Source organism: Benincasa hispida, chromosome 10, assembly GCF_027475165.1.
Source record: "Benincasa hispida cultivar pf3 chromosome 10, pf3_genome.v1.1, whole genome shotgun sequence".
Lineage (NCBI taxonomy): Eukaryota > Viridiplantae > Streptophyta > Magnoliopsida > Cucurbitales > Cucurbitaceae > Benincasa > Benincasa hispida.
The window spans coordinates 24433545-24505633 of record NC_143487.1 but is presented as its reverse complement, the minus strand read 5'-3'; the positions used below and the strand labels follow the sequence as shown (position 1 = coordinate 24505633).

General features: G+C 34.5%; 2 protein-coding genes across 2 annotated transcripts; one reads left to right on the top strand and one right to left on the bottom strand.

Annotated features, from left to right (window-relative positions):
• The first annotated feature begins 53176 nt into the window (after positions 1-53176).
• On the top strand, positions 53177-54812 carry LOC120087979 (uncharacterized). The gene has a single exon (XM_039045003.2). The coding sequence runs from the start codon at positions 53317-53319 to the stop codon at positions 54673-54675; it is 1359 nt and encodes a 452-aa protein (XP_038900931.1). The 5' UTR covers positions 53177-53316; the 3' UTR covers positions 54676-54812.
• A 22-nt stretch (positions 54813-54834) lies between these two features.
• On the bottom strand, positions 54835-57754 carry LOC120087978 (external alternative NAD(P)H-ubiquinone oxidoreductase B2, mitochondrial-like). Its single transcript, XM_090305723.1, has 9 exons — positions 57614-57754; positions 57043-57328; positions 56671-56877; positions 56334-56584; positions 55923-56247; positions 55575-55847; positions 55350-55471; positions 55152-55271; positions 54835-55038 (listed from the first exon to the last, which is right to left on the bottom strand). The coding sequence occupies exons 1-9, from the start codon at positions 57700-57702 to the stop codon at positions 54951-54953; spliced, it is 1761 nt and encodes a 586-aa protein (XP_090161849.1). The 5' UTR covers positions 57703-57754; the 3' UTR covers positions 54835-54950.
• Between the last annotated feature and the right edge of the window lie 14335 nt (positions 57755-72089).

Here is a 72089-nt window from a genome sequence, read left to right as displayed (position 1 = left end):
GTTCATGGGTTTAGACAGTGAGGGGAGGCGGCGTGCGGTTGGGAGGAAAGAAGAAAGAAAAGGGGGGGGGGGGTAGTGTTGCCATGCGAGGAAGAAGAAGGAGAAGGGTTGGTGGGTTTTAAAAAAAATAACAATAATAATAATAAATGTAATAACTAAAAAGGAATGTATAATTATAATTAATTTCTTTTCGTTTCGAAAGGAAATTAATTCCGGCCATAACTTTCACATTGAAATTCAAAATTGAATAATTTTTCGCCAAAACTTAAATTCCTGCATTTATACTTGAGATCCAAAGACTAAGCAATTATTGAATTTCCAAATAATAACGTTACTGAAATTACATTATTATATAAAAATGTGTTGGGTGTTACAAGATGTAACAACGTTAACTAGTTCAGTTCCTATTTTAATAGGATGAACTAGGCAACTTAGTCTTAATCTCGAGTATATTATGAACTCTTGTTCACGAAGGATTGTCCTTTGATTTGTATGGATGAGGATGGTCAATTAGTCGACCCAATAGGCTTACCATTTTAGGGACAAGACCAAGTAGGGAGTTGGGACATAATAATACAAGATGAAATTCACTCATTCCTGCCTTAAGGGTAAATTGATGAGTCTTCCCTTAAGTGGTGTCTCCGAGACTTGAACAAAGGATTCTACCCTCTCATTGACTCGAGAGGGGTTTCTATTTATTGGTTGGACCATAAACAAGTTGTTCATTAGAGAAGCATTGGTACTCAAGGAATCAAAGGTAACCCAAGGGCAAAACGATAATTTGACCCAGTTGGAGTTATGAACACTTGTGAAGAACTAACTTGCTGTTATTGGTCTATATCCGTGGACACAAATATATCTATAGTGAGAAGAGTGCAACAATGGATTTTTAATGGAGTGTAGCCCCAATTAACGAATATTGATTAACTTGGTTAATGAGTTTAGCCAATTAATCTCATATCATTGGAGCTTCTGATCTACAAGTCCACCAGGTCCTTTTGTTAGCTCACTAGAGAATATTTAAGAGGGATGATTTAAATTGTTCAAATTAATTTGAGGAAACCATATATTAATGGGATTAGTATATTATTGATTATGGATATGATCTATAATTCAAATTAAATTAGAAAGTAATATTTGAATAATATTCAATTAATTAATTCAAGTGAATTAGATTCACGAAGAATAAATTAATAGAGAGGTATTGCACATATACATACGATGTTTATGATAATATACATACATTAAATTTAATTTAATGTATAAATATTTATTTAATTAATGTACAAATTAAATTAATTAAGTGTTATTTAATTGTGTTAATTAATTAAATAAGTGTTATTTAATTAATTAATTGTGGAAAAGGAAAATAGGAAAAGGATTAGGAAAAAGGTTTGATCTTTCTCTATATAAAGACCTCTTTATGGCCTCTTTGGGAGACACAGGGACTGAAAATACACAACACACAATTGTGCAAAAAAATTTCTAAGCCACAAAGAGAATCCTCTCTACTCTCCTCATCTCCCTCTCCCAACAGTTGGATACCACCTATCCCTCTATTGGAATCCTAGAGAATAACGAGGTTACTCTCGTGGTAGTGTTCGAGATTGTTCAAGAAATCGTTCGTGATCAAGATCGTTGGAGGAGTCGTTCGTTGGAACTTCGAGAGGATTATTCTTAAAGCTTGAGAATCTACAAAGGTAAGAATGATTATAATATTTTTTTCAAAGTATGCTAATTTTACGTGTTTATATTTTGTTTTAGTATAATGAATTTTTTTATGAAAAATCGAATTGTGGGATGCACGACGTTCTCACACAAACGCTTTCGCTACATAATTCGATCCCTTCACCTATAGTGCTTCGAGACATAAACAGATTAGGAAGTGGTTCACCATCACTCTTGGACAGGTGTTCCCCTTACACACATGGAGATGTTGTTGGTTTGAGATTCGAGAGTCCCAACTTGGTTAGCAGATCATCAACATACTTTGCTTGGTTGAGAACAAAACCAGACTCAAAATAGTGTAGTTGGATCCAAAAAAAGTAATGAAGAGTCCCTAAGTCCATAAGTGCAAACTAAGAATCAAGAGTTTTTTTTACCAACCTATCAATTAAAGAAAGATCACTACTTGTGGCAATGACATCGTCAACATATACCAATAAAAAGGTGACAGAGGATGCTTGTCAATAGATGAAGAGGGAAGTGTCAAATTTGGAGTGAAGAAAGTCTAGTTGAGAAGAGCTGTTTTGAGGGTGATGTTTCATGCCCGTGGAGCTTGCTTGAGCCCATATACAGCTTTGTCGAGCTTGTACACATAGTTTAAAATCTAAGAATCCTCAAATCTCGAGGGTTGAGACAAGTAGACATCTTCCAACAATTATCCATTAAGGAAGGCATTATTGAAATCCAATTGACGTAGCTTCCACCCTTTTGATACCACAACACTTAGTATTACTCAAATGGTCGAAGCCTTAACGATCGGACTAAATGTCTCGAAGAAGTCAACTCTCAGATGTTGATGAAATCCTTTGACAACTAATCTTGCCTTGTATCGCTGGATTGAGCCATCAACATTCCTTTTCAAGCAAAACATCCACTTATTTCCAATGACGTTGTACTCGGTGACGATGGAACTGTTGGGTTGATGCCTAAATCTCGTGGGTCCTGTAGTTTGTAATTTTAATGTAAAAATGATTTATTTATTTAATAAAATCTGAGGAATTTTATTCAACATTTAATAGCATTAACTCACAAAATCAATAAAATAACATTTGAGGTTATCTTCTGTAGCTTAAACATGTATGTAGAGACATACAGGTGGACCATATTTAAGTGATAACCTAAATGGTCGGTAGTAGATGGATAAGGCTTGATACCTTATCTTGGTGACACTACGAATACGACCTACTTTGTAGATGTTACAATTGTTGTAAAGTGCTACAAATGATTTGATCTTGATTATTCATATAAGGACATGTGAGTGGAGGTGTTCTTCGATAGGAAAAACAAGCATAAAGCGGAAGCTAACAGAATCATTAAGGACTCTAATTACACTTAATTTGAGTTACAAAAGCATGCTAAAAACAGTTTTACAAAAAGAGAGTTTCATGGGTGTATACCTTTGTAGAATCACTTCAATTCCTTGCTGAACTCCACGAAATTGATCTCCAAATCCTTTGTAGACTATCAAGAGGAGCTTCTCTATAATTCTCAGTGTTGGATTGAGTGGTGGAAGCTCTCAATTGAGGGGGATTCAAAGAGTTTAAGAGAGTTTGAAAGCCAAAAATAATTTCTGTTTGGAATCTCAGAAAATTGGATTGCATGGACTTCAAAATTCTGAAAGATGAAGTATTTAACAAGTTCAAACTTGCAAACACTCAAACATTCAATCAATTAATACCTCAATTAGCACTAAGTGAGTGAGTAAGGTGTCATAATGTGAAAAAATCCACTAACAAACTCAATTGTAGGATATTTCCACTCAACTTAATTTCAATTTAAATTTAGTTTAATTTTTTTCTACTTAATTAAATTAAATTAAAAATAATTTCTGAAATTCATTTCCTAAATTGAAATTGATTTAATTTAAATAATTAATTAAATAAATAATAATTTAATATCAAATATTAAATTAATAAAACACCTAATTTAAATATGAATCTCAATTCATGTAATCAATATTTAAATATTTTACTTTAATTTATGTTTAATATCTAAAATTTAAACGTTCAATTATATTGAATATAATTATCTAAACTCTAAATTGAATTTGAACATTTCAAATTCAAACCCTAATTTCGAATTTGAACACTTCAAAATCGCTCAATTTTCTAATCCAAGATCTAATGTTTTACAAGCTAGTAGAGGAACTTTATGAACCTACAGATCATGAGCTCCAACGATTTATGATGTATCTGTTAAACTCTTTAACCCGAATCAATCAATATTCGTTAGCCATCGAGACATACCATTATAGCTCAATAGTTGCACTCTCCTCACTGTAGATATATTTCTGTCTACTTAATTTAACCATAATCAGTAAGTTGATCCTTCACTAATCGTTCGTATTTAAAGCTAGGTCAAAATTACCGTGTTACCCCTATAAATACATCTTACTCTTTAAGCTCCCATTGATCCTCTATTGAACGATTGGTTTATAGTCCAACTAATAAACCATGTCCCTCACGGCCATGAGAGGACGGGGCCCTTTGTTCAAGACTAGAAATCAGTACTTAAAGGAACAACCTATCTGTTAACCCTAAAATGGGTAGGAGCAAATTCCATCTTGCAGGACTATGTCCCCAGTTATTTATCCGATCTTATCCCAAAATGGAAGGCTTATTGAGAAGTGCTATTGAACTACTCTCACTTATGCAGATCAAAGAATAATCCCGAATAAACAGGAGTTCATAGTTAGCTCAAGATTAAGATTGAGCTGCTCTAGGTCATTGAATTGAAACAGTCAGTTTTAATAGTAAATGGTCGTTATAAAGAAAAAGTGACTATTTTGTGGTCCAATCTTATGTAAAAACTCTTTTGCATAGGATGGCCTTAATGCATGTCTTCACATGAACGATTTCGGGATCACCTCGTTTATATCAGTATACAAAGTAGGCCCCATCCATTGTGTCCCCAGGACGAGGTACCCAATCTCATCCATATACTTAGACCTTTTTGGCTAGATACTATAACTTGATTCTCTTTTATGTCTCTACATAAAGTTACAGAGCCATGATTCATTTATTGGATTTTTATTATAAAATGAAATTTCTATAACACTATAAATGCTTCAATAATACTTTTATTGATAAATAGAATATGTTTCTGTTATTAGGAATTGTGAGTTTTAGGACATTCCCAACAATCTTCCACTTGGACTAAAAACTCCAGTGGGTTACTAATATATACAAATATAAAATGTTGAGAAAAGAGAAAATACAATAAACTAGGAATCTATATACCCTTGACATTCTCCGACTTGCCCTAGATTTATGAAGCTCGTAGTCCTAGTCTGACTAGGTGACCCTTGAACACTTTAGCTGTGAGGGCCTTCGTAAATAGATCAACAAGATTATCTTCAGAGGCTATTTTCGTGACTATCACGTCTCCTCTGTGCACTATCTCTCAAATGAGATGGCACTTTCTCTCGATGTGTTTCCCACATTTGTGGCTCAATTCCATTGAGTTAGAAACTACTCCATTGTTACCACAATATAAGGTGATCGATAAATGCATATTTGGAACCACTTCCAAATCTATTGGGAATTTTCTAAACCATATTGCTTCTTTAGCTGCTTCACATGCTGCTACATATTCAGCGTCCATCATGGAATCAACAATACAACTCTATTTGTTGCTTCTTCACACTATTGCTCCTCTGTTAAGAGTAAATACTAATCCTGAAATAGATTTCCTAAATCTACATCAGTCTAAAAATCAGAATCAGCGTATCCTGTAAGGATCAAATCCTTGGGACCATACACGAGCATACAGTTCCTCGTTCTCCGAAGATACTTGAGGATGTTCTTAACAACAGTTCAATGGTTATGTCTAGGGTTGGATTGAAACCTGCTAATGATTCCAACTGTAAAGCATATATCGGTATGTGTACATAACATAGCATACATCAAGCTTCCAATTGCTGATGCATAAGGAAGTCTTTTCATTTCCTCAATTTCTTGAGGTGTCTTAGGGCACTTTTCCTTAGACAAATGAATTCCATGTATAAAAGGTAGCATACTCTTTTTGGAATTTAGCATGTTATATCTTGACAACATCTTGTCAATATAAGATGCTTGAGATAATGCTAGCGTTCTGTTCTTGCGATTTTGAACAATTTGGATTCCAAGAACATATTGTGCATCTCCCAAATCTTTCATTTGAAATTGCAATGCTAGCCATCTCTTTACGTCAGTAAGGAATCCTGTCTCATTCCCAATGAGTAGGATATCATCAACATAAAAGACCAAGAAAGCTATAGTCTTGTAGACTATCTTTTTCTAAACACAAGATTCATCAATATTTTGTTCAAAGCCATAAGATTTGATCGTAGTGTCAAACCTTATATTCCAGGATCGAGTTGCCTGTTTCAATGGTCTATTAAGCTTGCAAACCTTTTGCTCTTGACCTTGTTCAATAAACTCTTCTTGTTGAGACATATAAATACTTTCGTCAAGATTGCCATTCAAAAAGGTTGTCTTGACATCCATTTTCCAGATTTCATAATCATAGAAGGTAGCAATGGATAAAATTATTCTAATCGATTTATTCATGGCAATAGGAGAGAAGGTTTCTTCATAGTCTACCCCCTTTCTTTGGGTAAAACCTTTTTCCATGAATTTGGCTTTATAGGTTTGTAGCTTACCAATTTGGTCTTGTTTTCTCTTGTAGATCCACTTACAACCACTAAGTTTGACCCTATCTGGTTGATCTACAAGTTCCCAGATAGAATTGAAGTACATCGACTTCATTTCTAGGTCCATGACTTCAGTCCATCGATCTCTATCTACATCTTCCATTGCCTGTTTAAAGGTTAATGGATCCTTTAAGCCATCATTAGGTATGATGACATGAGTTTATGCTAAACTCATATAGCGATCAAACTGTTGAACAACCCTCCTACTACGTCGAGGCATTCTCATCTCATGAGAAGGATGTGATGGAGCTACAACTCTTGTTGAAGGACCAACTTGATCAACAACTCTTGTTGATTTTTCTGTAGATTCTCTAGACATCTCATCTAATACTAGTTTACTGCGAGGTGATGATTTCTTATGTGATCCTCTTATAAGAATGTAGCATTTGTCGATACAAATAACTTATCTTCTTGAGGATCATAAAACAAACCACCTTTTGTTTCTTTAGGTTATCCTACAAATGACATATTTTTTTTAATGTCGTTCCAACTGCTTAGAGTTTTACACCAATACATGTGTCGGACATCCCTAAATTCTGAAGTGGTGTAAATGATGGCATGCAAAAATGCATGTCATCTTAGACCTTTTATTTAGAATTATGAAGGCTGTTAAGCAGAATATGCGACAATTATGTTAGGAATTCATGAGAAAAGAAGCTTGTGGCATTCAACATTGAGAATCTCGGCTAACCCATTATTATGCATTATTATGTGTTCAAATGTCTATTTTTGTAGCTAACGCAGGAAGTGGATGCAAACGCGGAAGCCGAGCTACCGCATAGACGACTGCATGCGGAGAAACTCTCCATCACAAAGGTGAACGTATACGATCAACGCATGGGTGTTGCGGTGACCAGCCGCATGTGTCCATCGCATAAAAGTTGTGATCGTCAAGCGATTGCGGTCATCGTATAGAAGTTGCAGTATTAAGCGAATTCGGTCATTGCACGATTGCGGCTACACGATAACCATAATAGCAGGATCAACGCAAGGTTGGTGGAATAAACGCATCGACGTATCTCTTGGGAAAATCAAAAGATGATGTTGACATTTCACCTACCACGCCGTTAGCAGCAGAGATTCGAAAAAGGACTAATGTGCCGCGGATGTCAGAATCAGAGCAGTCCATTAATGTTGTTGGCGATCAAGCTCTATATATAAAAGCCGATGAGCAGAATTTCAGATCATCCAGGGTTATCCCTATGATCCAGACTAATGCGTGAGAAGAAAGCTTGGGAGTTCTTCATCTCCCTCATCCATTTTGAGTGACGACTAGAGCCTTCGACCGGAGCTAGATCTTGGGAGAGTCAGCTTTACCACCAAACCATGGCACCACTGGCAGCCTTGACACACACTGCTAGAAGCAAGACATTATTTCCAGCTGGTCATTTCATTTTCTCTTCTTTTTCTATATTGTATTGTATTACATTTTGGGATTAAGGAATTAATACATTATGTGTTCAATGCATTCCTCTGTCTCCTTCGATTCCATCTCCATCTTCTTTACTTAGCATCCTTAACTTTCATTGCATTACTTAGTGAGATTGCTAGAGTATCGCATACTTAGTCATGTGGATTAGAGGTATGAAGCATGTAGTAAACCACCAAGAGGTGTGCGTTGCAAGAGTGTGTGAGAAAACCTTATTTGCTTAGTGCGAAGCTGTAGCAACACTTGTCTATAGGCGAACGCAATGCCTGTCTATAGGCGGACGCAACGCTTGTCTATGAGTAAAGTCAGCAATAACTAACTGCCCGGGAGGGTAAGTGGTTGGACGCATTAAGAAATGTAAGCAAGTATTCACTAGAGATAGAAATAATCTTACGTCGCCAAGTTTATGCGGTTACCTTGTCTTATGAGTGCACCATTCATCATTTAGGCATACTTGAGAGAGTAGTAACAATAAGAAAATTAGACACGTATGCCTAAATGATGAATGATGCACTCATAAGACAAGGTAACCGCATAAGCTTGGCTGATGTAAGATTATTCCTATCTCTAGTGAATACTTGCTTACATTGCTTATAAGTGCATCATTTGAATGACATTTGAATGCATAATAACGCATAATAATGGGTTAGCCGAGATATTTGAATAGACGTTTGCGTCCATTTCCTGCGTTAGCTACAAAAATAGACATTTGAATGCATAATAATGGGTGAGCCGAGATTCTCAATGCTAAATGGGTTTCAAGACATACCTCTTGTAGAACTTCTTCAAAGCTCCTTCTCCAGCTGCAATCTTCTTTATATCTTGTTGTAGACCACCTCAAGATCTTCTCCACTTTTCTCTTGGTGCTCTAGATTGAGTTGTAGGACTCAAAACAAGCTTGAATCAAGGGATGAAGGAGAAATGCCCACTGCTGCAACCTTGTTGAAGAACCTTTCTTCAAACCAGTTTTTCTCTCAAAACTCTTTTGATTGCATGCCCGATTTTCACTCTAGTCTCTTCATTATATTGCAAGTCAACATGCAAAGAGAAGAGTTGCATGAATTGCAGCTCATGCTTGGAGAAGACAAAGGCAAGATTAATATTTCATGTGTGAGCTAGTTTAAAGATGGATAATGGAAAAAACCATTTTTCCATTTTGTGTTTTTGTTTTCCAATTTTCCAATTTTATAAAATCTATTTTGATTTTAAAAATGAAAAATGAATTAATTTCATAAATTAATTATTAAATAAAACTTAATTAATTTAATATCAAATATTAAATTAATTTTAACACATATCCATCTTTATATATTTAAATCATATTTAAATATATAAATTCTCCTATTCTGTTTAATTCTAAAATTAAACATATAATTATATCTCATATAATTACTAATTCCCTTAATTCTAATTTGAACGTTTCAAATCAACTTATCACGTTATTTTAGAGCTAGTTCGTTACGAGCTAGTAGGGGGACCTTGTAGACCTACAGATCATGGGCTCCAACGATCCGAGATTAATTGACTAAACTCATTAGACCGGATTAATTTCCATTCGTTAACTAATGGGTCATTCCACTAAAGCCCATAATTGCACTCCCCTCACTGTAGATATATTATGTCCACATGATTTAACCATAATCAGCAAGTCGACCATTCATAGGTTGTTCGTAATAATGGCTGGGTCAAATATCTGTTTTATCCCCAAGATTACGTCTTATTCATCAAGACCCTACTGATCCTCTAATGAACAATTGGTTTGTGATCCCATCACCAAACCAAACTCTCTCAGACGAATGAAAGGGTGGGGTCCCTTGTTCAAGACTTGGATTCAGTACTTAAGAGAACAACCTTTCTCCTATCACTAAATTGGGTAAGTGTGAACTCCGTCTTGCACCCTATGTTCTCAGCTATCTATCCAGTCTTACCCCTGAAATGGGAGTCTTATTGAGGTGGCGCTGTTGAGCAATCCCGAATAAACAGGAGTTCATAGTTAGCCCAAGATTAAGATCGAGTTACCTAGGTCATCTAGGTGAAATAATCAGTTTTAAACAGTAAACAACGTTATAAAGTAAGAGTGACTTATTTCTTGGTCCTGATCTTATGCAAACTCATTGCATAGGACGCTCTCACTCCTCATGTCATAACATATTTGAATTAGGATCATATCGTATGTAGCACTTTACAACTCTTTGTAACAACTACAGAGTAGGTCGCATCCAATGGTGTTACCAGAATAAGGTACTCAACCTCGCTCATGTACCATAGATCACTTTGACTATTTACTCGAACCCAATCCACTCTTATGTCTCCATATAAAGTTCAAGTACTCATACAATAGTCATGGGTCTTTGTTTATTGGATTTAGATTTTCATACAATTTATGAGATCAATAACAAGTATATTGATAATAGAAAATGTTTATCATTTTACAAATTGCGAGTTTTTAGGACATAAAACCCAACACCTCTACCCTCAATTGAATGGCAAAAAAGTTCTGAATCGCCTCCCACAAGTCTTTGGCATTATGAAAGCCCATCAGCTGAACAACTACCTCAGGCATCATAGAGTTGTACAACCAGCCCAAGAATAGTTGATCTACTGTAATCCATGCCTCATATTGAGGATTAATGCTTCGTTCGACAGAAGTGCTAACTGGGTCATCAGAAAGAATTTGAGAGCTTGAAGCTCCATTAGTATTCTCATTAGTCGGTGTCGAGTTATCACCAGACACGAGAAGGAGAAACATGAGAGGACAAGGATTCTTACCACATAAATTGCCTTTGAGCTTATAGCTTCAGAGAATAGGTAGGGCAAGAGTTTTTCACAGTATGTAATTAACTCTTTCAAGTTTTGTGTTGGTTATCTGATTCCGAAGCTAATTGAGCGATGGATTGTTGAATTTGGTTGTTTCTTGACCAGCGGACGTACCAGCATTCGCCATTAGAAAGCTCTAATACTATGTTAAGGATTTGCAGCTTTGAATTGAGGGAATTTCTCATAATATTTTCACTTGTTGAATAGAGAGACAACCATGGCCTTTAATATTCAGAGGACCCTAATTTAGGGACAGAAAAAATAAAGAATAAGAATAATGAAAATAGAATACAAATGGCCAATAACAAAATGAGAGAATAAGAATCTTTTAAAAAATTGTAAATGTGGACCATTTTTCTCATATGTGGCCTTTCATTCTGTCGTGGCATTCTTTACGAGAATTTGGCACTTATCACTTGTTGACATCTTCCAACATAGCATTTTTCCTAGTAAATAGTACTTACTTTCATCCTTGAAACGTTGTTAAATAATATATTAACTTATTTAGATTTCACATTATTAATAAATGTCATGAAATTGGGGGAGTTAGTTAAATATTCATGATAGTATGGTAATAAAAGAAATTTTAACGTAAAATAATATGAAATAGAAAGCTAACCATAGGGTGACGTGTGTAATTCAACTGTAAGGCCCATGCCGATGGGTTATGGAGTTGGAAATGAAATGGCACAAATTTCAAAACAGTGTCAATCGCAAGGAAAGGGAAAAGAACAACAAACAAAACAAAAATGTCGTATTTTTTTGAAAAAACCAAATAACAAAATATGTGGTTTTCGATATTTGTTTGGCGCCGGAATTGATGAAAGATATTTTATACAGCATATTTCCAATACCATACAATACTGCACCTCGCACGTGACCCCATCGTGTACCACGTGATACTGTAGTTAAACAGCGTACCTGGGCAATCACCCCCAAACACTACCACGTGTCTCTTAACCTTCTATGTACCTTCCTCGTCATCACAATACGACAATCTTAATATCATATGGGACCCACTTCGCATTAGTAGTCAAATATTATTATTATTATGTTTTTTGTTCTTTCTTAATTTTTAAAATTTGCTGAGATGGCTCGAAATGTTCCATGGTGGATTACCCATGCTTTGCCACCTGGCAGCCTGTGGCACCCTTATTTCTCTTCTCATCACTCATCGTCAGCGTCACACTTCTCCCGGTAATTTTCTTGTCTCTGTCTCTATTTTAACCTTCATCATTAATTAGAGAATTAATTCAAAATATATTCAAAATAAGTATTAAATTGAATAATTTTAAACAATAATAAATTAATATGGAAAAATATTAGGGTTTATTAAGAGAACACTTTACACTATAAGAAGTATATAACATCATTTTCTACTCAGCTTTATATCATTCGTGTTCAATACTAATTTAAGTATCAGTGTGTTGAAATCAGTATTATATCAATTTTGAAATTTTGTTTGGAAGGCACATATGAACAAACATCCATTGTCAAACTAGCTTGAACCAAAATGGCTCATCAACCAACCTAAACTCTATACTTGTATACTTTTAGCCTTAACCTATTGTGGTACTTTTAGAATGTCAATTTCTAGTATATGCTTTTTTTTTTCTTTATCTCTGTCACTGTAGTCTAGGTCAAAAATCTTTACATCTTACATAAATTGTTTTCAAATATAGAAAAATACATTAAAATCAGATAAAACAAAATTTTACTAACAAAATTTTACTATTTCTCTACTATAAACTATAGACTGTCATATTTTATTATTATATAAATATTTTTAACCGTTTTATCATTTATTTTTTTTATATTTATTAATTAAAAAAAAGCATATTACCACAAAACCCAAACCGCCTTTTACCAATGTCCTGTTCCCCGGTTGTGGAAAATACCATTTGGAAGCTTCTGCGTTTGTCTATAAGTAGTCTTTTGCTTCGCTCTCCCTCGAAGACGAAACAAAATCGACGTCGACAAACCACTTTCTTCGACTTTTTGAGATCGGAAGTTTAAAATGAGCTATCTTAGTCATCGGATGTGGATGATGGCGAGTGTAGCGGTAGTACAGGACGGGCAATCGGACGGCCACCACGAGTCCTCGAAAAGAGTATTTTCTCTGCGCCAAAACCTTAGGGCTTCGTCTACGGAAACAACGACCGCCGTGGATATCCGCCCAATTTCAAGTGCGATGAATCACGATGGAGAGGAGAAGAGGCAAGCCGATGGCGAAGAGTCTCTTCGTCGAGTTATGTACTTAAACTGCTGGGGGCAGGGGTGAGAGATTTGAGAGGAATCACGATTTCGAGATCAGTTTTTGCCTAGTTTGGGGCTTTCTTCCTGATCGAAAACGAGGATTGGCTCCGGATTTGTTGACGTATTTTTACGGAACGATCTGATCGTTGATTGTACATTACTGGAATCGGGAAGTGAGTGATCATTTACTTTTGGAATTAAAATCAAATGTGTACAGTTAGGAAATGAAACTGTTTCAGTTTTTTTTTTCCCGTGACTTTTTTTTCATCTCATCCTCGTTTATGATCATTTATCGGGGTCCTTTCCTTAGCTGAAACAATTGATTCATCTAAAATGGATTCCAAACTATATATTATGGAATGAAACATATTTAGTGCTTTTAGACTACATCTTTTTAATCATAGTTTTCACTTCACAAATTCTTCTTATATGTTTTGAGATAACTTTTTTTTTTTTCTTTTTTATGCGAGTTTTTAGTGTAGGTGCATCAATTTCTAGTATTGCTTCTTTGAAATTACATACTTAAAATTACATGGCCTAAATTAAAAAATTAATAAATAAAAGTAGTATTTATTTTCAACTTATGGATAATTAATTATTAGACAATGTAATATATATATATATATATATATATATATATATATATATATATATTGTCCAAGAAAAATATATTAGATATCTTGTGTAGTGAGGTTCTAATGCTCTTCAGGCAAAGGTTCAAAATGTCTCTAAAAATTTGACAACTCCCCAACTGTTTATGAAATTTTGAGGATATTAAAAAGGCAATAATTTGATGCAGTAAAAATAAAATTTAAAAATTCAAGTTTTTCTTAAAAAATAAATTTATCACGTGGTACATTATTATTGGATCTTGCTACAAGAGATTTTTCTATTTAAAAAGTCAAAATGACTTTACATTTCCTTTATAATAGATAATGGGTTAATATGAGCATTTGGTTATAAGCTTTCAAATTGGATTTTAAGAAATAGATGGATTTAGTTTATAATGTTTCAAATTGGCAATTTAAATTCTTGAGATTATCAATATATAGCTGTGGCAAGATGTTTGTTTAAAGCATAATTATAAAATTTTAATATTACAATTTTAATTTATGAATAAAATTTCTATTTTTTAAATAAATCATGAAAAAACATTTATAAAAATTATGACCTATAAAAGTCACTACTCTATTTTATTCAATAAGTACAGATCAGTGGATGAATCTATTGGGTATAGAAAAAGTCTACAAATGTTGGAGTTGATGTTCTAAATTTTGTAGGGTCTTATAGTTTGTAAAAATTGTTGAACAAACTCTTTATGTATTTGATAAAATATTTTTAGTTGCATTAACCACAAACCAATAAACTAACATCCAAGGTTATCTTTATAACTTAGTGGAGACATATGGGTAGATCATGTTTAAGTGATAACGTAAATAGTCTGTAGTAGATGGATCAGGTTGGGTATTTTATCCTGGTGACATTAAGCTTGCATTGTAGGTGTTACAATTTTTGTAAAGTGCTACAAATGATCTGATCCTGGATCAGGTTGGGTACTTTATCCTGGTGACATTAAGCTCGCATTGTAGGTGTTACAATTTTTGTAAAGTGCTACAAATGATCTGATCCTGATCATTCATGTATTAAACATGCAAGCAGAGATATTCTATAACTAAGTTTGTATAAGAATGGACCACAAAATGTTTAGTCTCATTATATAATACCGTTCATAATAGAGACTTACATTTCACCAGTATGATCATAGGTAATATGACTTGAATCCTGAGTGAGTTATGAACTTCTACCTATGAGGGTGGTCCTTTGATTTGTATGGACGAGAGTGGCTAGATCGCTGACTCAACAAGCTTACCATTTTGGGGATTCGTCTGGAGAGCTGGGAACATAGCTACACAAGATGGAATTCACTCCTTTTCTGAAGCAGGGGTAAGTTGCTCCCTAGATAAATTGCTCCTTTAATGGCTGATTTTGGGTCTTGAACAATGTGACACCACACCTTTTCCTTGTCTGAGAGGGGTTTAGTCATAGTAGGACTACGATCTACTATTCATTAGAGGGATCAATGGTACTTAAGGAGTTAAATGTAACTATAGGGGCAAAACGATAATTTGGCCTACTGTACTTACGAGCAATTTGTGAAGGGTCATCGTACTGTTGATTGGTTAGATCCAATAGACACAAAAATATATTTGTAGTACGAAGAGTGCAGTTTTTGGTCTTTAGTGGAGTGCCTGACAGTTAACAGATGATGAATAATGTAATTAAAAAGTTTAATTAATTATTCAGGTACTGTTGGAGCTTCAAGCTACAGGTTCATGAGGTCTCCTTGGTAGCTCAATAGAACTTAGTTGAGAATCAATTTTTGGATTAGTTTTAATTGTTCGAATTAATAGAGGGATTTAATTATATATGATATAATTAAATTATTTTAATTATATGTGATATAATTGTCATATTGTATTTGATATATTATAGCTTAATGGGAGGAAATAAATATTTGAATGAGATTCAAATATATTTTCTATGAATGTGATTCATAGTTGTTAAATTTAATGTAAAGAAGATTTATATTAAATGTCATATAATAGAGAAAAAAAATTATAGTTTATATTCTATGTGATACAATATTAAAACTATAAGTTATATGGTATGTTTGATATAACATATAATTTAATATTAATATAATATGATAAGATAATTATCATATTTATTTATATTATATTATAATTATTATTTGAATAATATGGAAGGGAGTTACAACTCCCTTCCCCAATCTTTTCTCTCCACCCACATTAGTGGGGTGGTTATTTAATTTGGCAATAGGAGAATAAAACAAAAGTTTGTTTTTCTTCTTCTTCTACGTGATTGCTGTTGAACGATTGAGTGAGAAAGATAGAAGGGTTTTGTATTTTGTCTTGAGTTGTAAGAGTTCTCAATCTTCTTCTTCCTCCTCATTAAAAGTTTTCTTCTAAATCAAAATAGTCAGAGTCCACCACTCTTGGGTTCTCACCTTGAGAATACCAAGCCCATCACTCTTCCTGCATCGATAGCAACGTAAAACACATTATGAGAGATGTTAAAGGGAGCTAGGAATTTTCACTGAAATATAAAATGATACAAAGAACCTTTTAGTGGAGTTCCCCCGAGACGATGATTTGCTTGGGAAATTTTTTTATGCTTATGTGGATGGGTCGCTTCAATTTCCCAAGTCTCGATAATGATATTTTCCTGTAGAAGTTGTCACGATCATTAATAGGAGTAAGATAAGGAATCTTAGAAAAGAGAGTGAGATGTATATATTATGTGATATTATGAAGGAATAAAATAATGTAACTAGTTGAATGTAAGCTATGAATCTAATCTTGTTTTTTTTTTTAGTTTTGTATAGAAAACATGTTGAGGAATGAAAGTCAAAGAACCCAACCCATTAGTCTATGGAACAAATGGAAATGATGAAAGTGAAGCCAGTTACTCTCAAGAACAAGTTGTGTCAGAGGAATAGTATTTGGATAGATTTGCATAGCGATTGATAGAAAATCTAGGTGCAATGCAGTTAAACCCTGGAAAGAGATTTGGAATTGAACGACTTAGATCCTTAGGAGCTGGTACTTTTGAAGGAACTACAGATCCCGCAAATGCTGAAGCATGGATTACTCAAATTGAAATATGTTTCAGAGTCATGGGCTGTCCTGAAGATCGAAAGGTCACCTTAGCAACCTTTTTATTGTAAAGACGAGTAGAAAATTGATGGAGGATGAGTGAAAATCAAAGAAAAGGAAATAACGAACCTACATGTATGGAGTTTTGAGAAGCTTTTGATGAAAAATTCTACCTGCCATTTCGTGATATGAAACAAAATGAATTTCTGCAACTTGTCTAAAAGAACACAACAATAGAAGAATATGAACAGAAATACATTGAATTGTCCCATTATGCACTAAGTATTATAGATGATGAAGTTGAATGTTTCAAGAGGTTTGAAGCAGGACTACAACAAGAAATCTGAACCCGGTAACAACATGCGCTACCTGGGAAGATTTTTCTGAACTTATAAAAGTAGCTATGCGAGTGGAAATGAGTCTAGAGTGGGAAAGAGTAAGGAGGAAGATGATACAATGAAAAAACAATTAAAGAAAGAAGAAGAACAGAAATCTACTCTAGGAGTAGCAAATAAAAGAATCTTTAAAAAGAAGGGTACTTCAAAGTCTGGAATAAGAAGTACAAATCCTCCGAGTCAGTCACTAACTATACTAGGAGGCCTTGGTGTTCAAAATGTAATCGGTATCATTGGGGTAGTCAGTATCCAGAAAACATAAATGTTTGATTTAACTGTGGACAAATTGGACATTTCAGGAGGGAATGTCCTCAATTAGTGACAAGTGATGGGAAAACAACCTCCCACATAGTCAATTAGAAAGTTAGACCAATGATAGAAGGTAAAAGAAGACCAAGGGAATGGAAGAGAAGGGAAATGGGCGATCTAACCCGACATTCGGGAAGGATGTACGCTCTCTCTCTCAAGAGGAACCTGAGCTGAAGAACAAAGGGAAGGCTTCAGAAATATGAAACTGTAAGTAAATTCCAAATGCTTGAAATAAAACATCATTCCATGCTTAATTTATAAATTGGTTGATTATGAATTTTGGGAAAATTTCGAGGACGAAATTTCATAAGGGGGAAGTAATTGTTGTAAAACCCGAACCTTACTTTCCTTCTTTTTAAATATGTTTATTGTGAGTTTGGTAAAGTAAGGGGTTAAATATTTAAGTTAGATTGGATTTGTGGGAATTGGGTAAAGGATAAGTTTTGAAGAAGGAAAATGTTTAAGTATGGGAAACTTGGCTCTTGTGTATTTATTAAGCTAGCCTTGCAAAAAGAAATTTTGGCTAAGTATTGGTCGTGAAGAATGGTGGATGAGCATCGAGTAAGCACAAGATAGGCGTCGAGTAAATGCCATCGAGCATCGAGTATGAGCGATCGAGGAAGGGTCAAGCATCGAATATGAACGATCAAGGAAGGATCGTGCATCGAGCAAGCCTTCGAGCATCGAGTATCCCATCGAGCATTGAGTATTCACCAGAATTCCATTGAAATTTCCATCGAGTAATTACCCATTTCCATCGAGTTTTTCCAACGAGTATCGATTTTGCTCGAAATGTTTAGCTTTAAACTTTTCTTTTATTTATCCGAACAGATGGCTTAATCTCGGCCCTTAATCTTCACTAGTGGGTGAGGTGGCTTAAGTAGATTTCATGCAGAAGGTTGGGCGGTAGTATAAAAAGGAAAGGAAAATTCAAGAGCTTGATTTGGATGATTTCTTAAAAAAAAAATCAGACGACCTTTGTACCGTTGGAAAGCTCTATGAGTCTAGTTTCTGAAATCTAGCCTTTGGAAGGAAGTTCTCGCTAGAAAGAAGGCCAGAGAAGGAAGGAAGAGGCAAAGGTTCATTTTCGGGTGATTTCGGGCACTCGACGAAGAATCTTAGATCTAGGCCGAACCACATGAAATTTCAAGCTAAAAATTTAAAGTAATATTGTTATCATCATTTCAAGTAATTTTGTAGAAGTAACTCGTGCAAGATAAGGTCTGGGGTTTGAGTTACATATTTTGGAAGTTAAACCTAGAATTTTTGAACAAGCAGGGAATTCGTGGTTTAGGGCCATTGAGGAAGATTTAAAGCCCCATATCAAATTACAAGGATTTTTATGCTGAAATTTTGAGGTAATGTTGCTAACACAATTATGAGCATGTTTGAAACAGGAACTTTCTTAAAATGAGTTCAGGTTTTCGAGTTATTGATGTTAGAAGCTAAATCTGGAATTTGTTGCACGAACAGGTAATTTCTTGCTAAGTGTGAGCTTGGTTTAAAAAGTAGTCTAAAAAGGGAGACCAAAGTAGTAACTTGTAAGCTCGTAATCGTTCATGTAGTCAAAAACTTATGAGGTTGATGATGTATGCGCTTTGCGATAATGATAATATGTGATACTACGTTCCAAATGAGGTATGCGATGATGCTTAGATGCGTTCGTGTAGTGTGCGCGTGTCACAAGTTTTCCTACGCTGGAACCAAGTATAATTCAACACAAGTTTCTCAGAGTGATATGAGGTTGAACACGAGGATTGTGATGATTAATGCGATACTAATTTGATATATGCGACCGAGAAAACAAAATAATAATGAATTGGTTTGGAAAGATAAAATGCGATGAAAAAGTAGAATGTGGTAAAGTAAAATGCGACGATAAATAAAAGCGATGATAAATAAATTGTGGTGATAAAATTAAGATGTGGTAATAAAGTAGAATGTGGTAACAACTAAATTGCGGTGATAAGTAAATGAATAAACAATTAAACATACAAATTGAGGACTGACTGTGAAGATGTGCAAGTATCTGATGATATGTGGTGGCAAGTCTTGTGAAATGCGCCAGAAAGAGAATGGGTTGAGGGAAAGGACATCGCAAGTTCGTCAATCTTATTGAGAACACAACTAAGGTTCCGCTTTCCTTTGGCTTACACCTTTCAGTGATCGGCTGCGTTCCCATATGTCTATGGTGAAACAGGGATGAACGTGGTGAACGCAAGGTTGTTTCCATCTCTGGAAATACTTCTCGCTTTAGTTAAGCATTCTTCCAACCTTCTTTTGAGAGGTGAAATAACATCTTCACTTCTGCTCTCACAGGTGAAGATGCCGTCGAGCATGCTTTAGCTAAACTCAGTCGATTTCTTCAACAAGGATTAACTTACTTGCATAATCCTTCCCCCTTACCCTAGAGGATTAGTTACACATGGTGAAGGAAATGGATGATGAATGTATGGTGAAGAACAGAGAGATGATGATGAATATGATAATGATATTAAAATCTAAAGACAAGCATTTGTTACAGATAATGAATGACAGATTAGATATGAACACAGTTGATGAATAGAAAGTAAGAACAATAAGGAAAAAGTGTCAATGTCTTGACACGGATCCCGATCAGAGACGATTTGCTTGCTAATGTGTAGTAGGAATGTAGTGGAAAGCTTCCCTCTCAGGCTTGTTTTCTAGGTAGAAGTGATCTTTGCACAGAGCTTCTCTTCGGGAATGGGAATGAATTGCTTGCTCTAGAGACTTCCCTTTCGGTCTTGTCTCATCTTTCTCCCCAGATTTTCTCTAAGTTATCTCTTCAGACCAGCCTTCTTTCTTTGAATTTGATGTAGCTATTTATAGACCTTGGCACCTCCTGCGTCAGTGGTCCCGCTCTTAAAAGCTGATTTTTCCTGCCATGGCTTAGTGGAAACGTCTGCTCTGCTCCACATTTAATTTGTTAGGTCATACAACAGAAAAGTTATACAATTTCAGAAGTCCTTGCGAATGCGTCGCTCTTTTCATCTACGATCAATTGCCGCATGCAGTGCTATTGCGTTGATCTTGTTATCGATTGTCGCATGCGGTGCAAATGTGTTGATCGTTTGCGTCCATGATCGATCGTCGCATGCGCTGCAATTGCGTTTTTCTTTTTCGTTTTCAATGACCGCCGCATACAATGCGAATACGTTGTTTTTTTTTATCCTTGAGCGATTGTCGCATGCGGTGACCTATTCCTGCAAAACAAAGACTTGGACATTCCATTTTGCCATCGCAATGGGGTTAGCGAGTGTGCTTATGACACTTTACAACTTTTGCGTTTCTAAGCCTATTTCTATATGGTCGACGCAAATTTTTCCTTCTTTTTGCCACATAATCTAAATAAAACGGTATAAATAACTTGTATTTCTACAAGTTATCATAACTAAAATTCTTATTCTATGTGTAGGAGCAACGTCTACTAGGGAAGCCTACCAAGCCTAAGAAAAACAAGCCTAAAGACCCATGAGTGACTAAATATCTTCAAAAATTCATATATATAAATGTCATGCGTTCCAATGAATTTCATGTTAATGTTTATGGGTTTTTCAAGCAACTAAAGTTCATACCTATGATTTTAAAGATTTCATAGTATTTCTTAAGCATGATGTTTTAAGCTATTTAAATAAGTTTTACTAATTCTAGTGCATGTCAAGGCTAAATGCTAAAGTATTGTAAAAGCTAAATGTTTATATTTCATGAAACATGCGTATTGAAATGTGACAATGCTCTTATGGTGAAAGGTAGGTAAGTGCTATGCCTAAAGCTTTATTTAAACATGTTTTTTTATGAATGGTACAATTCTAGTAAGCCAGATGTTGAAGGTATAGAAGGTATCCGAGGAAGTACCTAAGGTGTTTTCGGTACTTAGTATATTCCATGTGTACGTAGGTAGTTTAGTATGAGAGGTTGAAGTATGGGTCTCTTGGCCACAATCATTATAATGGGACCGAAGTATGGGTCTCACGGATGTTGAGAGCTTGAGCTACGAACGCTCGTTCTCAACTAAGGTTTGATAGAATGTATGATTATGATGTTATGTTTAATGTATGTTACTACGTAAGTTGTTTGAGATTATTTCCAGCATGTTTACATGTTTAATATAATATGAGTATGAAAGGCTTGAGACGAACTGTTTTTCTATGAGTCATTCACTGGGCAACCAACTCATCGTTTTCAAATGTTTTCCTCTTTCCAAGGTAGCGGTCAGATTCTCTGAGGTTGAACCCACTACTGCTTGCCACTCAAGACTCGGCTAAGAAGGAGAAAGCTTAGGTTAAAGCTTGTAACTAATGTACACATGGTTGTGAGAGATGTCTGAGACTAGTGGATTTTGTTTTTGGGACCCATGTTGTGTGGTTTTGTTGGATGTATGTTTTATTGTCTTTTTTGAGATGTAACTAAGTTGCTTTTGCTGATTATAGTCATTGAATATTGTGCCACTAAGTCGTATTTGCATGTCAAGGTTCTAAGCAGGTTATATTGGTAAGTTAGGCAGTAAGTACTGGCAAGTAGGTCGGTAACTACTGCTATCACATCTCCTTACAGTTTAAGAGGGTAAACTGGGAGGGGGTGTGACAATTGTGAAACCCGAACCCTACTTTCCCTATTTAAATATGTTTATGAGGGATTTAATGTTTAAGCTAAAGTGCAATTGTAGGGAAATGGGTAAAGGATAAGGAAATGAAGAAGGAAAATGTTTAAGTATTGGAAACTTGACTCTCGGGTGTTTATAAGTTAGCCTAGCAAGAGAAAATTTTGTCTAAGTATTGCCCGTGATAAGGGTGGTCAAGCATCAAGTAAACACTAGGCAAGCATTGAGTAAACACTAGGTAAGCATCAAGTAAGCATTAGGTAAACATCGAGTAAAAGTCATGCATGATCGAGGAAAGGATCATACATCAAGTATGCATGATTGAGGAAAGGATCGTGCATCGAATATGCATGAGCGAGGAAGGGATCAGGCATAAAGTTTACCATCAGGTATCATCGAGTAATTACCAAAATTTCATTGAGTAAAGGCTATCGTGCATCGAGTAGAGGCCATCATGCATCGAGTAAAGGTGATCGTGCATCGAGTAAAGACCATCGTACATCGAGTAAAGGCGATCATGCATCAAGTAAAGGCCACCGTGCATCGAGTAAGGCTAGAAACGAGCAAGGAAGCGCTCGATTGCACGCAAGGCACTGAACATTTTTAAATTTTGAGAAATTGAGGGATTTGAATGAAATTTTAGGAAATTTAGCAATTATTAGTTCCATTTGAACCAGAAATTGTAATAAGAATTAAGGGGGAAGGGGGAAATTCAAAAAGGATAAGATAGAAATGAGTTTTTTATAAAACTTGAGAAATTCAAGGAATTAGGCTGTTAATTTGTGATTTGAGGGACAAAAGGTGGGAGATGCATCGGCTAGGTGTTGGGGCTGGTCGAAATTAGGAGCTATCAACTAGAAAATTGGTGGTGGAAAGGTAAGATTTGAGGTTCTCGGCCAATAAAAGGGGAAGAGGAGAAATGAGTTGAAACATGCTCAATTAGAGAAATTCCTTGAGGGAAAAGTAAGTTAAACCTCTGGGGAGTTATTAGGAAAGAAATTGGGAGAGTTTCATTAAGAAATTGTGCGGAACGAGCAAAAAAACAGAGGAACACGCTGTTGGTCGGAGATCACGCGAAATTCAAGGTGTTGTGCAACTTTTGAGTAAATTCATGGACTTGAATAGTGATTTGAGGCTCCAAATTCAAAGGTAAGATACTCATAGGGTTCCTTGGGAGTTCTGTGGTTTTTAATTTGATTATTTTAAGCTGGAATTGAAGAAATTAAAATTTAAAATTTCTCGCCAAAAAAATAGGTACCTGTGGGAAGTTTGGTCAATTTTAGGCGTTTTGGGGCATATCAGACATCTAAACTTTAAGGTAAGATAGTTTAGATGATGGGTAAGGAACTTGTATTGGTTAATTAAAGTGGGTATGGCTAAATTAAGAGAATTTGGTTGCCGAAGGCTCGTCGGAGGGGCTGGCCGAAAACCTAGAAATTTTGGGCTATGGGTTGAAGTTGACTTATTAGGTTTGACTTCTGTCTGTCATCTTTTGTCCATTATTAAAAGCTGAAAAATTAAAAATAAGTTAATTCTAAACATAATTAGGAGTCCAATTGGTATTAATAGGATGCTTTAACTATGCAATTAGAAGAAATTGGGATCCTAAGTAAAATTTGAAGTTGATTAAGGGGTTAGTTTAAATAAACCCTAATTAGGGTTAATAGAAAAATTATGCAAAATTGGACAAAATTAATATTAACTAAGGTGTTCTCAACTTTGATTTAAGTTCTAATGAATATCAATAAAATATTTTAATCTTAGAATTGAATTAGTTGATTTTAAGATAATTTGAGTATGAAAGTGTAAAGTAAAACTCTAAAATTGAATGGTATTAGAGTTTGGGAAAAATTAAGTCCCATTAAGCTTAATTTTAGTTCTAATTAAAATACTTTGAGCTAAATTGAATTAATTTGGAAAATAATTTTAATAATCAAGAGAATTTAACTACAGGTAAATTCGAAAATGATGGGAATTAATTTTCATTTAATATCAATGTTGGAGATCTTCAAATTAACTCTAAAATAACTAATGGATCAAATTGAAAAGCAATAAATCAAATTAGGACTTTGGAAAAATTTAAGCACAATTGATTGGTTCGTGATTATGTGGAGAATAATTAGGAGAGTATTAATTAAATTTCAGGATTTATCAAAAATCCGTGGAACGGGGAGTTTGAAAGGAAAGCAAATTGATGGTGAGTAGTTTATATTTTTGAATGTTTGGATGTATTATGTATTTATACCAGTTTGGTAAACTTGGCATGATCTGAAAATATGTTTTCTTGGATTATAATTAATATTCTTTTGTTTGGATGACTGTTTTCTCTATGAGGTCTTGGTTTGGATGTCTGTTCCTATTGATTTGACTGGAAACTGGAAATTGTACCTGGGATATTGTTAGCATACTTCATGCACGTTTGACTCGAATTATTAGTATATCTGGCTGGGATTATCCATGTGCCGAGTATGTCTAGCAGGAGTTGTCGACATGTGCACGTTGAACAGGTTGTTTGGGGTATTGGAAATTGTTTCCTCAAATCGGTTCGTGCTGATTTGCTATATAATTGGAGGATTATGTGATCATGCCAACTTTGTCTCATTTATTAGATTGAATTTATATATTTGAAGGTTGCATATATGGTGATATTGCTTTCCCAAAAATGTTTTGAAAGAAAATAATATTTTAGTTTGAACTTACCACTCACTGAGCACTCTCACTCATGTTTTCCAAATGTTTTTCTAAATCCCCCCCCCCCCCTCCAAGTATCAGAAGGAGGACAATGGATTGTGCTTAGAACCAATCGATGGAGTGATTGCAAAAATCATCCCGTCTCGACAGTTGTATTAGGAGGGTTTAGACACATGGTAGCATGTAACCTTTTAATTGATAAATGTTAATGTAGTCTTCACATTCCCTTTCGGGTCGGAGTGGTGAGCTCGGGAGGGAGTGTGACATGTTAATATCAGAGCAAATGTTTATGTAAAACCTAAGAGAAATAGGCGTACCTAGAGTTATGAAAACAGCAAAAATTACCTTGGAATCGGGAAATGAAGGGTTGGAAACTCATGAATTCTCTAAATTAATTACATTTTTTTAGGAGAAAAAAAGCAGGAAGCTATAGAGCAACCATGTCGGAAGAAAAACGGCAATACTATTGGTCTTCTATTCCATACATGGCACCCAAAGAATGGGAATGGATTAGACAGACAGTCGTGCCAGAATGTCGAAAGTGCAAGGGAAAACATTTTGGACCCTGTTGAACTCCGACTAGGACTTGTTTTGGATGCAGGGAGAGGAGCCACGTGCAGAAACATTGTCCTTATACTGGGGAAAAAGGAAAGCATATACGATCAGAGAGGAAGTATATACCTCCACGTCACTAAAATGATGGTTTTCGGTTAGACGAGGAGTTTGGACTACAACTAAGAAAACTTCATATTATAGGGGAAAGTAGTCAACCTACAAATGATTGTATGCTAATGACTAACGAAGATAGTAGCGACGAGGATGACACGAAAAATCTGTTTGAAGAAGATGCCGATACCTATAAGCCTTTCTATTTCTTTTGCTTACAATCAGGTCATGCTTTAGAAGTGCATGTACAGAAACCAGAGGCCAAATTTGAAATGTTAGGAAAAGAAAAAAAATCCTAGACAGTAGAAGTTCCTAATATCTGTAGTCCTCACATTCCTTTTAGGGTCGTAGTGGTGAGCTCGGGAGGGGGTGTGACATGCTTTGTTGGGATGTTGGACGGCGGTTAGGTCCACTTCGAGAATGGTTTGGGGTACTAATGCCCAAAAAGAAAAAGCACTTACTACATGGGACATGGTGAGTAGAAGATTGAGGGAGCTCTTATAAAACGAGTGAATAAGGTCCGAAACCCAATATGAAAACATATCCGCCGAACCTGCACTCAGGAATAGTAATGCTTTGAAAAACTCGTGATTCATTAAGTGAAATAGAAAAGTCAGATTTGACAACTATATGAGATGCAAAAAATGGAATTGGGCGGGGTGATATACTTTCTCTCGACGAATGTTGTACATTGGCAAAAGTACCTTTCTATCGATAAAAATTGCTTTGTATGGGGAGAAGTTTCCACCTTGCACGGAGATAAGTAGGTGTCGTTAGTTCTACCTAAATAGAAACAAGCAATATTTGTAAAGTTTGAACAACAACCTAACTAACTCGTAGTTAAAGTGGAAGTAAGAGATCAATCCATAGGTTACTTTGTATGGGGAGAAGTTTCCACCTTGCTCAGAGCTAACTAGGTGTCGTTAGTTCTACCTAACCCGAAACAAACAATATTTGTAATGTTCGAACAACAATCTAACTAACTCGTAGTTAAAGTGGAAGTAATAGGTCGATCCACAAGGAAATATTATTAATCTTTTCCTTAACCAAGATTAACTATGAAAGCTATAAAACGGGGATTTTTTATTAAGACAAGAAACATGCTAAAAATAAAAAGACAAAGGATAGTTGATGGGGAGGAAATATGATTCTTATTATTTTGATGATTTAATATGAGTCGAGGTCATGCACTAATCATGTGTTGGTAAGAAGAATATGCAGTAATGGTACATGCAATGATCACACGATAATCTAAAGAATATGCTATATGCATTAATCGTCTATGCGATGACTATGCATTCCTGCCACAAGTTTTCTTGCTCTCTCGCTAAGTATAACGAGAACGCAAGTTTCTCGAGATAATCTGAGGTCAAACACAGGGACTTGCAACTAAAGAATGATTGTAAAGTAATGCGTTTGAGGCGGTGAATAAAAAAAAGAAGAAGAAAGAAGTTAATTATGATGCGCTACTCCTATTCCTAGCTAAACAGACTGAGCAATTGAAGTTTGACTATGAGAATTGATAGAGATGCGGAAACTATTAACGCGTAATGAGATGCATGGAGGAGTAGGGTTTAGGGATAAATTTCACCAAGTCGTTAAGTTGATCGCAAGGGTAATCCCAGCTCGCCACACTAACGCATCGCACACCTCTCGATGGTCAGCCACATGCTTATATCTCTATAATGCATGGTTATGTTGAGCATAAGATTATTCCTATCTTTAGGAATGTTTGATAGCACTTGAAATGTGCTATCTTCTTCCACTTAACTCAGGGTTGTTTAACTACTTAATTTGGTTTAATTGATTATTTTGTAGGACTCGAGTGTACAAGCAGTCGAATTAAGCATTCGAATCTAAAAGGTGATAAAATGGCAAAGTTAGGAGCTAAATCGATCAAATGACGAATTAAGAAGATTGTTGCACTGCCAAGCATCGTAACACTCTGATTAAGCTTAAGTCCAATGCTAGCTTGATGCTATTGGACATAATGCTTGGACGCAGGGCAGCGTTGCAATGTTGCCTCGAGCGTTGAATGCTCCGGAGATTTCATGACGGCACCATTGCAATGCACCCTGACGATTGAACCTTGACACTGAAAGACAGAAGCATCAGAGCATTGCAACGCTACGAAGTTTGACTGACACATAACCCTAGCGTGCATGCAACAAAGCGTCAAGCCAGCGCTGCAACACCTGCCTGACGCTCGGCCATTATGCGCCACATCATTGCAATGCTCTCCCTACCGTTGCGATGCTACGACAGTTTTATAAAAGGAGAATTTTGGTCCAACCGAGAGGATCGGATCAACCCAATTTTGAACGCCGCCACTTTGTCTCAACCTAGTTTTAGCCCACTTTTATACCAAAACTCTGAAAAGAATTCTTCCCCTTGCCAATTATATTGAGTTCGAGTATGTTTAGTGGCTAAAGGATAAGAACTTAGCTTGGGTTTGTTAGTTTAATTCCATTCCAATTTAATTCCTGAGACTGGTTTTGTAATTTAGTGAGTTTTATTATGAAATTTATCTTGAGCATATTCTTCAATTTTCATGTATGGGATAATCTGACAAATTAGCTATGCATGTTAAATTGATTGTTTTGATTGACCCTAATTTTTAATCATTAGGTAGTCGTCACCTAAAAGCACGAGTTAAGTAAGTTTGTTGTGTTAATTTAGGATTCCAATTAGCAAGCATTTACTATCTAACTTAGATAAATTTTGATCAATTAATTAGTTAGACGATGGAAACTGATTAATTGTCTTAGTTTTGCCTTGAATCTTAATGCCTGTGGATTAATTGATTGGTTAAGGATTCTTACTTTTCTCTTAATCAACTTGATTTTATGGACTACCATTTAGGATTCTGATTGAGTAAACTAAGTTTTTAATTCAAATAATCTCATGTATCTTCCGAGTAGTCTATGATAGAATAATGAGGAATGAATTAAATAATTATTCAAGCTAAGTATTTGTTCGATAAATAATTTTTTTCAATTGTTTACATTGCACAATTTTCGGTTTCACAATTTATTTTAACAATTTTCACAAACCTCCCCCCTGGTTACTTCCTACAAGTTCCAACTTTTGAGGCATCCATATTTGGCTCTCTATGGTTTGATCCTCTACTTACTACTTGTACTACTAGTTATTTAATTCACTAAGAACAACAATGAAGAGAAATTTGTACAACCAGGGTACAACTGATTGCATGCTTCATTTATTAAGTCTTCAAATAAGCTTAAATTGTTATCTCTTTCTTGGGCATTGGTGTGCATCTCATCCTCATTTTCTTCTTCATTTACATTGGCAATTGGACACTGTAGATCATTTATAATATTCAAAATTTCATTTTCTTCATCTATAACATTCATCTCTATTGTATTTAATCCATCATCATGTTTCAATTAAGATGTGTGACTCTCGTATCCCCTAGACAAGTCGACTGGGTGTCCATGATATTCCCATTGATGATACAATGGAGAAATTCCATTAATGAATAAATGTTGTTCAACTTCATCTATTGGCTCCCACCTTGCATTCATGCATTTTTTGCATGGATATCTTGTTTTTCCCGAGTTATTAACATGAAGTTTTGCAACTTCAAGTAATCAATATACTCCTTTTGCATACTCAGTTGATAACTTGTTCCTAATCTTAATCCACTCTTTATCCATTCTTAATAATATATGCGATAAGTTGAACCTGTATGATTTAGACAAGAAGCTGTAGTTTTAGTAATATAATAAAAAAAAAAAGTGTATGAAACCTAAAAGCTTCTTATTTTATGTCTTTCAATCCCATCAAAGGAAATTTTAGTTTTGGTATAGTAAACCCTTTAATGGAGGGTTGATTGTGTGCCAACAACTAGATTATAGTTTCTAGACTAATTCATATCAAAATGTGTTTGAAACATTTTAACATATTGAGCTTGAAGTCATAAACATTAGGATTTTGCAGTAAATCTAGAAATCAAAATTTCAAAACAAATATATGAGTCATCTAAGAAGCATAGATACGGTAAAAAATCATTTCTTATAATGACATGTTTATTCAATATTTTGGGCAAATATTGATTTATACTCCAAAATTTTGGGGTTAAATAAAATAACAATAGTAATAATTTTATTATTAAAAAAGAAAAAAAAAACCCAAACTAATAATAACAACAACAATAATAATGAGTGGAAATCAAGAATCTCAATTATTTGTAATTTATTTCAACTTATTTCTTCTATTGATTAGTATAGAATATGTTAAGAATTATAGAAATCATAACAATAACAAAAACAAGGGAAAAAATGGAAAAAAAAATTTTTTACCAATAGAGAATATCTGAAGATGAATGCTACAAGTTTAATTGTACATATGTTATCAAAAAAAAGGAAAAAAAAGGAAAAAATATGTTACCAAAATCGGACGACAAGCGGATGGCAGCGGACGACGACTGGATGGGTAGTGAAAGGCCACCGAACGACAAACAGAAGGAAAAGAAATCGATGCTTGTGGGTTTCGGAGATCGAAAAAACAAAGGAGAGAAAGAAAATGGAGGAAGAAGGAAAAGAAAATACTGTGGGCGAAGGTTTTTAACGAACTTCTCCCAACGATCGTCTGGTAAATTGTCGGGATAAATGCCAATATCTCAGCGGTACATCGAACATCGTCGGCAAAATTATGGACTCTTAATGGTCACAGACGTCCCATCGGGCTAACACAACATTATTCCGATGGTGTTCTGACACCATCGTCAGCATAACTTCACAACTTCCTACCTACTTTTTAATTTCATACCCATTGGCCAACGGTCGCCCGCATACCATCGGGCTAACTCCACCAAATCCTGACGGTCTTCTTACACCGTCGTCGGCATAACTTGCATACTGTCGGTCAAAACTTGACAATTTCTCATAATTATTTTAAAAAAAATTAAACTACTCCTGATAGTCGCTAGAGCACCGTTGGGAGAATTTGATAATTTCCCATAAATTTTTTCAATTTTCTATTTCACTACCTCCCGATGGTTTGGAACCATCGGGCAAAGGAACTCTCATCGAGAAAACATAAACATCGCCCGATGATTCTAGGACCATCGGGATAGCTGAATAAGCTCGAAGGTTGGTTTATAGACCTGGGATAGATTTGTTATCCTAACGCTAGTAAACAACCCAAGATTGGGGTTTCTCCCGATGCTGCCATTTCACCATCGGGGGAAGTGAGATGCGCTGACGTTTTTTTGTGCATCAGGAAAAGTTTCATTGGGAATAATCAAAATTCTTGTAGTGCATGCGGCTGGCAAACCTCCAAGCTTGCAAAGCAAAAAAGTGAATGGGGGAGGTGGAAGGAAAAACATGGGGCGAAGGTGGGGAAAGAGTGGGAGGAAAGTGGAGGGAAAGTGGAGTGAGAAAGGAAAATGAGGGGAAAAGAAAGGTGGAGGGAAAAAGAAAATAGTTTTTTTAGAACTTTGGTCGATAAATTGTGCGTCAGAATAAGTGTCTAGTTGTGTCGATATAGATATGCAAAAAAAAAAGAATGTAGGTGTTTCTTTATTTTGGCCGACAAATTAAAATTATGTTAGGTGAAACCAGTCTATGCCGACGAAAACTGATGCTTTGAAAAAAAAAACATCTGAACAGGTAAAAATTCTTGTAGTGTATATCACTCGATATGATTTTACAAAATTGAAAAGTGAAAAAAAATTGAAAAAGAAGACATAAAGGAGAGAGAGGTGACATCTTCCTATAGAAGATAGAAAAGATCCTTGAAACAAAATTGAACCTTTTAATAAGGAAAAGAAATATTGAAAAACATGTTGCTAATGAAATTTTTTAAAAAAATATTAACTACAACAAAATTTCTTCCAAAAAAAGAAGAAAGCAAAAAATTCAGAAAGGGTCGATTAATAAAAATTTTTTAAAAAAAAAAGAAAAAAAGAAAAGGGAGAGGAAATACGTGATGGAAAATGATCACAAGTTGAAATTGCCTATTTTTAGGAAAAAAAAATTTAGATCTCAAATCATAATTTTATTTTATTTATTTATAAATCCTTTATTTAATGTGAAATAGAGATTATTAGAGATAAAATGTGATTTTAAAAAAATCGTAAATAAGAGATTATAGGATAAAATGTGATTTTTTAAAACTTTTTTTTACCTTTATTTAACTTGGAGCAGATATTAGAGATAAAAAATTGTGAATAAGAGATTAGAGGATAAAATTTTTTTTTTTTAATATATTTTTCTTTATTCATAGAGAAGTAGAGATTATTAAAGAAAAATATGATTTTTTTTTTAAAAAAAATATTTTTTATGAACTAGAGATTAGAGAATAAAATGTGAATTTTAATTTTTTTCTCCTTTATTTAACATGAAGTAGATATTAGAGATAAAATGAGATTTTTTTAATGATTTAAATGTGAAATTACATAAGATATCCTAATGATCATCAACTAAAAGGGGGAAAAGGGAAAATCAAATATTTCTCCCCCATAGTTACTTTTAGATAGTATAGATAGGTATGTGTATATATAGTCGTCTTCTTCACTTCTCTCCCCTTTCTCTCTCCTTTTTTTTTTTTTTTTTTTTTTGAGAACTCTCTCTCCACTTTCTCCCTTCTATGAAAACCTCGAGACATGAAATTAATTGATCACAAAAGAAAAGTAACCAAATCAATGAGAATTAACTCCTTCCATTCTATCCATATCACAACTTCAATCATAAAATTAAAGGCACCCATATAAAAAAGATAATGAAAAAATTGGAGTGTCAAATTGAAATCAAGGAAATGAATTCAAGAAAAACTCAAATGCTCAAGAACTTGAAGCGCCACTACTTGATGATGAAGTTAGAGCCAATAATGGGGCTAGACAACATAGCAGTAAGGAAATATTTCAGGTTACCTATTAATAATATAAGGTTCTATCTTAAAATCAATGGACAAATAGTAGTAGCTCACTTAGGTCCCACATTTTTTTTTCAATATTAGATCCTCAATAATATTATTATTAATTAAAAGAGAGGACGGAAAGAAAGGAGAAAGAATATGAGCAAGGGCCGAGGAAGAAGAGATGAGAAAGAGAAGATTAAATATATATTTTTCCCAATCATCTTGTCATTTCAACTATCTTGTCAATTTTTATGTTTAATTTAGTGGTTATATTAGTATAGAGACTTCTTTTAAACTAATTTTGAAAATTTAAGAGTTAAAATGATCAATTTGATACATCAAGAGCCAAATATTCTTTTCTTGAAACCTCAAGTGCTAAAAAGGTAATTCTTCGTAATAACTATTTATGCCAAAATGAATGTTATCTTGATTTATTAGACATGCATCCACTAATATTGCAAGTATAAATTCTCCCTAAGATGAAGTTGGTCTGAAGCTTGGTTGGTCGGCTCAACCTTGGCCTTGGAAGGTCGGCCTCGACTTTGGTCCAAGCTAGTCAACCTTGGGTGGTGGCTTTTTTTGATCAAGCTTCACATGTTTGTCTTCGGTTGTCCCTTCATCTTTCGAGGTTCTAATTTATTTTTGGTCTCTGGTGGTGCTTCACGACCTCAGCCTCGGTCTCAACCTCAACCTTGTACTATCGCTAGATCTTGAACAACTCAACTTGCCATCAATAAGTTTGAGCTTTGGCCTCGAATATTTAGGGTTCTCACAACATCCTAGATGTTATGAGGAGATTGGTAGAGATCTCTAACCCTAATGTGATTAGATTAGGGTTGGACTTGACCTGGCCTACTTTCTACAGTGCATATGGAGTACTTTGATGCATATGGATGGTGAAAATATTTTACCTTGATACACTTAGGGTCGGTCTCGGTTAGCATTCTATGAAATTTTGATCACAAATTCACGTTCCACTGTAAAAAGACTATACTAGCAGTGCTTATTTTAAGAAGAAGGGATATTGTTGCGTTTACTGATTCAATCACAACTGATATGCATTCGGTTGCAAACAGGACACTGGTTGATTGAATAGTTAGTAAATTCGTACCCTTACGGCCTATTCTCTAGTAACTGATTATAGACCAGCCGATTTAATTGCAACTACTTCAAAACAATAGCCTATTATGGCTATGTAAAGGGATTGGCTTCCCGGAAAGGTTAATGCCCTAGGATTCGACTCATCCCCAGTTTCCAAATTTTGAGCCTAATCCTTGGCCTTGTCTCTTTGCTTCAACTTGGTCTCCTCGGCCTCGGCCTTGGTAGCCTCGACCTTTGATCTTCACTCTAACTTGGTCTTCTTGGCCTTAGCATTAGTTCCCTCGCCCTTTACTTTTTGCTTCAATTTGGTCTCCTTGGCCTTGGTCTTGGTAGCCTTGAACTTTGCTCTTCGCTTCAACTTGGTCACCTTGGCCTTGACCTTGGTAGCCTCGACCTTTGCTCTTCGTTTCAACTTGGCCCTCGAGCTCGACCTTGGTTTCAGTTATCTTTGTCTAAATTTTATTCCCATCCCTATTACCCATGCTTTGTAAGGTAAGTAGATTGTAAAAGAATGGTGAAGTTTCATATGGAAGCGGGGACCATTCTCAATTTTTAATTTTACACATAACAAAATTTACAGAACCAAAGATCATGCTAAACACAAAAAAAAAAAAAAAAAAAAAAATATACAGAATGCAAGGAAGAAGGAGAAATAGAATTAAGGTTTCAAGAAAGGCTTACCCTGGAAGAACCGATGACTTCACGAATTTCCTCCTCTTCGATCATGAACAACCAATCTTCTAAAAACTTACAATAATTCAAGAAGCGCACCCCCACAAGAGAGACCTCCATATTCTTTGTAGGGGCTGGGAATCATAAGAAGTGTGGGCTCTGTGATATTTTGGGAAGAGGGGAAAAGCTTTTGGAGAGGAGTTTTTCTTTTGCATGGAGATCTGTAAGAACACACACTAACCTTCTCTGCAAAGATGAAGAAGAAGAAGATCTCATCTTCGTAACCACCAACACACTTTTAAAAAATTGAGAGAAAAAGGGGAGGGAAGTTAGTTTTAATAACTCCCTCCATTTATTTTGAATTTAAATTAAAATAAAAAAAATTAATTTTAATACAAATATAATAACTAACTTATTATACAATTTTATGTTATATCAAAATAATATAACGTATGGTTTTTATTTCTCCCAATAATGTATGGTATTTAATATAAATCACATTTCTACTAAATTTAATCATATGAATCTCATTCATATAATTAATATTTGAATCATATCCAAATATTTAATTCCTCTCAAAATAAACTTTATATTATAATGTATCAAATACATTATATTAATTATATCGTATATAATTAATTTAAATTAATTATATCACATATAATTCATTTAAATTAATTATATCACATATAATTAATTCCCTCAATTAATTTGAACAACTCAAATTAATCCAAAATTGATTCTTAATGATCCCTGTTGAGCTATAGAAGGGGCCCTGTAGACCTTTAAATTGAAACTCCAATGATATGTGAATAATTAATTAAACTTATTTAATTAAATTATTCAAGATCCATTAACTGTTGGTCACTCCATTAAAGACCGATAGCTGTACTCTTCGCACTACAGATATATTTTTGTGTTCATTGGATATAACCAGTCAATGGTGTGATGACCCTTCATAAATTGCTCGTAAGTACAGTTGGGCCAAAATTACCGTTTTGCCCCAAAAGTTACATCTAACTCCTTAAATACCATTGATCCCTCTAATGAACAATAAGTCATAGTCCAACTATGACCAATCCCCTCTTGGGCCAAGAGAGGTTGTGGTGTCACATTGTTTAAACCTTAAAATCAGCCCTTAAGGGAGCAATTTATCTACTTACCCCAATATTAGGGAAGGAGTGAATTCCATCTTGTGTAGTTGTGTTTCCAGCTCCCCAATCAAACGAATCCCCAAAATGGTAGGCTTATTGAGTCGGCGATCTGGCCATTCTCACCTATACAAACCAAAGGACCACTTTCATAGGCAAGAGTTCACAATTCACTCATGATTCAGGTCATGTCACCTATGGTCATCTTGGTAAAATGTACTCTCTATTATCAATGGTGTTATATAATGAGATTAATCATTTCGTAGTCTGATCTTATACAAACCCCTTTGTATCAAATACCCCCGCCCACATGTCTTCACATGAATGATTGGGATCAGATCATTTGTAGCACTTCACAACAATTGTAACATCTAAAAAGCGGGCCGTATTCATAATGTCATTAGGATAAGGTACCCAACCTTATCCATACATTACAACTTGGTGGTTAAACTCTACTGCGGTGACGATACTGTAGGGGAGGTCCTGCGGAAAAATAGCTCGCCGCCAGGATGATAAAAAGCTTAACACCTCCAATTCTTATTACTTTTCAATATCAATATGATACCATTTAGTTTATCAGTTAAACATGATCTACTTGTATGTCTCTACGTACATGTTTAAGCTACAGAAAATAACCTTGGATGTTAGTTTATTGATTTATGGGTTAATGCTACTAAAAGTCAAATAAAACATCTCATATTATATTAAATAAATAAAATTGTTTGTACATTACAATTACAAACTACAAGACTCACGAGATTCAGGGCGGGGTACAGATTGTTAGTAGAACACTTTTTCCCCATAGAGGACGCTAACTGTTGATGCCAAATTTTGGACAGGGGAGAATTCATCTGATCTTCACGTGATACCAACAATGAATTTTTTTGAAAGGAAGAAGAACATGGTCTGCAAAAGGGAAAACCTGCCCTCCAGAGAGTTTGAGAGTAGGACTCAAGTTACCTCATATGTATTTATAGAGAAAGTTCTCTTAGGTTGTTCCCTATGATTTCAGAGTTGCCTTAGGATAATTAGATGACTTACCAAGTAAAGAGGCAAACCCGATTTTATGTTTGGCTAGGGTCGGCCTCGATCTTGGTCAAGGCCAAGTGTGAAACCCGAATCCTATTTTCCCTACTTAAGTGAGTAATTAGTATGTTAAACAAGTTTGGGTATAAGTTAAGGTTATATTGTAGGGAAAAGTTTGAGAAAAGGGAAGAAGAAAGTTCTAAATGTTAAAATAGGGCTCTCAGGTAGTATGTTAGGAAGCACTTGGTGGAGGAAAATTGGCTTAAGTGTAGGAAGCATGTGTTGGTTCCATACGTTGGGATGAGGTTTAGAAAGCAATGGCTTTGCCATCGCAAGGTTAGGCGATGACATTGTCATTGGAGGAGTTTAGTTGTAGGTTAATGGTGGAAGGAGGATATTGAGGTAGAGGACGCATGAGGTATGCGACCACCAAGGACCTTTTGAGGTTAAGTGTGAAGTAGGTGAGGCCGATTCTTGCCATACGTTGATATAGGCGTTGAAGGGTTAAGGGTTTGCGGCAAAGATTGTTAATGAGCCAAGGTAGTTGAGTTTAAGTTACCTTATTAAGTGTGGAAGCTTAGGGAACACCATGCGTTGGTGTGAAGCTTGCGATCAAGACACCAAGCAAGGGGTGTTGTGCTTGGCAAGACCATGGTGGACGCATGGTGTGGGTGGTCGAGAGTAAAACAAGGAGTTGGCCAAGGTAATTAGAGGTTAGTTGATCACATGAAGAGGGCAAGAAAATTCCTATGCGTTGGCCATGCGATGGCTAAGTCATTGTGAGGTTAGGGAGGGCCTCATGGACGCATATGACAAGGTTGGCCTAGGCGAGGAGGTGTGCATGCGTTGTTTATGTGTATGCGATGAAGATACCATGCGATGGCCTAAGTATGGATGTTGAATGTATGAAGGTATGCATTGGCCGAGGAGGGCATGCCCCAAGGGAGAGTCGTGCGTGGGGAAGGAGTGTGCGGTCAAGGGAGAATATGCGATGAACTTGAGGTTAGTAAGGGCCAAGGAAGAGTCAAGCATTGGAAGAGACCATGCGATCTTAGAGAGCATGCAGTCGTTTGGTTGAGTTATGCATTGATAAGTTGTGTCTTGAAGAGCAAGGATAAGTTGGCAACTCATCGGGACAAGTGGCTAAGCAAGGGACAATTATGACTGAGCCAAAGCTAGGTGGAAGCATGAGAGCACATGCAAAGTTCGGGCTTTGCATTGGCTAAGGGAGATGAAACCACTTCGAGGTAGAGGTGGCAAGGGAGATGCGTTGGCAACACAAGAGGAAGGCATCTAGACATGCAATGGAGCTGGAGGTTTCGAACAGAGGATACTTTTGGACGCCTATAAATAGGGCAGCTTGAGGGTTTAATTCTCACAATTCACTCGTGTCTATTGAGTGATTCTAGTGTGCAAGTGTCCATAAGGGAATTACGTGAGGGGTTTTAGGCTGCCATTTGAATTGGAGTTGTGAGGAAAGAGAAATCAACGTTGGAAGGTTGAAGGCCCAGTCGGATGCATAGCACAGCGCAGCGTCATCGTCTGACACCAGTGCTTGTGCACGCGTGCCCAGCAGCCCTACCCGTGCGTCATCGCTAGTGTGCAGACATTCCATGCTACGCATGCACGAATTCCTAACGCAAGGGGCGCGGACACCCCACGCACGCTTGCGTGAGTCCCACCACTAGCTTTACGTGTGCGATCGCCCAGGCGCACGCCCAACCCAGCTCGTCGCCTAGTACTTCATCCCTGCCCACTCTGTGCGGCGCCTGACACCCAGTTGTGCGCGTTAACACCATCTAGCAGCCTCTAGCGCTCATCAACCCATGAAATAACCTCCAAAAGTTGTTTTGTTGGAAAATTAGGCTTGTTTTGGTATTTTTAAAGGGGGTAAGCTGATTATTTTATTCTTAAGATGTTTTTGGATTGAAATAGAACTTTTGTGGGAATTTTTTGACTAATTTGGGATTTCATGGAAAGATGAGAAATTCGAGGAAACCCGGGCCAGAAGTTGTGCTAGTAAAATTCTTGAAAGATAAACATGAGGACTATGAGTGGTTTTCCTTTACTTATTATGTTTGTGATATATGATATGAATGTATATATATGTGCGTCTATATATATATATATATACAGGGTTGGTTGTAGGTTTTAATTTTCAAACTTATGGCATAATCGGAAAATACGTTTTACTGCTTGATTGTGTGCAAGATTGGATGCATGTATGCTGTGAATATGACAGGAACTGGAACGTCACCCGGGGATAATTGTGAGCATACCTCGTGGGCGTTTGGCTGGAATTATCAGTATAAGTAGTTGGGATTGTCAGCGTACCCGAGTATGATTAACGGGATATTGTCGACATGTGCAAATTCGGTGGGATAATTTGGGTGATTGGGAAGGATTTCCTCGGTTTGTAGAAAAGTGTTATTTAACACATGCGATCATGCCAAGATAAACTCAGTTACCAGACTGAGTACATGCAAACTTTGTTGTGGTTATATGATTGGATGCATTGCATGTGTCTTTCTCAAATGATTTTCAAAAGAAACTATTTTTTGTCACTCACTAGGCTTTCTATCTCACGTTTTCCAATATTTTATCCCCCTCCCCTCCCCCAGGTAGCGAAAGCGAGGAGTTCTAGGGTGCTGCTAAAGTCAAGGTTTGCCACAACATAGGGACACTTCCAGAATTTAAGTTTGTTGTTGTAAACATTTTAAACGTTATACTATTTGTAATAAAATAAGTTAATAAGTGGAATAGGTTCAGATGGGCAGTAGGTATCACAAAAAAGTAGTGTATATCGTCCTCACGCCTCCTTTTAGATTCGAGAGGTGAGTTCAGGAGGGGGTGTGACACCAAGTATCTTGTTTAGGCCATATCTCAGGCCCAAAATGCTTTCTTGAGCAAGGGCATGCATAATGCATGCCTTGTTATGCATTTGGCAAGGCCAAGACTAAGCATATTGACTCAAGGAAACCCTTTTTTCCTTGGCCCATTTTGGTTCTCAGTCTCCACTTTTTGGCTCGTATCACACTTCATCTTTACCTTGTCGCTTCTAAATGGAAATTATACCATTCGATCCAAAATTGTCCATAATAGTCCCCAAGTTTTAAGAATAAGTTTAAAAGCTCCTTGTACTATTTTTTATTTCCACTTTATATAATTATATGTTTAAAAAATTTTTTTAGAAAGAAGAGATAATATGTAAAAAAAAAAAAATAATTTTTAATTTAAAATAATAATAATAATTAATGTATGGACTTTTTAAACCTGCTTTTTCTTTTTAAAAAAAAACTTGGAGACTAAAAATGTATGTTTTGAAAACCCAAGGACTAAACACACATATTCTTCAAAACTCGGAGGCTAAAAAGGTAATTTTCCCAAAAATATATTAAGCACAATACATATATATACTGTGTAATGAGTTTCTAATGCTCTTCAAGGCAAAAGGTGAAAATGTCCATAAATGTGAAATAATTATATTGAGGGTCCTTTATCGGGGCCCATATGAAAAATAATCTCAAGTTTCAAAATCAATGAAATTTGGCCTTCTACTGATGTCATCACCCTGTGAAATTACTACTTTAATCTTTCTTCTTCCTTCTCTCTTTTGAAATGTTTTTTCTTTCTTTTTTTTCTCTCTTTTTTTTCTTTTTGCTTTTTCTGCATTCTTTCTTGTTCTTGTTCTTGTTCTTGTTCTTTTGTTTTTTTCGTTTTCAGCGCTTTCATCTGTTTATGCTACCCTCTTTTTTTTTCGATGATTTCCCTTTTCCTTTTGGAGATTTTTGTTTATGTCGCCTTTTTTTCATTTTTTCGACGATTTCCTTCTCGTCCTCTTTTCTTCAGCCACTCTCTTTTTCGACAATTTCTTCTATTTATGTCGCCTTTTTTTTTTCTTCTCGAATCAAAGGATGTAAGTTGGAACGTGAATCAAAACGAGAGGAAGAAACAAGAGTGAGACCAAGAAACGAGAGCAAGAATTCGAATGATGGAAAAAAACTCCAAGGAAAAAATTACAAATTTGATGAGAAAGAAGCTAGAGGAAGAATTCAAACGAAGGAAAAAATTGTAGTTAAAGGAACGAGAGAAAGAAACAATAATTTGTTTGAGCGGGAGGCCCTCACATGCGGTATAGAGACAAGATGGTACTTTCACACGTGGCTGACATAAGCAGAAGGCTATTTTTTTAGCAAATTTGAATCTTGGGCCAAATTTCATTTGGGTCCCTAAAAAATAATTATGCTCCTCTTTTGTCTACACACTACAAATAAAATTAAGAAATTCATGTTTTTCTAAAAAAAACAATTTTTTTCTACACACTAAACAAAAAAAAATTAAAAAATTCAAGTTTTTCTAAAAATTAACTTTGCCACATGGCACATTGCTATTGAATGTTGCTTGAACTGTGCAATTCTTCTATTTAAAAAGTCAAATAGCTTACATTCCCTTTATAATAGATAATAATTAATAATTATAAAGAAAAGTCTTTGGTCGAAAATTTTTTAAAAAATAAATGCATATAGTTTATAATGTTTCAAATTGGGTTAATATAAGCCTTTAGTTATAAGGTTTCAAATATTTTAAAAAATAGATGGATTTAGTTTATAATGTTTCAAATTAAAAATTTAAATACCTGAGTTTTCTACTAATATTGATATAAGATATATAGATGCGACAACATGTTTCAATATATTTATATATCTATACTATCTAACAGGAGCTATGGAGATAAACTTTGATTTCCCCTTTTACCCCTTTTAGTTGATGGTTATAAAGTTATATTATGTAACATCTCATTTAAATCATTAAAAAAATTCATATTAAATAGTTTATACTTCACATAAATTTAATTGGTTTAGAATTTGATTATCCCTAGTTTATATCCACGAATTTTATTGTTTACAATGTGGTTATTTCTAATATTTGATTCAAATATTTGATTTAATATCCAAAATTTATCATTTAAAAACAAAAATTATATCATTCACGTGGATTAAAAAAATTATCATTCACATGAATTTTATTGGTATAAAGTTTGGTTATTTTTAATATTTGATCGTAATATTTGATTTAAGATCCAAAATTTATCATTCACGTGGGTATATATATATATATATATCATTCAAGAATTCTCACTATTTCTTAGATTTATGGATGTAATTTCAAATTATATTTTATTAATTTGAAATCTAAGTTTCTTTCAATAAATAACTAAATTGAACCATCGTTTTTCATCAGGTATTTTATTTTAATTTTGTTAACTCCTTCTCTCAAGATTTTTACTTTTTTTTTTAATTTCCATTTTGTTAATAATAACATCTTTTCCAATGCAAGAGTTGAATGGTTCTACTTCATATCTCTTCCAAGGCCAGAAGAAATATCACATCTCCCTCTTTTTTAATGTATGTCTCTTTTTCAACTTTTTATTTTCATTTTTCAATTTTGAAAAATCATATAGAGTGATTTATTGTTTTGCTTTTATATGCTTTTATAGCTTTCTTTTTCTATAGATGCAGATTCGCCTATTAATCCTCAAGTATTGAAGAGCACAGAGAGAACAGGGTTCAAGAAATTTAGAGATCGACAAAATGACATAGAAGAATGTGATTGATTGATTTTATACTTTTGTAGTTTTATCACTTTTTAATTTTGTATATACATATTAATTAGTAAGAGATTATAATAATTTTATTTTTATTTTTTTACGTGCGTTTGTACCTTTTTTTTCTTCTTTCATAAAACTTTGAAATAAAATTATAATAAAAAAGAGATCATTGAAAATCAAAAGGGATTTAAGTTTTTAGGATTTTGATAGAAAAAACAATATTTTTGTTCAAATTAAAATCTATAATATCTAATGGGACTATGGAAAAAAACTTTTAATTTGACTTTCACATTAAATGAGTATAGATCTAAAAGCATCTCATGTTAAAATCTCACGGAAAGAAGTTTTAAGAAAAAAATTTCTCATTTGATCTCTAATTCACATTAAAAAAAAATCTCATTCTCTCATTTTATCTAAAATTGATAGAAAAAAATGAGATTTTTTAAAATTCAACCAAAATCACAAATCTTAACTTATTGGGATCTTTTTAAATATAAAAAATATTTTAAAATATGCAAAAAGTTCTAAAAGTGTAGCATTTTTTGAACTTTTTGCTATAAAGTGTAAATATTTTTGAAAATTTTCTATTTATAAGAATTTTCCTATTTACAATTATTTATTGCTTTAATTTTCCATAGATTTTTTTTTTTTTTTTTGCAATCAATTAATTTTTTTTAAAAAAAAGATTCATTATTCCAACATTTTGTGTTTTATTTTAAAAAAAATTATTCTTTTAACCTTTTTCAGAGGTAAGCTTTGTGTATAATTTTGCTCTTTCAAGTATCTCTTATTTTTATTATTTATTATTATTATTATTATTTTTTTTAAAAAAAAAACTTTTTCCTATATTTTTAGGTCTAGGAATGACTATGTATCACACCACTACTTTGTTGGTTTGAAATTAGGAAGAATCATTGCAAAATCTATGAATAATAAATTTTCAATATTTTGTTTAAATTAAAATTTGAATTTTAAAAAAACTATCAAAACATCCAAATCGAAATAATTTTTTTAAACTAAAGGAAGATAGTCACAAAATTTAATATTATTATGTTATTATTCTCATTATTCTTATTCTTATTTTTTAAAAGAGGATAAATCATGGATTACCATGGAATCTAAAAAAATATATTTATAATCAAATCATCTAAATCAACATAAAAAGATTTTTAGATTGAACTAAGAAAGAATTATCACATAATTAAAAAAACATTGTGATTAAAATTAAAGTTTAAAATTAAGAAGATAATTAAATCTTCAAATCAAAATAACAAATATATTCTTTTGATAAGTGCACACTATTTTTTTTTTTAGAAAGTATTATTAATTTTTTAATATGAAAGTTAGAAATTAAGAAAATAATCAAATCATCCAAAATGAAAATAGATTATTTTTTACTAATGGGTGATTAATACAATTCTTTTAGAAAAGAACAACACAAAATATTTTAGTTTATATTTTCTTTTATACATATTTAATTTATATATTCTTTTCTTAATGTATTTTAAACTTAATTAGTAATAGTTAATATAAAATAATTATTATTTCTCCTCACTTAATTTTTAAAACTCTTAGTTTTTCATGACTTTTTAGAAAATAAAACTCTCTTATCCATAAAATAAGGTTGTATTATTAACTTTTGTAAGTAAGTTATCTTTTGAAAATTTACACAACATGTGCAACTCACGTAGTAATATAACCATTTTCTTCAATAGTATATGTGTATGTATATATAATCATTTTCTTCACTTCTCTCTTCCTTTCTCTCTCCCCTTTTTCTCCCTCTCTCTCTCCCCTCTTTCTCCCTCTCTCTATAGAAACCTAGGACATGAACTTAATTGATCACTAAAGAAAAATAACCATGAGAATTAACCCCATCCCTTCTATCTATATCACAGCTAAAATCAATCACAAATTTTTTTTTTAGGGTCAAATTAAAATCAAAGAAAAATGAGCCATAAAAATTCAAGTGCTCAAAAACTTGAAGCACCACTACTTGATAATGAACTTGAAGGGAACAATGGGAATAGACAACATAATAAGAAGGAAATATTTCAAATTACCTATTAAATAATATGAGATTCTATCTTAAAATCAATTTACAAATAACAGTAGCTGACTTATTTTATAAATATTGTGAGGTCCCTTATTGTTATTATTATTTTTTAATATTAGATCCTCAAAACTATCATTCTTAATAAAAAGAGAGGATGGAGAGAGGGGAGTATGGTTGGCAAAAATTCCCACGCGGTCAGGTCCTTGTGGATACTCGCCCTGATTGAGACGAAAAATCCCCGGTTTGACTAGGGATTAGGTCAATCTGGAGTGTAACAACCCCACTTCCTTTAGTTCTATTGGAGCCATTCTGCACGGAACTTTCGAGATAGGAGTTGTGTCTGGCTCCATCTTGATAGCGAAGTCTATCTCCCGATGCGGCAGCATACCTGGGAGATCCTCTGGAAAGACATCCGGGTAGTTCGTACCACTGGCTCCAAAGTCAAGGAGACCTCAGGCTCTCTAATGTCAATGACACTAGCCAAGATACTCCCTTGGTTAAGCAACCTTTGGGCTTTCATGGCCCAAATCACTTTGGGCATGACCACAGTTCCTGCCCCTTTAAATTTAAAGCTGGCTCCTGTGGGAGGGTTAAAAATCACCTCCTTGTGAGAGCAGTCTATACTAAAGGAGCAGTCTACACTATACTAAGCTGTGAGAGCAGCTAGCCAATCCATGCCCAAAATCACATAAAAATCCAACATGTCCAAGACTATTTAAGTCACATCCAGTGTATGACTCGCTACTTCAATCTGACATGCTTTTATCTTCTCCTTTGCTAACATAATTTCTCCAGGCGGAGTAGATATCGACAACACATAGTGCAAGGGCTCTAATTCTCGTGTGAAACAAAAAATCTAATATTTTGAATCAATGAGGGAAGAGGCTTTATTTATAGAGAAAGATTACAAGTTTGTTCAAAACTAACAAATTAACTATAGTTAAAGTCAAAACTAACAAACTAACTATAGCTAATTAAAGAGGTAAGCTTTCTAGTTATATCAAATCCACCCCTTCAAGATTGGACTCGTCTACGAGGCAATTAGGATGCTAAATGGAAACTGTCCAGAGTAAAATAAGGCTTCAAGTCAGCCATGTTGAATACTGGATTAATGTGCAAATTTGTTGGTAATTTAATGCGGTATGCATTGGTGCCATATTTCTCTAATACTTGAAATGGTCAAAGTTGTCAATCTTTCAATTTGTTGTACGTACCAGTAGGAAATCGAACTTTGCGTAGATGGATCATTACTAGGTCTCCTACCTCAAAATTAACTTTTCTTCTAGGCTTGTCTCTAGCTTCTTTGTAAGACAAGGTAGTTTTCTCCAAATGATCATGGACTTCTTGATGAAACTTTTGAATTCTTTCAGCCATACTTTCAGCCTCAATGCTAACATCTACTACAGAAGGCAAGTTAGCAAGGTCAAAAGTTAGTCTTGGAGTTCTGGTGTATACAACTTCAAAAGGGCATCTTCCTGTTGATCTATTCTTCATATTATTAAAGGCAAACTCTGCTTAGGCAAGGGACAAATCCCATTGTTTCGGTTTTGAGTTACTTAGACAACGTATAAGATTTTCCAATGTTCTGTTGATAACTTCTATCTGCTCATCAGTTTGAGGGTGTGAGGTAGTGCTAAATTTCAATGTTGTATCAAACTTCTTCCATAGTGTACGCCAAAAATGGCTAAGGAAATTGACATCTCTATCAGATACAATGGACTTGGGCACTCCATGAAGTTAAAAAATCTCTTTAAAGAAGAGATTGGCTATATAAACTGCATCATTTGTCTTTTTGCAAGCAAGAAAGTGAGTCATTTTACTGAAACGGTCCACTATCACCATTACTGCATCATACCCCCGTTGGGTTTTTGGAAGACCAAGTACAAAGTCAGCTGATAAGTCTTCCCAAATGGTTGTGGGAATAGGTAATGGTGAATATAGACCCGCATTAGTGCTTGTGCCTTTTACTTTTTGATCAATAGAACATCTCTTAACAAAGTTATTTGTGTCCTTCTGAATTTGTGGCCAATAAAACCAAGCAGTCACTAGTTCAAAAGTTTTATTTTGACCAAAATGTCCAGCCAATCCTTCTGAGTGTGCTTCTTTTAGAAGAACTTCTCGAAGGAAAGTGTGTGGAATACACAATTGCTCTCCCTTGAATAAGAAACCATCCACTATATGAAAATCATTAGTCTTTATAAAGTGGGTGCAATTATACCATATCTCAGCAAAATCAACATCTTCTTTATATAAGCATGGAAGATGAGAGAAAGCAGTTACTTCGATGGCTAAGATAGTAAGGAGAGAATTCTTTCGTCTTAGAGCATCAGTTACTTTATTCTCTTTGCCTGATTAGTGTTTGATCACAAAATCAAACCTTTGAATGAAGGAAATCCACCATGCATGCATATGACTGATATTCTTTTGAGATTGTAGGTACTTCAATGAAAAATGATCCGTCAACAAGAGAAATTCTTTAGAAAGAAGATAGTACTCCCATAGTTTCAAAGCTCTAACAAGGGCATACAATTCTTGTTCATAAGTACTCCAGTTCTGCCTTGAATTACTGAGTTTTTCACTAAAGAACTCAATAGGGTGCCCTTTTGGGAATAATACACCTTCAATGCCCACTCCACAGGCATCCACGACTACTTCAAATGGTATATAGAAGTCTGGTAGCTTAAGAACAGGGCTGGAACTCAACTTTCCTTTGATACATTCAAAGCTACTGTGTTGTTTTTCTCCCCAATGGAAACTACCTTTCTTTAGACAATTAGTAATACGATAAAGCTGAAATCCTTGATAAATTTTTTGTAAAATGAAGTCAAACCAAGGAAGGCTTGAATGTCTTTTACCGAGCATGAAGTTGGCCATTGGGTAATAGCTTCAATCTTCTTTGGATCAACTTTAATTTGATTGTGACCAATTAAGAAGCCAAGAAATGTAATTTCCTTTACTAGAAAAAGACATTTCTTATGATTGATATAGAGCTTGTCGGTTGTTAATGCTTGAAAAAGGCTTCAAAGGTGCTGTAGATGCTCCTTAATGTTCCTACTATACACCAAAATATCGTCAAAGAAAACTACGATAAATTTGTTAAGGAAAGGATGGAGTACTTGATTCATGAGTCTCATGAAAGTGCTTGGAACATTTGATAGCCCAAAAGGAGGGCATGACTAGCCATTCGAACAATCCTTCATTGGTCTTGAAAGCCGTCTTCCATTCATTACCCAGTCATATTCTTATTTGGTGGTATCCACTCTTTAAATCCACCTTAGGAAAGATCAATGCTCCTCGAAGTTGGTCAAGTAGATCACTTATACGAGGGATTGGAAAACGGTATTTCACGGTGATTTGATTAATGGCTTTACTGTCTACACACATTCTCTAGCTTCCATCTTTCTTTGGAGTTAGTAGGGTCGGGACAACACATGGGCTTAAACTTGGTTGAATGTGCCCTTTGTTGAGTAACTTCTCGATGTGTTGGTGAAGGATTTCGTATTCCTTGGGACTCATTCTATAGTGAGGTAAGTTTGGTAGTGTAGCTCCCGAGATTAGGTCAACATGGTGTTGAATATTTCTCAATGGGGGCAGCCCCTCGGGTTCTTCTTTAAGGAGGGGGAATTCATCGAACAATTCTTGTATCACCAGAGGGTTTCTATTCTCTTATATTTCCTCAGACTTATCAACAACAAGTCCTAATATATCTTCTTCTCTTTTTTTTATCAAAGTTTTTCCACTAATTGTTATAAACAAGTGGCTGTTGTCTTCCTTTTTCACCTTTACGCCTTTATCATTCTTCTTGTTTAGTGGAAGTAAGACCATTTTCTTGCCCATCCAATTAAACTCGTATGTATTCTCTCTCCTCTTGTATAAGGTTCGAGTATCATATTGCCATGGTCTCTCTAATAATATGTAACATACATCCATTTCAAATACATTGCATACTATTTAGTCCTTGTAGCTTGGTGCAAATTTCACTTACTTGTGCCTTGCCGCCTTTCTTTACCCATGTTATCTTGTATGGGTTTGGATGAGTCTCCACTTTGAGATTTAAAGCTGCCACTAGCTTTTTGGAGACAAAATTCTCGCTACTTCCACTGTTTATGATGACATTGCATACCTTATTGTTGATTGTGTACCTTGTTTTGAAAAGACAATGCCTTTGGGGGTTCAAATCTTCTTTAAGAGTGATTAACATTCTTTGGAGAACATAAGAGAGTTTATCACCATCATCCGGTTCAATGAACTCGGCTTTCTCATCTTCTTCTTCACTGTTTTCAGCCATCATTTCTTCCTCCTCTTCTATGTAAAGCTACTGTTTTTCGTTGGAGGCATGCATTAGATAGATGACCAACTTGGCCACATCGAAAGCATTTGCCCAAAGAAGGCCTATCATAGAGATTTTGAGTTCTCTTCTTGAATGTGGTCTCGGTCTTCTTCTCTTCACTTCCTTATTGATTTTCTTTATCTTTGTCTTTGGTCAAGGCTGGTGGATTTGGAGGATTTGGTGCTTTACTTGCAACACTAGGATTTGGTGCTTTACTTGCAGCACTAACCCTTTTGCTTGTGGAGGCTTCCCAAGCGGACCTTCTTGATGAATTCTTAACTCGGATTTTGTTCATCTCCTACACAGTTTCAGCAAAAGAGATAGCTTCAGTAAAAGAGTGGAAAGATTGTAGTTTTACCTTTTCTTTGATATCCATGCGTAGACCTCCAATAAACCTTGCAATCAAATGTTGCTCACCCTTCATAAGGTTTTTTCTTTCTCCTAGTCGATGGAATTCTTCAACGTAATCAGCCACCGGTCGTCCTCCTTGTCTACAATTTTGATATTGACTATATAAGGTTTATTCGTAATTAGAAGGTAGGAAGCATTCCTTCATTAACCTTTTCATCTTCTCTCGCGAATGAATTGGTCTTCTACCAATTCTTCTCCGATTGATCTCAAGTTGATCCCACCAAGCCGAGGTGCCAGCTTTTAACTTTAGTGCCACGTGATGCACTTTCTTGTCCTCGAGAGTGTTCATGTATGTGAAGAAATTTTCTGTGTTCTTGATCCAATCAAGAAATGCTTCAATGTCTCGCTTCCCATTGTAACTTGGCAAGTCAATTTTCATCTTGAAATCATTGTTCTCACGTCTCTCGCCCATTCCTCTTCTTGACACAAAGAAATCCTCTTCTTGATCATACTCACTAGATGAATCCCAATCTTGGTTTTCTTGATATCTTTCTTGGCCAATTGGTTGTTTTCTTAGATTTTCATGGTGCTGTCTTTGAATTCTTGGATGTTTTTCTTGAAATATTTCTTACTGGTTTTGGCCATTTCTTGCCCGTCCGCCGCCTCTTCTTCCTCTTCCTCCCCATTCTTGATCAACTGGTTGAATATTCTCTCGATTTTGAGGTGCGGTTGCAAGCATTTCAACTCTTCTAGCAAGGGTTTCCATGTTTTCTTGAAGGTTTGTTAAGGTGCCATGAATTTCCTCCAATGAGTTCTCAACGGATAGCAAGCGTTGAGTTGAGGTTTTTGGAGAAAGGGTGGGAGTATCTTCCACCTCTTGTTCTTGCCCGTGTACATCTCCTTCGATTGGTTGATGGGCTCTCCTTCCCGCCATCGGTTCCCAAATCTTGGAGTGCTCTGATACCAATTTTAGTGTGAAACCCAAAATCTAATATTTTGAGTCAATGAATCTCTCCTTAAAATGAGGGAAAATACTTTATTTATAGAGAAAGATTACAAGTTTGTTCAAAACTAACAAACTAACTATAGTTAAAGTCAAAACTAACAAACTAACTATAGATAATTAAAGAAGTAAGCCTTCTAGTTACATCAAATTCTAACATGGCATGCTTAACAAATAACGTTGATATAAATGAATGGGATGAACCAAAATCAAACAATACCAACGCAAAGTGTCCCAAGACTGCGTACCTGTCACAACAGTGTCTGCTTTCTAGGCCTCCTGCCGGGTGGTTGAGTAAACACGACCTTGTTGATGCTGAGGCCTACCTGAACTCCTCTGTTCATGGCCTACAAAATGGTTCTCGTAACGGGACTTGCTTCTAATAGGGCATCTATCTATCGAGTGCCCCTCCTGCTTGCAATGAAAACAAACCCCAGTGCCTGCCAAACATCGTCCTCAGTGGTGTCTTCCACACGAGCTACACACTGGTCGATTTCCTTCTACCATACTTGCCTTGGTAGCCTACTGCTTAAAGTGTCGAAGTGGTCTATCTGAGCTTTGAATCTTCTGATGGAGGTGAAGCTCGAAAGCCTTCTGATCTGTCTGTCTCTTTTGACTTGAGGAAGGTCTTGCCCCAAATGCCCGTGAATGCTCGTCTCCCGACTGTGGGTCCATCTTAGCTGCCAAGTGAAGTGCCTTAGCATCAATGGTTAGTTTGAAGGCTCGCATAATACCTCATATACTGTCCTTTAGGACTTGAATGAACCTTTCTACCCTCATAGCTTCCGTGGCAACCAACACCGGGGCAAAACAGGACAGGGTGTTAAAATCCTGGTCATACTCCTCCACCGATCTGTGTCCCTACCTCAGCTCCAAGAACTCCTTCTGCTTATTGTACCTCAAGTTGGCAGAGAAGTACTTCGCATAAAAACGCTCCTTGAACTGCTCCCATGTCACTGGTTCCCCTCCTACACTCAACAACCTTTCTACCGATTGCCACCAAATTTGTGCTTTGTCGGTAAGCATGAAAACGACACATTGTACTTTCTGATCTTCTGGGCATTTTATATAACGAAAGATCATTTCAATGGTGGATATCCATAACTCTGCATTGGTAGGGTTCTTTAGTTACCCATTGAAGGTGTTGAGGTTGTACTTCCTGAAATCTCGTAAATGCTTGGCCTCTACCGAAAGGACTGACATGCTTTGGTTTTGGGTCATGTTCTGAGTCTAGACTTGCGGCATCTGATCTTGTGGTGGTGATGCCTGTTGGAACTGGGAAAACTGGGTCAGCCGTTCATCTAGCATGTCTTTCACTTTACTCAATATAATTGATGTAACTGCTTCCCCAATAGTGGTTGCCCAATCGATAAACTCTGATGGAACGATTAGGGTGGCCTGCGTCTGTGGTGGCGTGGCGGTGTACTGGGCTCTACTTCGTGTCTGGGTTCGCTGCCACCCTGACCTTGAGAAGTCCCTAGGCGGCAAGGAATCCTCTGCTACTGGAGGGTCCTAAACTTGTGCATCTTGAATTTTTGGATCCTCATCATGAGGATCTTGATCCTGAACTGTCGGATTCTGTTCTTTGGGAACGCGCCCCCTTCCGGTAACCCTATGACTGTCTCTTCCCCTAACACGAACCATTTCCTAATAGTTGTTCGCAACCACCCTTTAGCTACTTTCCTTACTAGTAAAACACATCAAATGCAATCATAAAATGCTACATACTCAGGTGCATATTATCCTAGATATTTTTCATAAGGGACATACCTGGCGACACCGAAAAATCCGTTATAGGCCAAAAGGAACAACGTGGACTTACATAGTAAGTCAATCTACAGAACCCAAAACACGGGCTCTGATACCAACTGTAATAACCCCACTTCCTAGGACTACTAAAAAGGGAATCGTTACTGCATGCATGCATAAATATTCACATTGAGGAAAATAAAATAAAATAACATGATTTTGGATGGCTTAAGGTATAAGAAACTATTATGCTATTATCTCAAGATCTTAAATCGTTCGACCCGAGTACCCTTTAACATGAAATAAATAATAAAGAAAAATCATAAATATATAAAATAAAAACGTGAGAAAATAAAAAGGTTCAAATGCGGAAGCGATTCTAGTTCCTTTGGCACTGTCACAGATTCCTCTTATCAGTCGTCCGAGTATCCTTGCCCTTACCTGAAAAAAAAAAATAAAGATAAAGGTTGAGTGTAAAATACTTAGTAAGTAATCCCATTACCGAGATCAAGCTATGCATCCACGAGAAGAGAATGATGGCTCATGGCTCAAACAACTATATCAGTTTTTTATGATGAAAAGAAACCAAAAGACGTATTGTCTTGCCTTGACTCGCATGTCTAGTGGCCTGATGGCATACCGTCAAACATGAAAAAAAAATAACGTGAACGTGAACCTGTCAACTCACGCATGTCTAGCGGCCCGTAGGCACACCGTTAAACATGAAAAATAACATGAACGTGAACCTGTCGACTCACGCATGTCTAGCGACCTGTAGGCACACCGTCAAACATGAAAAATACATGAACGTGAACCTGACGACTCACGCATGTCTAACGGCCCATAGGCACACCGTCAAACATGAAAAATAACATGAACGTGAACCTGTCAAATCACGCAAATTTAAATTTAAAATTTTGTTAATTTTTTTTCCAATTTTATTTTATAATAATTTTCATTAAATTTAAAATTAAAAACGTAAAATACTTTTTAATGGTTAATATTTTTTAATGGTCAATTTAAATAAATAAAACAACAACAATACTAATTTTTTATCTAAAATATTTACAAATTCAATATAAATACCAAAATTTAATTGATTTTAACTAAACAAATAATTAAAAATAAAACAAATAAACAGTAAAATTTTTCTCGGAGGGACCCGATCCCCATCACTTCGACTCCCAAAATGGAGAATGGGTTGGGGATGGGATTACAAATTTCATGGAGATAGGGATGGGGAGTGCATCACCCGTCCCTCCCCACCCATTGCCAATCTTAGAGGGAGAGAGAATAGGATCGAGGATTGAGGAAGAAAAGGTGAGAAAGAAAGGAGAGGAGGAGAAGATTAAATATATTATTTTTCAATCATTTTATCATTTCAACTATCTTGTTAATTTTTATGTTTAAATTTAATTGTTACATTAGTATAAAGATCTTCTTTTAAATCAATTCTTAAAAATTTAAGAATTAAAATGATCGATTTGATAAAGTACTATAAAGGTAATTCTTCATAATAACTATTTATGCCCAAATGAATTTTATCTTGATTCATTAGACATACCTCCACCAATATAGTAGGTATTCATACTTAAAGATAGAATTTTTAAAAATTTTAAATATTAATAACTTTTTGAACGTTTTTTTCTCATTGCAATTAAAGCTTAAATCTGTCTAGATTGGAACATAATTTGCATGAGAAAATATTATACGATATCTTTCTTCAAGCGACAGCAAATTAAATAGATAATGGACCTCAAAATTAGGTAAAAATGATGTTCCTTTTCAACCAGGCCTAACTCCGGGCCCCCAGTTTTATAAAAAAATCGGAGCGCGATGGACTCCCTAATCCAACGGCCAGGAATCCACGTCAAGACGGAGAGCGCATCCTTCTAACGTCTATATTTCACAACGGTCGAAAACTCAAAAAATATAGAGAATTCCCCATTTCCTCTCCATCTCAATCTGCATCTTCTTCTGTTTTTGTTGCTTTAACTTTGAATCGAAGAAAAACCATTCTCTTCATTTTTTAGCCCTTCGTCGTCTTCTTCTTCTTGCTGGAAAAGAGCATTTTTCTTCATAAAAATTCACCAACCCTGAAATTAAAGATGAGTCTTCTTGATCGCCCTGATGACATCGAAGCCCCAAACATTCAGGTCTGGAACAATGCTGCATTTGACAATGGAGAATCCGATGTTAGAACTATTTCTTGGTCGAATGTGCAAGATTCGTACAAGAATCTATCGTCTGAATCGTTGCAGAGTGATAGCAGGAAAGAAAATTTATGCCCTTTGAGTCTGAAGACCCCTGCTTCTGTCAAGTACTCTGTTTCTGTGAAGCCGCTCAATCGCAATGGCGTCATTGAAAATTCACAAGGGAAGCCATTCAAAACGCCTGGTAATGGGAAAGAAGAGGAGGAGGTAATTAGTAAGGAAAGAAATATTGATGCAGAAATTGAGGAAACAGAGAGGGAAATCAATCGATTAGCGACCAGGTTAAAGGCTCTTCAAATTGAAAAGGCCGAGCAGATCGCAACAAGAACAACAGTTCAGGAGGGAGGAAGATTCGTGCCGCCGGTCAGATCAGTTGCTCCAAAAGTAAGTACCAAGAATTCAAATGGGGTTAATAAAATGTTCAAAGACGCTTTAGTTGAACCGAAAATTGGTCACAACAGAGGTTTAAGTTTGGGGCCGTCGGAAATCCACGGCAGTGTCGGAGCACGGCGGCAAGGAAATACGGAAATCATGTCGGCTCAGCGGATTCAAAACCGTCGGCAATCATGCCTTCCGAAATTACTAGATATTGACGAAGAGAAGGCGAAGAACAGAAGAGGAAACAGTATGAGCCTTAGCCCCAAATCACGGAGGACTTTGATCAAGGCTCAAACTGTACGGAAACCAGCCACCACTATCGTATCAAAACGGCCGGCGAAGAAAGATGGGGTTGTTGAATTAATTCAGCCAAAGAAATTGTTTAAAGACATTGAAAAACCAGCACCATCCACCAGTGTCAAAAAGCCATTGAGGACTGGTAGGATTGTAGCGAGCCGTTACAATCAGACAAACGAAAGCTCTCAAATAGCCACAGAAAATCGTAAGAGCTCTCTGCCGGGAAATTGCAAAGATGATGGAAGCAGTAGGTACGACAAGCGGCGGTCTTCATCGGAGCTTTGCCGGAGCAAGGCGCCACAAAGCAGAGTGAAGAAGCGGTGGGAAATTCCAAGCGAAATAATAATTCTTCAACAAGAAATGGAAGAAAGAAGTTTGGAGTCTTCAGTTTCCAAGTTAGGCGATATGCTTCCAAGGATCATAACGACTCGCTGTGTGAATATAAGCCCAAGGGACTCTGGACCGGCCAAAAGGGTGGCTGAATTGATTGAAAGTAAGACAAACTTTTTTGCTGATGAGGAGATGGAAGCATCAATCTGTCAGAAGTTGAATTTTGCAGAGGATGAGGAGGAAGAATGAAACAATGTTGGTCTTTTTTCCCCCTTTTAAACTCAGTATTGTGAACCATAACTCCTGTTATGGAAATATGCAAAGCTTCTTCTTTTGTAGACTTGTGTTTGTGGAAAATAAAGGATCAAGCTTTTGTTTTTCAGTAACTTTTGCTAATATAAATGCCACATGAGAGTTCTAAAATTTGAATTTAAATTCAAATGCAATTAAAAGTATGACAAAACTGGGGTCTGATAAGATCAAATGTTGTTCAATTTGTAGAGTTGACTGTTTTGAAGGAGAGATCAGATTCTGCTTGAATCCCTGCCAAATATGAATCTTCTACCCCAATCTGACATGACCAGAATCCTTGTGCGCCAACTTACTAGCTTGCTGTAAAAATATATGTATAAACAAAACATGAGACAGCAGGACTTTTATGGTTTAAATATTGATTCAAATCATGGTTTCTTGTCTGAAATTGAATGAATCTGCTGGCGGTTTACCTGGCATAAACAGAGTACCAAAGCCACTGGGTGCTATGACCAATTGAGATCCAATCTCCAGGAAGTTGAGCTGCAGTTTGTTCTCCCCCAAGAGGAGCAAACTGCCCAAAATGCTTATACCTTTCACAAAAACCACCAAAATTTCAGTCCGCAAATACGAAAAGCTCACTCATTTGGTTCTGTCTCTGTGATTTTTACCTGAAGGGGTGAAACCTGTGGCGTCCTGTCCCTCGAAATCGGAGAGGGCCTTCAGGGTACTTTCCGCACTGCTCCATCCTGTTGAAGCAGCTTGCAAGATATTCACCTTGTTGAGCAGCAACCTATAAAATTTCGAAAGATGAAAAAGATTGAAAGATACAGTAGTTGAAGCAGCACTAGAATAAAAGATTTGCAAGCCAATATGATTAAGATGTATGTGTTCACTTGAGCAGTAGCAGGGAGATTTTTCATCTGAGAATCAACTTCCGAAAGTAAGGACTTAAAGCTTTCGATATCCAGTTCGGCCGACTGTTTCTGTGAGTCGGACTGCGTCTTCTTCAACAAAGCTGAAAAGTTCTTCAACTGCTTCTTCTTCAGATAGATTTCTACTTGAGGGTACCTCTCACAAATATCATCTACCACTTCATGGAACTCTTGCAGGGCTAAAGTTCCTGACTTGTCCTTGTCTGCCTTGCTGAATATTACTGCAATATCTTCCTGCAAATAACAGGTTATCAAAAAGAAAGATCTATGAAAATGAAGCAAATAGAATGAAACTCAATCTCCAATTACCATGACTCTTCTTTGATTTACAGTGGCACAATCACCAAGAGCATAGACACTATCACATCCTTCAACCCTTAGCCACTCATCAGTTGCCAAAGCTCTTCTGTTAGTCTGACCAATCTGCTTCATGAAATCAACAACTTGAGGACGAGGGGCGATGCCGGTAGACCAGACGACCATTCCATAAGGAATAGACACGAATTCACCGGTTGCTCTTTCTTTGGTGGAGATTTCCCTATCGGTTACTTTTACAACCATGGAACCAGTTTTTAATTCAATCCCATCTCTTTGAAATTTTTCTTCAGCAAAGGCAGTAATCCTCTTGTCAAACCTATAAAACAAGTGCCCTGAATTGATGGCTCCAAAGTAACCGACCATATAAAACTATACCAAAAGAAAAGTAAATAATTTCCTTACATGTTCAAAATATGATCCCCTGCCTCTAGGAGGGTTATTTTCACGTAGTCTTTCAATGAAGGATACAACCCTGCTAAATCCTCAACTGCAAAGTCATGAAGCTCTGCTGCAAATTCCACCCCAGTTGGACCACCTCCAACTATTACAAAGTGAAGAGTTCTCTTCTTCTCTTCTTCACTTATATTTGGAAGGCTGGCTCGCTCGAAACAATCGATTACGGTCTGACGAATCCTCTGAGCATCTTCCACTCCCTATGTAAAAATTTCAATTTACTTCAGTTTGTTGTACAAAGCCATCGCATAGTCCAAGATATTCATGTTGTACAAAAATAATATACCTTCAGGAAGTGAGCATTTTCCTCAACTCCAGGTGTGTTGAAAGTGTTGGATTTAGCTCCCATAGCTATAATCAGATAGTCATAATCAACAGAAAATTCTTCTCTGCCACCCAAATTTGTGTCTTGACTTGATCGACAGAACAACACCTTCTTCTCTGCATCAATCTTATAGCACTCAGCTTCCCTAAATTCAATATTCAGACCTTTCTGCAATGTAAAATATCAAATGGTTTAAGTTCATCGAACAACAGAGTAACTATATGTAAACGAGGCAACGATTAAATCACTACTAAATCCAAAAACTTTCGTTCACGTGTGACCTTAAAACTGTAATGAGGTGAATCTCATATCTTAAACACAAAAAAATCTGACTACCTTCTTTGTAATAGCACGAATTGGTTCGACAATGCTGCGTGCTTCAACTGTGCCACAGGTGACACTAGGAAGCAAAGGGGTGAAAGCAAAGTAATTATGAGGAGAAATAACATGAACATCATAAGAGGAGCTCTTGAGATTCTTCAAAAAACTAGTGCCAGCCCATCCTGTTCCAAGCACTACCACTTTCTTCTTCTTGTAGTCACCATCTTGTTGGACTGCATCAGCATATGTAGAATGATACAGAGATCTGCCATTAGTAGCTGCCACCAATCCACCTCCACTGCAGATGATAGCAATGTTATATGCATATTCAACCATAACTTAAGAATATACAAATCTAAAAAACATACATATCACTTGTTCAACAGATCATTAATCCAAATCTCCAAAAGAAAATTGCATACATCCTTTTGCCTTTTTTCAATTGTTTTTCCTTCCTCATCGTTAACGAGACAAAAAGTTTCATACAACCACTAACCATATATATATCAGTTTCTTATTTGCAACTGGTGTTATTAGAATTGAAATCGAAACAAGAAAACAAGATCTAAGAATATTGCAATACCTGACAGTGAAAACAATGAGAAGCTTGGAGATGGAAGGATGATCATGAAAAGCCTTAGAAGCTTTGGTGTAGAATGAATTCCACCTCATTGTGAAAGCCCTGAATCACTCTCGTTTCCTTGAAGAATTCAAGAGAGAATCTGTGTAACAGGTTATGTTAGTAAGTGGAGGAATGTTTTCTTTATACAGCAGAGAGAGGAAGGAGGAGTAACTGCCAAGAAAAACAAGAAGAAAAAAGAAAAAAAGAAAAAGAAAAGAAAGGTTATTAATTTTACATCAATTAATAGAATTTCACCATTTATTTTGATTGCCAACAAAGTGGGAAAGAAGGGCATGTGTCATTGACTGAGACGGAGATCTCCAACAGATTAGGAAAGAAAACACATGGTATTTACATCTTCCATACACATATATATATATACATAAAATATAAAATATATATTTGATTCATTCCCGAGTTTATGGGAAATTGACATGCAACCATGAAATTAGGAATTAAGAATGAAATTATTGTAGCAGAGCATAGATCAATGAACTGAAGGGGAAAAAGCCATTACTATAAATGCCCTACCTTCTATCCCACTGGACAACTTAAGTTTAAGAAAAGGATTTCAAGAAATCAAGTCGAAGAGAACAAACTCCTCAACTCATTTAAATAAACATCATCAATGGAATTTATTTATTTATTTATATATTTTTTTTAAAAAAAATAACAGATATTAGATACATAGGGAAATCATCGAAATAATTACTTCAAACCAAATTCAAATACTTTGAGGATTTATCTTTAAACATTTATCGTTTTTCTTAATACATTTTCTTTTTAAATAAAGAAGAAGATAAGCTTATTTAGGTTCACTAAGAAAAAATAATATTAAATAGGAAAATTATATCGTATTTAGTCCTTCATAAGTTTTGAATATAGGTTTTGTTTTTTCTAATGCAAAATTTTACTTTTAAGCTTTCGCATAGTCGTTAAATTTCACAATTTTATATTTTTTATTATTTTTATTTGGTCCTTAACATATGTTTTAACTTCATTTAATTTCATGATTATACAATAAAATTGATCTATATATCTATATATTATTATACTATCTAAAAGAGGTTATGGAGAAAATTTTACTTTTTTGTTTTGCCGTTTTTAGTTGATGGTCATATAGTTATATAATGTAATTTCATATTAAAATCATTAAATAAATTCTTGTTCCTATTTTTATGCAATTCACATTAAAACAAGGTTTTTTTTATAAAAAAAAAAAAAAAAAAATCACATTTTATCCCTAAATCTAATATTCACATTGAAGGAGTGAAAATAAAAAAATCACATAATTTTATCTCTAAAATACCAAATTCCCGTTGAGTAAAAGAAAAAGAATCAAATCTTAAATAAAATTGTTTGCTCTATATTTGTTTGCCTTTTTTTTTTTGGCACATCCACGTTAGTAAATAAAATTGATGCCCTATTTTTTTTTGCCCTTCCACATTAAATTATATATATATATATATATTCCCTTTTTTTTTACTTGTTAAATAATAGTAATCTTTTTATTAAAAAAGTCACATTTTATCATTCTATATCTCATGCCGTTTGGTTTAAGGTTTTATATATGTCCAAAAATTAAGAATGTCTAGGAATAAGATTGATGAAAATGATGGATGACTGTGTTAATTGTGCATGGATTTTCTAGAAATAATTTTTTTTATTTAATTTATAAAATTAATCATGAAAACTCTCTAAAATTTTAATAGATTTATTGATAAACAATAAATTCAATTCAAAGTTTTGAGAAAATTAATTATTTAACAATCAAATAATAATATTATTTACATTATTAATTACAAGTATTTGTAAAATGAAAAAAAATTATAATTAAAGCTATTGATTACCTAATTTGATGGAATCAATTTGATGAATTTATATAATTATGATGTATTAATTAATGAAGCAACCAATGAATTCTAATTATTCAATGATAAACTAATTCTAATTATAAAAAAAAAATTATATTATATTAATCATAATGATCATTAATTAATTAATTAATTGATAGTTTTATTGTTTCGATTCTTGACAGTTTATTGAAAAATAAGAATAGGTATATATATGTATATATAAACTAGTTTATTAAACTAAAATAAAAATTACATATATATTAAATTGTTTTAATATATATATTTAAATGAATTAATTTAAATAGTAGTAGTTAAATTCATACACTAATTTTAAATTTAACATAATTTTACAAAATATAAATTTAATTTTTATATAATAAATAATTTAAATTAATCAGTTTTAATAATATATAAAAATAAAAGAATAAATAAATATTAAAAGAGGAGAGAGAGTAGGAATGAAGAAAACCCACCTTTTTTTATGGATATTATTCATGGTTATAAATGATTTAAAGGAAAAACATATTTCCATACCTAAAGCTTCAAAACTTGTACCAAACAATGGGATGGGTATCCCATCCCAATTCCCTCAATCCAAACGCCCCCTATGAATTTAATATAATTTGATGTGAACTCAAATCAAATTACGAAATCAACCTTTTTTTTCTACAAATAGTTAAATTCGATCTTTCATTTTCATCCTATATTTCATTTCCCCTTTCTTTTTTTTCCAATAATTTTGTTTACCCCTCTCCCCAACCTTTTTACTTTTTTGTTTTCATTTTTTTAGCCAATTGCAACAATAGCAAAAAAAATTACTAAAATTTCGTCCGTCCATAGTTTTTAACTTTTGCAATTGTGGCAAAAGTTTGGCCCAACCCAAAATTAGAAAAGTCCACAAAGTATTAAAAAGTCTCGGCAAGTGAGAATTTCTCTCGTAATATGCTTTTAGTTTTTGTTTTCTTTTAAGTTTATCAATTAATTAAGTAATAAACACTTTATAGATATCACTCGTTTTCTTTTGAGATATATTATTAGAATTGAACAATATATATACTATGCAAAATGATTAATGTTTTATTCATTGTTGTTATACTTGTGTAATACTAAAAAAATACTAAAATAATTGGTTCGAAATTTTCCATGGTTAAAGTATGTGATTGTTGATTAAACATCGATTGCTATTATATATAGTATATATTGTTGATACACTTAGACATGTTGATTGGTGTTAGATATATTGCTGATGCACTCATGTCTTACTTCTAAGTATTCATTGATTGATGTCTAATACACTCATGTCTTGCTCTCAAGTATTTATTAATTAGTTTGATATCTGATATACTGCTAATACATTTGGAATATCATATTTATAAAATGAAACAAACATACTTTATTTCATAGTAAGTTATTGATTGAATGTTGATTGATGTTACCTATACTGCTAATAAAATTGGAATGTTGATTGGTATTAGATATACAATTGATACACTCAGGTTTAGTTTTAAGTATTTACTGATTGATGTCTAATACACTTATGTCTTATATCTAATATGTCATACTTATAAAATGAAATATGCATGTTTTACTTCAAAATAAGTTACTAATTGAATATTGATTAATGTTAGATATATTGCTGATACACTTGTAATGTTGAATGGTAGTAGATATACTGTAGATACACTCACGTCTTACTTCAAGTATTTACTGATTGATGTCTGATATACTATGTCTTATATTTGAATATATTGTTAATACACTTGAAATATTTAGTATTTATTATCATTGCTTATTGATATCTAATAGTATGTCGATGAACTAAATATTTAATAGTTTGTAGATTGATATTCGATACACAAATGGTTATACTCGAAAATTTAATAGGTTTATTGATTGATATCTGATACACTAACAATTGTACTCGAATATTTGATATGGTTGCCAATTGATGTCCAAAGATTACTATTGATGAACTTTTGACATACTTACGACTACAATTTTGTAATCTACATTCGCATTGTCCATCGTCCCACTGATCATTATAAGAAAACAACTATTAGAAACTTAATCATAACTATACAATACAACAAAAGTATAAAAACTAAATAAATGATAACTCATATCGCTACAAATAAAAAAAATACTAGAGTTATACTAATAAATGGAAAAAAATACACACACAACCGATATAAAATAATCTTGGTATATATGTGGACTACTATTGATCTACCCTACATCTGAAATATCAATTATGTATTTGATATACCATTAAAATCAAATTTATAATCAGAAAGTATAAGAATACTCCAAAACTTAAATCAAAGAAAATACCACCAAATTGGAAAAAAAACTTTTAAATTACAGCAAAACACAAAATCCCCAAAATTAAAAAAATCGAAATAATAAAAATAATAAAAAAACTAATCAAACAAAAGTTAAGAAAAATATGAAGAAAATATAAATATTTTTAAAATACAAAATCAAGAGAGAAAATGATGATGATTGAGAGATACAAAAGATTGAAAAAGTAAAAAATATATTCCTATGAATGTGATGTGAAGATATGATGAAGACAGCACATGAGAGAGAAAAAAAAATTGAAATATGAGATTTGATGAAAAATTGTAAGTGAAAATGATGTTGGAGGGAAAAAAACGAAAAACAGGAAACTTTAGGGGTAAAATTGAAATATAAAAAAGAAAAGCCGATTTCTTCTTTTGACATATTTGCAAACCTAAAAGCTGTTGCTACTATACTAATTTATTTTGCTATCAACACAATTTTCCTTTATTATTATTATTTTTTTTTTAGAACTGTAGAATTGTTGTGTAGCATATATATATATATATATATATAATTTTGTTAATAGTAACATCTTTTGTTTTCCTCTACTTTAAAAAAAGTTAAGTTTGATTGTTATGCTACAAGTATCTCTTCTAGGTCTAGAAAATAAAAATAAAAAAAATCTATATGCTATCTAAACTTAAAATCTAAAAGGGTATAATTTTTTTTTTTTTAAAAAAAACAATAAAACTCTAAATTGCGTTAAAAGAAAAAAAAAATAAAATTTAATCTATATAATACCTAAATCTAAAATCCAAAAGGTATATGAAAAAAAATTAAAAAAAAACACAATAAAACTCTAATTCATGTTAAAAGGAAAAAAATTACACAAATCACGTTAAAAAATAATTTAATCAAATTTTATCTATATTCTTATATTATCTTAAAAAATTATGGATAAAAATCTCATTTTATCTAAAAATAATAAAATTTGACGTTAAAGAAATTTTCAAAAAAATAAAATTAAAAAATATATGTAATATCTAAATCTAAAATCCAAAAAGGGATATGAAGAAAAATTTAAAAAACATAATAAAACTCTAAATCACGTTCAAAGGAAAAATAAAATAAAATTTGAGAAAAATTTAAAAATTAAAAACATCACAAAAACCATGTTATGAAAATAAACATAAAAAATAAAAAATCTATATATACTATCTAAATCTAAAATCTAAAAATGATATAAAAAATTAAAAAAAACACAATAAAACTCTATCAAAAGAAGAAAAAATCACATAAATCACGTTAAAAAATAACACATATTTTACTTACTATATAAATCTAATCTTGAAAAAAAATATCTATCTATATACTATTAAGAATAAGTTAAAAATAATTTTGGTAGAAATCTTGATCTAGATTTTATCTATAATCTCATCTTATCTAAAAAAAAAATCATAGATGAAAATCATGGACGTTGAAGAAATTTTCAAAAAAAAAAAAAAATCTATATACTATCTAAATCTAAAAACTAAAAGGGATATGAAGATGTTTTTAAAAACACAATAAAACTCTAAATCAAGTTAAAAGGAAAAGAATCACATAAGTTACGTTAAAAAAATCTATTTACTATCTAAATCTAATCTAAAATCTAAAAGGAGTTATATATATATTTGAATAATTTCATGTTAAATCAATAAGTAAAAACTTTTTTTTTTCTTTTTTGGCTTTCACATTGAAGTGAGAAAGTTGGAGTGATAATAGATTTTTTTTTTTTTTTTTTTTTTTTTTTTTAAAAAAAATTGATTTTATCTAAGAATAATTCACGTTAAAAAATAATTTTTTTATAGAAAAAATCCAGATCTGATTTTAATCTATAGTCTCATATTATCTAAAAAAATCATGGATTAAAATCTCATTTTATCTAAAAATAATAATAATTGACGTTAAAAAAGTTTTAAAAAAAGAATTTAAATACCATTTTATCTAAAAAAAAAAATCATTTCCAGTAGTATTATAATTTGTAAATATTTTTATTTCCATTGAAAATAAAATATATTCATTATTTAAAATCTAAATTTTCCTATAAATAGCTAAATTAATTTTTTTTTGTATCAAGTAACTCCTTTTAATTTTCTTCATCTTTTCCTTTTCCTTTTTTTAATTAAATTTTTTAACTTGCTCTCTTTAATTTTTTTTTCACTTTTTGTAGATTTTTTTTTTTTAGTATTTTGATATATATATTTTAAAATTTTGTTAATAACAACATCGTTCCCAATATTTTTTTCTTCTTTAAAGCTTATTTTAGAAGTAGGTATCATCTCAGGATTTTTTTGCTTCAGTATTTCTTAGTCTAAAAAGAGATATCAATTTTGTTTCTCTCTCTTTGTTTATCATATATCCTTTTCATCTTTTTGTTTAACATTTATGCTCTTCTTCGATGATGATTTAATTTTTTTTTATAAATTTTTATATGCTTTTGTAGATTTTTTTAGGTGGAAAAGAAGACCTTATTTTAAAAGTTCAAGCAATTTAGAGATTTGTAAAGTGACCAAGAAGAGAGTTATTGATTATTTTATATTTTTATAGTTTTTTTTCACTTTTTAATTTCTATAAATGCACACGAATGAGTGGGTCTATAAAAATTTATTATTTCTATATTTTTTATACTTCTTTTATTTTCTCAAATTTATTGTAAATATACAACAATTCATTATATATAATGTTTAAAAAAATATAATAGAAACACGTTTTTATTTCTAATAAAATTGATGAGCTTTTATTTTAAAGTTTTCTAATTATAAATGCGAATATTATTTTTTTTCTTACTATCAAATATTTGAACCAAGAGATAAAAACAAATCAATTCGAAAACTTAAAAAAAAAAAGTTTAAAAATATATATTAATTCAAATTTGTTTTGAGTAATATGAATTTTTTAAAATATAAAAAAATAAGTATTAAGTAGAAAACTTTTATTTCAACTTATACAATTACATTTTATTTTCAACGTTATGAAACACTTACAACGCACGTAGTTTCGACTAGTATTGTATAAAATGATAAAAACCTGGATGATTTTCACATTAACATTAGTTAGAATAACACACCTTGATCCATGATAATGATCTTGTAAGGGATTGAGTTTCTCTTACTTAATTGAAAAATTGATTGAACTACTAAACTTTAATGTAGGAAACATGAATTTAAAATAGGGAAATTGTAATAGGTAGTAGAAAAAATACAAGGGTATTTGCATATATAGCAATGATTTTCTAAATTGCAAATATGGCAAAAAATTTAAACCAAATTCCCAATTTTTTATTTTTATGATTTTACTGTCATTTATATGTCAACAGATATATCTAATGTATTTTATATTTTGGTTTATCAATCAACTGATGTACATTATATTTGGTATATCAATCAATTGATATATTTTATTTTAAAAAAATATCATTTATACAAGTGATATATCATGCTTTAATTGTGTTATGGTCGACACTGTTTGTTCAATTATTATAAATATCATTTTTATCTTTTTTCATGTTGATATTGAAGTAATCAGTGAAGGTCCTTGAGCGGAAGCATGAGATCAGACCAAATACCCAAAATTTACAGAATATAAATTTTACAGCAAGATTATGCATTTAAAAGAAAAATTACAACATGCATTAAAACAAAGACTGCAAAATAGAAAATAGGTTTAAGAAATCTTACCCTTGAAAAACTCTTCTTCACGAGATTCTTTCTCTAATAATTCTCACGAACAATCTCGAACCCTCTAGCCTTCTATGAAGACACTACCACGAAAGATTCCTATGTATTCTCTGGATGAGAATCCAGAAGTTTTATGGTCTCTGACTATTTTGGAAGAGAGGGATTTGAGAGGAAGTGATATATTCAACTTTTTCTTACAACACTATTCTGTGTGTCTCTCTCTTGTGAAAAATCACCATAGAGGAAGAAAAGAACTAACTTCCTTCTTTCTTCCCATTACTACGTTTTCTAGAGAAAATAGGGGAAAGGAGTTACAACTCCCTCCAAAAAACATTTAAAATAAAATAAAATAAATTTATATATTTTCATAAATCAATATATATTTATATGATAACTACCTTATCATATAATATATATATATATATATATATATATATATATATATATATATATATATATATATCAAGCTATATGTTATATCAAATATAACACATAACATATAGATTCTATATTGTATCAAATACAATATAACCTATAGTTTCTATTCTCTCAACAATGACATTTAATATAAATCTCATTTAATTAAATTTAATTATATGAATCAAATTCATATAATTAATAGAATCATATTCAAATATTTATTTTCTCTCAAATAAACTTTATATTATAATATATCACATATATTATAGTAATTATATCATATACAATTAGATTAAATTAATTATATCATATATAATTAATTCCCTCAATTAATTTGAACAATTCAAATTAATCCAAAAATTTATTCTCATTAATTCTCGTTGAGCTACAGAGGGGACCTCATGAACCTAGCTTGAAGCTCCAATGGTACGTGAATAATTAATTAAACTCCTTTAATTAAATTACTCATCATCCATTAACTGTGGGGCACTCTACTAAAGACCGACAGTTGCACTCTTCGCACTACAAATATATTTATGTGTCCAATGGATATAATCAATCAACAGTACGATGACCTTTCACAAACTGCTCGTAAGTACAGTTTGGCCAAAATTACTATTTTCCTCTGTAGTTACATCTAACTTCTTAAGTACCATGGATCCCTTTAATGAATAATAAATCATAGTCCAACTATGACTAAACCCCTCTTAGGTCAGGAAAGGGTGTGGCACCACATTGTTCAAGCCTAGGAATCAGCCCTTAAGGGAGTAATTTATCTACTTCTAGACATCGGGAAAGGAGTGAATTCCTTCTTGTGTAGTTATGTTCGCAACTCTCCAATCAGACAAATTCACAAAATGGTAGGCCTATTGAGTCGGTGATCTGGCCACGTTCACCCATACAAATCAAAGGACTATCATTATAGGTGATAACGGGTAGAAATGCACGTTATCATAGTGCTAAGTTCTTAAATAACGTTGGATTGTGTTGATAGAATATGTTAAATCGCGTCCATTAAGCATAAATTCTACAATATTGTGGTCGCATGCGTCCAATGCATTAGGGCAGTTGATCTCTATATTTTTGTGTAGAATAATGCGTTAACACAATGCAAAGAATGCGATCATAGGAATACATCGGTCGAATGCAACTTCACCACAAGACTTTGCGTTGATCGTGCTCGCAAACATCCACCCAAGAAGAATCACCGCAACATGGTGGGCGCATCCGGACGAAAGGACAATTAAGATCGATGGGACAGAAAGTTGACGGCAGTCGGATCCAAATTAAGTTGACAGCCAATAACGGTCACAAAGTACATCCATCTTTATCGTTGACAACTATCCGGCGCATCAGTCAAGAATTAAAGTTGTCCCATCTGTACAACCAAGAGAGAGAAGCCGCCTTTCACCTTTGATGCCCTATAAATACCAAGTGCATTCTTTAGAGAAGGGGTTAAGCAGTCGATTACTTCATCACTTTACAAGTTCACACCTCCGTTCATAGTTTTCTTTTCCATTTCACGGCGAAGCTAGAGAAGAGTGGTGACGCCGGAGATCATCCAAGGCGGCTCGAGAGAGAACCTTGGGGCGTAAGAGTAGAGAGCGGGTTGACTCTCGCAAAAGTGAGAATATCTTTAGAGCACGAGTAGAACAGTGTAACACCTGGTGGCAAGAAATTGCTCCAGGCTCTTTACTATACTTGCATTGTTATTCTGTACTTCATCTTTTATCTATTCAATGGAAGTTCTATTTCTACATCCGCTCACTCTCTTAATATGCACGAGTAGCTAAACTTGTTGAATGGGTTTAGAAGAACTAAGCTAACATGATCTAGGAAGTTCATTGCTTACGAGTGTCTTGTTTTATGCTGTGCGAAACATCCCTTTAGAGTTGCTCGAGAGAGAATCTAAAGAAAGAACCTAATGTCTAGAGAGAGCTAGGTTAGAATCTGACTTGAAAGAGCAAGATTAGACATGCATAAACAAGAAATAGGGACTTAGAGATAAGCTCTGTTTGTCAACTTGCATCGCATGCATCCTAGGAATAAGAATATATTATACGGTCGCATATTTGTGTGAATGTTATGTTGTCATTGCATATCGCGTAATAGAGGCTTATGTGTAAACCATGTAGACTTATCGCATATTTATCACATGCGTTCAATCCTTAGAAGCCGTGGAATTCACGTCGAGAGGTGGTTTACTATTGTATGCATGTTGCATGATTGCAAGGCATGAACGCAACCTAGGGAGTGTAAGCTGAAACCCTTCTCAACCCGTTCACCGCATATTCATCGTATTTCCTATTGCCAACTCTTTTCGAACTCTGCCGCATTTATTATTATTTTCATTAACACAACAACAACTCAACACTTATTTATTCAATCGGTTACCGCAAGTTTTCATAAAAATCTCTAACGCAACTATTTTCACAGGTCCTTGTGTTCAACCCTGGACTTACCAGGTAACTTAGAGGAATTTACACTTGAATTCCGCTGGGGAAACTTGAGTGCACAATGTAATTCCATCAACACATATCATCCATTTTCCACACTTTATAAAATAATGCATCAAGTTTTTGGTGCCGTTGTCGGGGACTTCGGCAAAATAGTTGTTAACAATAATTTTTGTGAATTATTTGCAGAACTCTCAATCTTTGGTGAACTACGACCCGAAGATTGAGAGAACATTTCGAAGAAGACTAAGGGACCGTCAACAGCAACCACAATCTGATAAAGAAGAGATGGCGGAGCAGCCTAGGAATGAAGCACCAAACAACAACAATGTCATGGCAAATCCAATTCTGTTGGGCAACGATCGCAATAGGCTCATTAGGGATCCCATCGAAGATGAACGATCCTGGGAGCTTCACTATTCCTTGCTCCATAGGAGGACTCTATATTGGGCAAGCCCTGTGTGACTTGAGGGCCAGCATAAATTTGATGCCGCTGTCAATCTTTTAACAACTAAATATGGGGCAACTTGTGCCCACATCCGTGACTCTCCAACTGGCCGACAGGTCTCTGGTTCATCCAAAGGGTAAGGTGAAGGATGTGCTGATCACAATTGATAAATTTATTTTGCTAGCTGACTTCATCATCCTGGATTATGAGGTCGATAAAGATGTGCCCATCATTTTGGGGAGACCTTTCCTATCAACAGGTCATGCTCAAATTGATGTGCACAAGGGCGAGATCACTTTGAGCATAAACGGACAGAAGCTCAAATTTAATATAATTTGTGCCGTGAAATTTCCTGATGAGGAAGACCTGTAAGATTCAAAAGATAACTGAATTTGATTAAACAAGAAAAGTCTTATGAAGAGTATGAAGAAGAGGATGCCGACGCATCTGTAGCTGCTTGCAATGCGATTGTAGCAAAATCAAACAAAGAAGAAGGATCGATCCCAATGCAAGAAGAAGAGTCGAAGGAAGAAAGAAAAATAACACAACCTTTTCTCGTGGAGCCACTAACCCTTGAAATAAAAACCCTACCAACACATCTGAAGTACGAATTTCTGGGGCAGAATGAGAAACTTCCAGTGATAATTTCCTCCGCACTTAACGTAGATCAAGAGAATGCGTTGATGAACATTCTCAAAAAGCATGTGCGAGCAATCGGCTGGACGCTCGCTGATATCAGAGGAATTAGCCTCGCGTACTGCATGCACCACATTCGTCTTGAGGACGACCACAAAGTAACCATTGAGAATCAACGCAGACTTAATCCTGCGATGAAAGAGGCCGTCAAAATGGTGATTATCAAGTGGTTGGATGTGAGCATTATCTATCCCATTGTAGATAGCATGTGGGTCAGCCCCATGCAATGTGTGCCGAAGAAGGGCGGAATGACGATAATCCTCAATGAGAACAATGAATTAATACCACAAAGGACCATCTCCGGATGGCACATCTGTATGGACTACCGAAAATTGAATGCGGCCACAAAGAAGGATCACTTCCCTTTGCCATTCATCGATCAAATGTTGGATAGATTGGCAGGGAATGATTTTTACTGTTTCTTGGATGGATATGCCGGGTACAACCAGATCAAGATAGCTTCTAAAGACCAAGACAAGACCATATTCACCTGCCCATATGGGACATTCACTTTCCGCCGCATGCTATTCAGCCTCTGCAATGTGCCAAACACGTTTCACAGGTGCATGATGACAATCTTTTCAGATTATCTCGAGGACTCAGTAGAAATATTTATGGATAACTTCTCCGTTTATGGGAACACTTATGAAGTCTGCTTGGCTAATTGGAGAAAATTTTGAGATGTGAAGAGACGAACCTAGTGCTTAACTAGGAAAAATGTCACTTCATGGTGACAGAGGGTATAGTGTTGGGGCACAAGGTCTCTCGAGAAGGGTTGGAGGTGGACAAAGTAAAGATTGACATAATTGAAAAGCTTCCACCTCCAACCAACGTGAAGGCAATACGAAGCTTCCTGGGGCATGCTGGATTCTACAGACGATTCGTTAAAGACTTTTCTAAGATAGCAAGACCACTGAGTGCGTTAATAGAGGCAGACATAAAGTTTGAATTTGACAAGAATTGCCTCGACGCATTTCGAATTTTAAAGGATGCACTGATTACCGCATCCGTCTTAATTGCACTGGATTAGACACTGCCATTCGAAATCATGTGCAACGCAAGTAGGTATGCGATGGGAGTTGCACTAGCACAAAAGAAGAAAACAATTTTGCACCCTATCGCATATGCAAGTAAAACCCTGAACCCTGCTCAACTTAATTATACCACCATCGAAAAAGAGCTCCTGGCTGTAATTTTTGCGTTGGAAAAATTCCGGGCATACTTGTTGGGAACCAAGGTACTCATTCATACTGATCACTCGGAAATCAAATATTTGATGAAAAAGAAGGACGCAAAGCCGAGATTGATCAGATGGGTTCTCCTCCTTCAAGAATTTGATATTGAGATAATTGATGGAAAGGGGACAGAGAACAAGTTGTAGATCACATGTCCAGACTAGAAAATCCTGAGGTTGATCGCAATGAATCTAAAGTGACTGTCGTGTTCCCTGACGAGCAGCTGTTTCACATAGAAGAATTGCCATGGAATGTGGACATCATTAATTATTTGGTCTATGAACAATTTCCTGAAGATTACACCTACCATCAACGGAAGAAGCTCAAGAATGCATGCAGACACTACTATTGGGATGAACCGAATTTGTATAAAAGAGATGCAAACCAAATCATTCGATTATGCGTACTAGATGCTGCTCAACAACGCATATTGTCACAGTGCCATGATTCACCTTATGGAGGACACTTTGGAGGACAACGTACTGCAGCCAAAGTTTTACAAAGTGGATTCTTCTGGCCTTTGTTATTTAAGGATGCTGTTGACTACACAATGAAATGTGATCGGTACCAGCGCACTGGCAACATTTCATGGAAGAACGCAATGCTGATGAATACTATCTTGGAGTTGGAACTATTCGACGTATGGGGGATTTATTTCATGGGACCATTCCCTTCTTCAAATGGTAAACACTATATTTTATTAGCCATTGACTATGTCTCCAAGTGGGTAGAGGCAATTGCATGCGCCGCAGGTGATGCGGTAATAGTCTCCCAGTTCCTGAAAAAAAATATTTTCACACATTTTGGCACTTCCCGTGCCATCATAAGTGGTGAAGGATCACGCTTTGTCAACCACAGTACAAAGGAGCTGCTGCGCAAGTACAACATCCTCCATAAAGTGGCCACCGCATATCATCCGCAAACAAATGGCCAAACTGAAGTGTCCAATCGGGAAATTAAATCGATACTTGAGAAGGTAGTCAAACCTTCGTGGAAAGATTGAGCAATGAAGCTTGATGATGCGTTATGGGCATACCGGATCGCATTTAAAACACCTATAGGCGTGTCCCCCTATGCTTTGGTATTCGGCAAAGCATGTCACTTGCACTTGGAGCTAGAATATAAAGCATTATGGGCGGTCAAGAAAATGAATTTCGATTTAAAGGAAGTAGGGGAAGCGTGGAAAATTTAATTGGTCGAGCTAGAAGAATGAAGGAATAACGCATATGAAAATGCAAAAATTTTAATAAAGAGCGCACCAAGCGCTGGCATGATCAACGCATATGCGGCAAGAACCTCAAAGTCGGGCAGAAAGTCTTGCTTT

What these genes read in the sequence shown, in the direction of transcription:
- LOC120087979 (XM_039045003.2), top strand. Translation starts at nt 53,317, where the DNA reads ATGAGTCTTCTTGATCGCCCTGATGACATCGAAGCCCCAAACATTCAG.
- LOC120087978 (XM_090305723.1), bottom strand. Translation starts at nt 57,702, where the DNA reads ATGAGGTGGAATTCATTCTACACCAAAGCTTCTAAGGCTTTTCATGAT. An exon ending in GGGGATCATATTTTGAACAT is followed by an intron (nt 56,248 to 56,333) that starts GTAAGGAAATTA and finishes CTTGTTTTATAG; the next exon opens with GTTTGACAAGAGGATTACTG. An exon ending in TAAATCAAAGAAGAGTCATG is followed by an intron (nt 55,848 to 55,922) that starts GTAATTGGAGAT and finishes TGTTATTTGCAG; the next exon opens with GAAGATATTGCAGTAATATT.